Source organism: Pygocentrus nattereri, chromosome 21, assembly GCF_015220715.1.
Source record: "Pygocentrus nattereri isolate fPygNat1 chromosome 21, fPygNat1.pri, whole genome shotgun sequence".
Taxonomy (NCBI): Eukaryota; Metazoa; Chordata; class Actinopteri; order Characiformes; family Serrasalmidae; genus Pygocentrus; species Pygocentrus nattereri.
In genome coordinates this window covers 10844812-10916003 of record NC_051231.1, presented here as the reverse complement: position 1 = coordinate 10916003, position 71192 = coordinate 10844812, and the positions used below count along the sequence as shown (strand labels likewise).

General features: G+C 38.2%; 4 protein-coding genes and 1 long non-coding RNA gene across 9 annotated transcripts; 3 read left to right on the top strand and 2 right to left on the bottom strand.

Annotated features, from left to right (window-relative positions):
- The first annotated feature begins 3876 nt into the window (after positions 1-3876).
- Positions 3877-15181, top strand: rdh5 (retinol dehydrogenase 5 (11-cis/9-cis)). 2 transcript variants are annotated; one of them, XM_017704822.2, is made up of 6 exons: positions 3877-4024; positions 7284-7350; positions 8868-9193; positions 10569-10827; positions 11189-11352; positions 12297-15181. In XM_017704822.2, exons 2-6 carry the CDS (start codon positions 7319-7321, stop codon positions 12515-12517), a joined length of 1002 nt encoding a protein of 333 aa, XP_017560311.1. In that variant the 5' UTR covers positions 3877-4024; positions 7284-7318; the 3' UTR covers positions 12518-15181. The 2 variants fall into 2 exon arrangements, with proteins under 2 accessions (XP_017560311.1, XP_017560312.1); XM_017704823.2 differs by lacking the exon at positions 3877-4024 and adding an exon at positions 4239-4300.
- Positions 15182-16882: 1701 nt separating this feature from the next.
- gls2b (glutaminase 2b (liver, mitochondrial)) lies at positions 16883-39131 on the top strand. 2 transcript variants are annotated; one of them, XM_017704825.1, is made up of 18 exons: positions 16883-17205; positions 23590-23689; positions 24363-24484; positions 27974-28103; positions 28213-28292; positions 29210-29373; positions 30095-30153; positions 32303-32335; positions 32517-32575; positions 32663-32729; positions 32821-32871; positions 33633-33809; positions 36451-36582; positions 36707-36799; positions 37393-37454; positions 37569-37645; positions 38154-38217; positions 38336-39131. In XM_017704825.1, the coding sequence occupies exons 1-18, from the start codon at positions 17003-17005 to the stop codon at positions 38493-38495; spliced, it is 1833 nt and encodes a 610-aa protein (XP_017560314.1). In that variant the 5' UTR covers positions 16883-17002; the 3' UTR covers positions 38496-39131. The 2 variants fall into 2 exon arrangements, with proteins under 2 accessions (XP_017560314.1, XP_017560315.1); XM_017704826.1 differs by lacking the exon at positions 32303-32335.
- Positions 17216-23297, top strand: LOC108431574. 3 transcript variants are annotated; one of them, XR_001858162.1, is made up of 7 exons: positions 17216-18872; positions 20282-20378; positions 20785-20967; positions 21132-21165; positions 21312-21391; positions 21587-21761; positions 22514-23297. It is a non-coding gene; the product is annotated as an uncharacterized LOC108431574 (long non-coding RNA). The 3 variants fall into 3 exon arrangements; XR_001858163.1 differs by having other exon boundaries at positions 20791-20967; positions 21587-23297; XR_001858161.1 differs by having other exon boundaries at positions 21587-23297.
- Positions 39132-42372: 3241 nt separating the features above from the next.
- On the bottom strand, positions 42373-48692 carry LOC108431500 (elastase-1-like). The gene is made up of 8 exons (XM_037532400.1): positions 48587-48692; positions 48358-48455; positions 48137-48237; positions 45602-45727; positions 44263-44399; positions 43941-44083; positions 42739-42888; positions 42373-42625 (listed from the first exon to the last, which is right to left on the bottom strand). Exons 1-8 carry the CDS (start codon positions 48624-48626, stop codon positions 42614-42616), a joined length of 807 nt encoding a protein of 268 aa, XP_037388297.1. The 5' UTR covers positions 48627-48692; the 3' UTR covers positions 42373-42613.
- Positions 48693-52397: 3705 nt separating this feature from the next.
- LOC108431515 (elastase-1-like) lies at positions 52398-57571 on the bottom strand. The gene is made up of 8 exons (XM_017704722.2): positions 57443-57571; positions 56663-56760; positions 55585-55685; positions 55214-55339; positions 54359-54495; positions 53133-53275; positions 52840-52989; positions 52398-52524 (listed from the first exon to the last, which is right to left on the bottom strand). Exons 1-8 carry the CDS (start codon positions 57480-57482, stop codon positions 52513-52515), a joined length of 807 nt encoding a protein of 268 aa, XP_017560211.1. The 5' UTR covers positions 57483-57571; the 3' UTR covers positions 52398-52512.
- Positions 57572-71192: the final 13621 nt, after the last annotated feature.

The window sequence follows — 71192 nt, the reverse complement described above, 5'->3', positions numbered from 1 at the left end:
AATTAATGATTAATTATTATTAATAATATTACATTATATGAACATTATTAACTCCTGTTTCATTTCATTCCAAGTAGTTTGCCACCCCTCTAAAAATACTGGGTTTAACCTGGCCACCCCACTGTATTCATTCTGGCTAAAGCCCTCGCAAATTACCACTGTTGATAAAACAATGTATTGCTGGTTAAAGCCAGTTTGTATTGGTTTATGTTGGAACTGCTGAGCTGTGCTCATGTAAGTTATCTGACTGTGTTTACTCACAGATCACAGCATGTTAAGTAATCTTTGCACCTTATTCCACACCCCTACTTCATGCTCAGAAACGGGTGCTGTGTCGGCGCTGCACTGTCCTGTCTGTTTACTGTGTCTAATGTCTGTTTTATTTATCATATGTAATGTATTATGTCTAGTCTAATTTTTTTGCACACTTACGTCTGCACGTTTGCACATTGTACCACTTATTCTGTTTCATGTTGCACCGTGTTGTTCCTCTAAGGAACGTGATTTCACTCCACTGTGTACTTGTGCATAGATGGAATGACGATAAAACCCTCTTGACTTAACCTGTCTGGTCCTGCTTGGCCAGCATACCAGCATACCAGCATCCAAAACACATCACTGCTTTTAAGTTAGTTGCATCATTTGAAAATGCCTGTCGCTCTTTGAATGGACCAAAGGAAACGACTCCAAATGACTTCGAATCAAAGCCTAGTTCCTCTGACTTGCATTTGTAAGTAAAGTACATTTTTTCTTCTCTTGTAAAGTTATCATTTTGGAGCTGCGAGGTTTTGTTCCAACAGTAGAGATATACTGGCTTTGCTTGTGGTCAGCATAAAAGCTTCCATTGCTGCTAAGTGCATCCAAAACACAACATATTGCTGCTGTTGGAATAAAATCTCCATTTCTCCGTATCTCCGTATGTAATTTGAATATGCCTGTTGCTCTTTATATTTTGTGTAAATTTCATGTAGAATGGACCAAAAGAAACAGCCCAAAATGACTTGGTAAAAACTCTGGTTCCATTGGCCTATATTAGAAATAAGGTAGGTTTTTTCCTTCTCCTGTAAAGTTACCATTTTGGAGATATGAGGTTTTCTTCCGACAAAAAGTGATATGCTGGTTTATGTTGGTTTTTCTAGCAGACCATCTACAATATGTAGTTCAGAACACAATAATCTTGTTTCTTTCATGGAAGCAACTGAGATAAAATCGTTAATTTGTTGATGTTTCACAGGACAGGGCCTTCCACCTTAGCAAGACCTCCAAGTTTGGTAACAGCAATCTGTTTATTCAGTCAGGCTAAGGGGCTTATTGTTCCAGAAATGGCTTACACATTGTTTCTTCACAGGTTTTACAGGCTTTACAGACATTTTTTGTAAGTTTTGTGATGCTGTCATATGACGTCGGCCCTCATGTTGTGTTGGAATTCTAACCTTTTTTTTTTTTTTATGAAAATAAGCCCAGTTACAGAGTAAGTGAATATAGAACAAAAAGTAGTAGATATAACATATAATTAGTTTGAGGGAAATTTTGCCCATCATATAACTAGTAATGCAAGAACAAATAGCTGATGAGTTTCTTATTTAAAACGTTATAATGTTGTACTGTCGTTGTTTACTTTGTAAGCAGCAGCGTCATGGAAAATCTTGAAAAACTTCAGCCCCGTAAATGTGGTCAGCATGGAATTCACTCTTTGTACTTTGATAGTTTATATAGCAGATGGCTGACACCTGCAAAGCCTATAAAAATGCTTACAAACCTTCAACATGCAGAGACTCAAAGACTTTCAAAATGTCTTCTCAAATGAATGGACTTCTACTTATTTGTAGAGTTTTGTTTTGCTCTAATCTGTCATTTTAAAATCAAAGGGAAATCTAATATTCAGTGTCATGTCACTCTTTAAAAAGATGGTTCTTCAAGGATTCTTAGAAAAGACAATGGTTCTAGAAAGAACCATGAACACTCCAAGGAGCATTTCCATCATGAAATGGTTCTTTAGATTGGTAGAGATTTGCATATAATCCCTTTTTGAGATGGTTGTGCACTTATTATAAGATTATCTAACTTTTTTTCTAGACATTATTTACTTGCTTCAGGTGATTTTATTAAGTAAAATGATTTCCCTATACTGGCAGATAATTTGGCTGGTTTTAGGAAGATTTCTTAAAGCAAACAAACTTATCCGCCAATATAGTGAAATAATCTTTCCTACAAATCACTTAAAACAAGTAAAAAATGTCTAAAAATAAGTTACATGATCTACAGTTAAGCTTACAACAATCTCAAGAGGAGAAATATAACATTTCTTGACTATATTTAAGATCATTTTACTTGATTAAAATTTTTTCAAACATTTTTTGCAGTGCCAGTTGTGCTTTTACTTGGACCTATTTGTAAATAACACAGATACTTGCTGAGAGTAGACAACAATGTCACGAGTGGCTCCTCCCAGTCCTGTCTATATGCTTGTGTTTACTTCCCCTCCGTGTGCTTTTGTTTTGCCTCCTTGTTATGTTTCTTCCCAGTCCTGCCCCCCTTGTTTCCTGACTCCACCCTTGATTGTTTTCACCTGTTGCCCTCTTGTTAACCATCTGTGTCCCGTTACCCATCCTTGTATTTAAGCCCTGTGTTTTCCCTAGTCTCTTGCTGGTCTTTGTTTGATGTATTCTTGTGTAGTGTTTTCTCCTCTGGTGTTTTGTTTATTCCGGTTTCCGTGGTGATTCCAGTCTGTGTTTATTTTAAGTTATGTCTGTCCCTCGATACCCCCGTGTTGGCTCATTGACCCTGGACTGTTTTGACCCCGAATTTTGATTTGCCCATAATAAATCTCACTTATCTCAGCATATGCGTCCGCCTCATCATCGCTCCTCAGCGTTACAAATAAAGCATTTTTATAAGTCGCTGCTTTGGATAAAAGCGTCTGCAAAATGCTGTAAATGTAAAATGTAAAAACCTTGTATCACATTTCTTTACATAATTTGTAAATGCCAGCTGTCCTTTACACTACATCAGTTTCAGAAAGAATAGACCAGGAGAAATAGCCAAAAAATGACCCCAAAATTTTTGCTGTATAAACTTACATTCATTCAGAACATTTTTTCCTTTTCTATACTGTTACTTTTTATGAGGTTTTGTATTGATAGTGACAATATGCTGGAAGATACTGTGGCAGTAGGAGACCTTACAATGCTGAAAGTCAATCCCACCTCATTTTTGCTGCAACCTCATAAGCTTTCATAATTAGCATGAAGAAAAACCGGGGACTGAAGAACATGGGCAAATGTATGGAATGTGGAAGAACGTGTTAGCAAATGATGCTTGAATAGTAACCCTTGTGTAGTGTTTTGGTCTGTGGGACCCATTTTCAATGTTTACCAAAAGAAAATATGATGTAACTTCCAGTGCTGTGTCCCTTCACTCTGTTCTCCTCCCACATGGCCTGCTGTTAGTGTGTGTCTGTGTGTGTATATGTTTGCATATGTGTGTGTGTGTGTGTGTGTGTGTGTGTGTGTGTGTGTGTGTATGAGGGTGGACAACATGGACAGGCTGCTGACTGGCTACTGCTCCTAAAGGAGAACCATACACTGGCCACTTGTGATATTTTAAACATCTTTAAACACATAATTGTTATGGCTGTACTGATAGGTCCTCCAGACCACACAAGGGTTAACCCTCCACTGAAAATGAAAGAATTCCAGTGGGACAATAGATTGTAGAGATGTTTAAGGAAAGGAATGAAAGGTCTTACATAAACAACTGTGAGCTGTTTGGATTCTGTAACTCCATCTACTATTCACATTTCTCTCTCTCTCTCTCTCTCTCTCTCTCTCTCTCTCTCTCCCTCTCTCTCGCTCTTATAAATAAGGAGCATTATACACAGCTTGGAGATTACAAATAGTGGACCTGGTCTTAAGGGATAAACTGAAGGGATAAAGCTCTCCCTGAGACTTTCACATTCAGAGCAAGGAGACTCGAGCCATTACGACCCTGAGGACCCACAGCACTTCCACTAAGAAGGGAACAGGTAGGACTTGTATCAATCTGTTTAAGTATAACTGATATCAACCTGTGTGAAATCCTCACTGCACAACACCTGTGCACAGATGTTGGCCGTTAGAGCACCAGAGCAGGTTTAAGTATGAATACTCCCCTAAAGTCATTTTCCAGCTGAATAATTCTCTTTTTATTCTGTGTTCTTATAATGCAGGCCCTTCTGTAGACACTCAGTGGTGCTCTACATCTCCTTCCTGCCGTCTATTTGTCTTCTATATACAGTAAAGGGGGAGCAATTATTTAGATGGTAATTGTTGTTATTAAATATACTTCCAGTGTATGTATTCACTTCAAATTTACACACATAGTGCCTTAGACTTTTGTAATTCTATATATGAACAAAAGCAAACGCTACATTTATAGGGAAAACGTATTCAGTCACCAGACTACAGTAAGGAGTAGTTATCTTTTGGCAGCCTTGTAGTTCAGCTTTTGCCTGTATTGTCCAATTTGGCAAAACGTCTTCAAATCCTCAAGGTCATGAGGGTCTCTCTAATGAGCCACTTCAAAATCTATCCTCTATACATTTTCAGAGGGATTCAGATCAGGAGATTGGCTAGGTCATTCAGGCACCTTCACCTTGTGTTTTTAGACATTCTTTTGGGTTGGGGTCTTGCTGAAATGTCCTTCTCCTCCCCAGATTCAGTTTCTTGGTCAATGAGAGTGGAGTCTTCTCTAATACTTACCTATACATCACTGCGTTAATGTTTCCTTCAGTGATGTGTAATGCCCCCATAACATTTGCATGGGAGCAGCTCCATATCATGATGCTCCCACCGTCATGCTTCACTGTGGGATCGGGATCACACATGCAGCTTGTCTTTCTCCTCTTGCCAAGGAGTTCTATTTTTGTTTCATCTAATCAGAATACATTGTTTCAAAACAATGTATTCGCAACAAGTTTTGATTAGTCTAAATGCTCGTGTGCAAATCTCTGAGAATTAAATGGTAGTCATGCAGGTTAGGCACCCAAGAGGTTTAGTTTGTGTTGCTTCTGTCAGCTCCCTCATATGGAACCATTTTGAAAATGTTCTTTAAAGAAAAATATACAGCAATTTCTCTATCGTAGAGAAGAATCATTTAACCATGCAAAGAACCATCTCCTTGAGTTGTCATCGTTCTTTATATAACCATTGTCTTCACTATAAGGAACCATTGAAGACCCCCCCTTTCTAAGGGTGCACCACTAAAATAAGCAGATAGCATTATGAGGGGTCAAGTAACTATTCAGCTTTGCAATTGTTTCAAATTGTTCATGTAAACTTGTATGAAGCCTCATGGCGATAGTAATGATTGAAGGCCAGTCAAGGTTATTTATAGGAAATGCATGTGTTTTGCATTTGCATCTACACATACTCTGCTGTCTTCTTTGGCCTCGTCCCATTGATTACTATGTTTACTTGCTGTTCTTTATGCTTGTAAGCTGTGAGGCTAATAGGTTTTGAGCAATGAGAGGCTTACTGAGGCCTTGCTGCCACCGGATTTCTCTCTGTGGAGAAAACAATCAAGACATTCCTTCAGCTTTTTCAGTGATACCAATGCCTCTTTGTTTCGTAAGAGCCTTAACTCAAGATTTGCGCTCCGACAAAGACTTGTGCATGTAGGGCTCCTGTGACTACATAATCTATAAAAGCATATGCATACAATATTATAAAATGGAAAGTTTTTAGCCATGTCGAAAAAATACTTCTACAAAACTTCAATTGCTTCACCTGCATCAAAACAAAGGCTTTCAACAGTCACTGGTTATTTAACAGTTTTTTATAAAAGGCCTGCATCTTCAGAAAACTAATTTTCATTGCTTTTATTCAGTCAATCAGTCAATCAATCAACCTTTATTTAACCTCTGAGAACATTGAGGGTGATCCTCATTGACAGTGTTGCTGAGTTTTGCAATGTTGCTGAGTTATGAAAATAAAAATTATTTTTTAAAATATAAGGTCACACTTTATTTGGATGGTCTCCTATAGATGCTCTACAGGTACTCAAATCATTACCAGACTTTCCAGTAATGTTCAGTTGATTATCAACATTATTGTGGTTAGGGACATTAGGGCTAGGGATAGATTTCACACTGAACTTGTAGTTCAGTTCCATTTAACAGATATTTATTTGAATTTGACTTAAAGATATGCTAAATAGTGACCGAAAGAATGAGATTGCAGATACGAATGGCCAAAATTAGCTTTCTCCGCGGGTTGCTGGGCTCTCCCTTAGAGATAGGGTGAGAAGATTGGCAATTTGGGAGAGGCTCAGAGTAAAGCTGCTGCTCTTCCACATTGAGAGCCAGTTGAGGTGGTTCGGGCATCTGGTAAGGATGGCCTCTGGACGCCTCCCTAGGGAGGTGTTCCAGACATGTCCGATGGGGAGGAGACCCTGAGGAAGACCCAGGATGCGTTGGAGGGATTACATCTCTCGACTGTCTTGGGAACGCCTCGGTATCCCTCCGGACGAGCTGGAGGAGGTGGTGGGGGCCTCTTTGCTTAGGTTGCTGCCCCCACGACCCGGACCTGGATAAGCGGTTGTGGATGGATGGATGGATGGATGGATGGATGGATGTATATGCTAAGCATTTACAATGCATCTACAGTGGACCATCCAAATAAAGTGTTACCAAATGAAAGACTTTAATGTAATATATAAATATTAACATTTCAAAATTAACCATTCACTATAGTCCATATATTTATGTTTTAAACTAATTGTTTTTTGATGTCACAAAGACCAACACATTTAGATACATTAATAATATATCTATGTCTAACAGCTTAGCCCCGCCCATTAATGTTGAAGTTAAGAGGCATAACTGATCTTAAAGGCACAGTACTAAAAACAGCCTGTTCAATTCTAAGGGATTTTATGGTTGCAAAAGAGTAATGTAAAATGAAAGAAGATTGTTTTTGTTACATAAAATGTAATAAGTGGACTTCAGGGGAAAAATAAGATAAGATAAGATAAGATAAGACATCTTATCTTATCTTATCTTATCTTATCTTATAAGTGGACTTCAGGTGAAAAATACAAGGCACTGAGATGTTAGTTGGTTTTAAAATGATAGTCTATGGACATACTTTGGTTTTGCCAGTCATCTTGGGTGTGTACTGCCAAATATCAGCCTTCCAAACTAATTTCACTGTTTTATTTTGTGTTTTAGTGAAATTGTTTCAATACGTACAGATGTATTTCTATATTGCACTGATTTTCTTTTTTTTTCTGTGATGTTTTTACAGCTATCCATTAAAACCTCCACTAGTCAGGACCAAACATGGACATGGAACAAATATACGAGTATATAGGGTGAGAATTTTTAAACAGCTTCAACAACAAAATAGACTCATAATAAATAAAATCTTACTGTAATATATAGATATATAGATATACTGTATATATATATATATATATATATTCCACTCAAGATTGTCATTTGAAATTGACCACTGCAAATTTTTTATTACATTCAAACCTTTTTTGCCATTTTGCTTTATATTTACATTACATAAATATTCATATGTAATTACAATAATTCATTATGTAGTTACATAACATTTAAATTCATTTGACATTATGTATTGCACCTTTGCAATCAAAGAATGTGCAAAACAAACACATTTAAATGCACAAAATTCACTTAAAATTAAATAAATAAAATTCATATTAATACAATAAAAATAATCTTCAATTTACAATCACAAATGTGATATGAAATATGACATTTAAGTTAATCAAATTCAACTGATTACTTCATTGTTATTAAGGGGAATTCCACTGATTTTTCAAACATCTGTATAATTAAGTTGTTATGATGTAAAGGCATTCAGAGTGGTTTGATGGGAAATGGTTCATTGTAGAGAAACTTATAGACTCTTTACAGTGGTGGTGATAGCAACCAGGGGTCACCATATCTACAACTCAAATACAGCCATTTTATATATTATTAAATCACCAGTGAACCCACATGTGTCTTCTGAGTTCCATATGTATTTATGATGATTAGATAGCATTTTTGGGTATTATTTTGCTTTCTGATGCCTTGCATATATCTCTCTGCTATAAAGGATTTTTAAAAATAAGTTCAGGCAGCATTTTCATTACCATTATATATAATACTTTTCATTGAGGGAGCTTTTAGAGCTGGATGTCTGGTTTAATCACCACCACTGAACAATTCTAGGGGAGGAGATAAGCGATGTTTTTTATGGGCAAATCCAGGATCATAGTCCAAACGGTCAAGGGTCACAGAGCCAGCATGGATAGATTGGGGGTAGACATGACATAAACCAGAATCAAACATACAAACAAAGACCAATACAAACAACACAGCAGATAACACCAGTACAACCAACAAAGACCAGCCAACACAAGGGGCAAACACAGGGCTTAAATACACAGGGTAAACGAGGGACAGGTGGGAAACAGGTGGAGACAATCGGGGCGGAGTCATGAAAAGAGGGGGCCAAACCAAAACAAATGCACATGGACAGGACTGGGAGGAGCCAATCGTGAGAGCATTTCACACTAAACCCCTCTGAATGACTCTGTTTACATCTTAACCGTGTAATTGAGCAAACATGTTGAGAAAATGAAAAAAAAGTGAAGTTCCTCTTTAAAGATTGATTTTGACTGATGCAGGTTATTGAATTAGCTTGAAGTCCTTAAAACTATTTATTATAGATTCTTGCATGTAGATCCTGCCCTTTTCTTTTAGCTTTATGGTGATTCACGCAGCATTGTAATCACTTTGTTGGTCTGAAATGAGTTTATCTGTAATATTGAACATCATATGTGTTTGTGTACGCTCCATTTTTTCACCACAGTGAGGAGAATGTGACGACATATGCCGTTGGTGCATTCGTGCTGTTGTGGGCTTTGGTGTGGCTTTACCGGGACAGTCTGGAAATCAACAAAATCAATGAGAAGTATGTGTTTGTCACTGGCTGTGACTCTGGCTTTGGGAACCTGCTGTGTAGACGGCTGGACAAGCGTGGTTTCCGTGTGCTGGCCGGTTGTCTAACAGAAAAGGGTGCGGATGACCTGAAGAGAGTGACGGGCCCCAATCTGAAGACGTGTATTCTGGATGTGACCAGCACTTCCAGCATTCAGAAAGCATTTGAATGGACACAGAAGGAAGTTGGGGATAAAGGTTAGTATACTGTACACCAGTGGATCCCAACCCTGGTCCTGGAGTAACCAGCCCTGCTTAGCTCTCCTGCTACTAGCACACTTGATCCAACTAAACAGCTGGGAAAGCACTATAATGTTCAGGGCACGGAATGGTCTGAGAGCAGGATTGGGAACCTATGCTGTACACAATCAAGAGTTTAAGGTGAATAAAGGTGACCCTTCCACTCTCATATAAAACTAGAGGTTAATATAATATTTGTTGTTATGCAGTGTTCTGTAGCATCAGTACATCCCTCAGCCTTGGGCCTCAGTTTGATTCCCTGCCTGGGTCCTCTCTTTGTTAAGTTTGTTCTCCCTGTGTCTCCAGGCAAACTGGTTTCCTCCCACAGTTCAAATGTGCAGTCAGGTGGATTGGAGATGCTAAATTGCCCCTAAGTGTGTGTATATATGTTTATCTGAGATGGACTGGCAACATGTCCAGGGTGTTTCCTAACTTCCGGCCAATGACTGCTGAGATAGGCTCCGGCGCCTCCTCATGACCCATGAGGATAAGCGGCTTAGAATGTGTGTGTACAAACATTTAAGTCAATTTACCTTCTTCTCGCAGAATGGTCATTATAGTAGGGTTTGCAGAAAGATAGTAGGTACAGGGACAGCTGACTTTAACTTCAAGATCATTATGTTTAGCCTCACTGTCAAACAGAGCGCAGTCAACTGCGGGCATTTTTAAAAAGGACTTTATAGTGAATAAAAAAAGATTCTTTTCAAATCTTCCTTTCAGGAGGGCCATGTTTTTATTCATCAAACCAATCACACATCATACAACCATTGGGAATCACTGTGGTGTCATCCAAGCTTAGATACACTGTAGGCTAATAAACACAAGCTAGCATTAGTGTAACTCACCTCAGTCTTCAAAATACATTTGTGAAGAAAACAGCAAGTCTGTCTTTATTTAGCACAAAATGAACAGCAATGACAATTTTATATCCTTTCATTTGGAAAAAAAGAAGCCAAATTGAGGTAAGATATCTAGATAGCCAGGTAGCTACTTTTGCTAACTTAGCCTAGAGGTTGTTGTTCTACTCAATGTGTCATCTCTGTTCTTTGAGTCATTCATTCTCTCCATTATAATGATTATTTGCAGACAGTTACCACAGTTTATTGTTACCATAGCTAGTAAATGTGTGTGCCCAGAAATCCCCCCAAAGCAGTTTTTCAAAAGCAAAGCAGTCCAAGGCCTGTCAGCAGCAGTAAAAAGAAGCTAACTGCTAACCTCTCCACTTTCTGTATCGCCAAGCTTTTCCTGTCTATTCACTAATAGCCACGTTTGCATTTTTTGAGTGAAGTATTTATTTAAAAGTAGCCTAGCCTTGTGTTTTTGGCTGTGGTAGGTTTGTGGGGGATTGTGAACAATGCTGGCCGGGCTCTACCCATGGGTCCCTCTGAGTGGATGCGGATCGAGGACTTCCACAGCACTCTGAAGGTCAACATGAACGGTGTGATTGAGATGACCATGAAATTCCTGCCACTGATCAAAAAATCCCGCGGCCGAATCGTGAATGTGGCTTCAGTGCTGGGCAGGGTGGCAGCGAACGGTGGTGGCTACTGCATCTCCAAGTTTGCAGTGGAATCCTTCTCCGATTGCCTCAGGTATCTACAAATTCAGAGTGTGAGTTTAAAGTGACCGTGTCATTGTTGCTGCAATTATGGGAGAAATATGTGGACTGGTGTGATTAGTTTGCACAGCAGGGGGTTCTCGTCCTTCTGTTTTCACCCATCATTGCTCACTAGCAGCTCAATGCAGATTTAAATACAATACACATTTCACACAGAGAGGCATTCTGGAGACAGAATAGCCACTTTAGGGGGTCTGCATAAAGATACAGGGACAGCTAATTTCAACAAGTGCATGTTCATCAACCGTGTCAAACTGTGGGCAGAGTTGAGGGCTGCACCATCAAAATAGTAGGAATTTATAGTCAATAAAGAAAGATTCTAATCTTCTTTTCAGGAGGGACATTCATTATTTTGGGATCAAAGTGTGCATAATTGAACCCGGATTCTTCAAGACACAGGTGACCAGTTTGGAACCAATCGAAAGGGAACTTTGTCGCCTGTGGAACCAGTTGACACCTGAGGTGAAAGAGAGTTATGGAGACAAATACCTGGATAACTGTAAGTGTATCTCATCATGTCATATATAATAGCACATTTTGATTTTCATATCACATATTGTAAGGGTTCTCCTATTGCAAAATGATCCTAAAGCCATTTTATTCATATCTCTGAATGTGTGACCCTTCTGTCAAAAACTACACTCTTAGGAAAAAGGATTCTATATAATATATAATAAAATAAGTGTATAATATAATATATATAATTTTATAATATATAGTATATAATACCAAAAAAGTGCTTTGGGATGTAACAAGAGCAGAGCCCTTTTTGGTGCTATATAGAGTCTTTTCAAAAAGAACCATCTACAGCACATTCATCATGGATTCCTTAGTACAAAAAAGGTTCTACATAGAACCATGAACACTCAAAGAACCTTTGGCACGGGTTCGTGGGCAAGGGTTCTTTGCATCACGAAAATGTTGACGGAGAATGTGCTGTACACTTTCAAAAAAAGGATGCTTCAAGGTTTCTTTAGCAAAGAAAATGGCTCTATATAGAACCATGAACATTCAAAGAACCCCATTTTGAAATGGTTCTTCTGACTTGGACAGAGAATGTGTTGTAGTTGGTTCTATATAGAGCCTTTTTGAGAAGAGTTCTATGTACTACCTCAATGGGTCCCTCTATAGTTATATAGAACCCTTTTCAAGAAGGTTCTATATAGAACATTTTCCATCAATCTGAAGAACACTTTCATGATGCAAAGAATCTTTTAATCATGTAAAGAGTTCTTTGAATGTCCATGACTCTATATAGACACATTTTTTTTACTAAAGAAACCTTGAAGAACGAATTTGTTTCATTTTCTGTTTTTATTCTGTAATTTTGCTTTGTGTAGAGTAAATATTTTTAAAATGTCAATAATAATAATATTAATAATGCATTTAGCATTAATTTTCTTTTCTTGTCTGTTCCCCTCTCCATAACTGCACTCTATCTAGACATTAAGATCCAGAGGTTGATTATGAATGCTATTTGCGACTCAGATTTGAGCAAAGTGACCAACTGCATGGAGCACGCCCTGATAGCTGCTCACCCACGGACTCGCTACAGTGCTGGCTGGGATGCCAAACTGCTCTGGATCCCCATCTCTTATTTGCCTGCTTGTGTTGTTGACATTGCCTTAAAGCTAGTATTGCCTCGGCCAGCTAAGAGTGTTTAATGTTTAAGTTTGCCTTTAGATTCACAATAGCCTGTTCACCGTGTAGTTGAGGTCAGATCGGCCCAACGCCAGAGCCACATCACAAGTGCTACAAACCACAGGAGGGCAGCACTTCCATGTGAAAAAATACAGAATATACAGTATTACTCTGTGCTGACAACACACAGCTGTGCACAGACACAAAAACAGATAATGTCAAGCATCAATATGAACAGACAGTGAATCGAGACTACTTATGTAACTACTTAGCTAATTGCTCAACTCACACAATTAGTCATGATCTTTCCTACTATAAAACAAGAACTTACCCCACAAGCTGAATAATCAGATATTTTAAAATCAGATGGCAAATACCTCTGCCCACTGTATATTTTATATCAAACATCTTAGCTAGTATTAAGCTACTGTCTCCATTATCTCTGCACACTCAACAACAGAACTGTTCTTATTTGTTTTAATTACTTTTCTGCAAAGCTACGCTTTCATAAAGTGAAGGGGACCAAACTGGACATTTTAAAAAGTGGTTAGAATGTATCCTGAAAGTTGCCAGTGTAAATGATGTATGTGGTGAGGGGTAGTGCCTTAAGGCCACCACACACTGGATGTCCAAAAATTCAAGTTATTGTTTTTAATAAAGGTAAACACACACAGTCACCAACAATAGCAGCACTCAGTGACTCTGAGCACTGTTCACTTTCTCTTCCGCCAGTCCTAATGGTCTGTTAGCTCAGCAAAAATCTTTGTGGGAAAGTCTGTCCACTCGACAGCCATCTTTATGACGTCCCTTGGCAGTTATTTCCACTTGCACAAGACTCATAAAAGACAAGGCTTCCGTCTCTTTGAGTGGGGAGGAGACCTATAAAACCAAAACTATAAGACAAATGAACGTTTCAAAAATATAATTGAAAGCAGCATAAACAGTTTGTCCTATTTGGATCAAAAAATGCTAGTTTTAGCTTGCTCTGGTTACAGCGCATGCGCATACCTCTGCTATGAAATGGAGCCTTTCCTTCTAGCACAAGTATGTATTCTTGCAGGCCAGACCATCTCCAGATAGGAGGAGCATAACTCTAAATGGGTCAGTCTTAACTCCAGATTGACTTATATTCTGTTAAATGCTGTGTTATTGGTCTAAAACAAATAAAAGTGATCAGTCTAAATGTTAACTCTAGTGGAATCTATGCAATTCATGACATTTCATGTTCAACTTATTAAAATCAAGTTTGGAGGTTTTTTCCATCATGCAGTAATACCCTCCTCTGCTTCCAGCAAGCTAATTAGCTCTTTTTATTGAAGGACAGGACTTTCCTCATAAATTGATGCCACACTGAGCATTAAAAGCTTCACTATTTATTTTCCAACAAGCACCTCCTTTATAGCTTTGCCTCAACCAGTTAGCTTAGACTTTTTTCACCTTTTCAACTTGAAAACAGTGAGTTTGTAAAGAGGTAGTAAACTGATGCCAAACATGTTTAATTATGTTGAAAAGTTTAGTTCACTCAGTATTTAGGAGGAGTATTTTAGGAGTGCATAAATTAATTTGAATGTCGGCTCTCTTGATGCTACGTGTCCGGTGTGCTGTGGCTACTCGCTTTAGTTTGCTAATGGAAGTGAGACTACTGCCACCTACAGAACCTTAATAAACCAGAGCAGGTGTCATACGAACTACAAGTCCAAGAGAGCAAAATTAGCCTTGTTAAATCTCTCTGGGTAGGTATGATGGTCCTCCCTCTCCCCCATAACTCAGCATGATGGTAGCCAGTGCAGGTGTCTGTTAGCTAATGTAACAGAGTTTGCCATTAGCGTTCTCCTCTGAGTGCGTTCGGCTGTCCGATGACGTTGTAATAGCGGAGGTTCAAAAAGATGCGGTGGCGCTTCACAGGACTCGGAGGAAGCTTGTGTTAGCCTTCACCCTCCTAGTGCTGGTGGTGTCGTGTGATTGAGGGAGTTCTAGTTAGTGGGTGGAATTGGATACGACTAAACTGGGGAGGAAATTGGAAAAAATAATGCTAAAAAATAAATTGGTCATAAATACCTTTTCAGAGATTTTATTCCTAAATTTTACATAGCGTGTATTTACTGAATGCGCATAATTCCATTGAAACAATGTAGTATTTTGCAAGAATGATAATAAGAAGATGAATTAAGCTAAAATGTATTAAATCAACAAACATTTAGTGGCCAAAATTTAGGCTACTAAATGACCCCCTGGTGTTGGGCCTGCATGTAGAAGTAGTAACAGGAGTTACTCCAAAGCACAGTGTGCCTGTAAATTATACAGTGCATTTAAGCAATGCAAAATAATTGTTTATCTTGTTTGGTGCAGTTGAGAAGATGTTCTTCAAACTGTGTTCTTTTATGGTACAGATGACCTCTCAATCCCTTCACAATCGCCTTTGTCAACAGTACACCAAAATCGGTTAACCAAATAGACTGTGTGCAACTACTATGTGCCTTCTGGCCATTGATTTTATTGCCTGAGCGATGGTCTATTCTATTTAATTAAAAATCTGTTGTATGTTTTTAAAAACACTAATGATAATGAATAGAATAATTGAATAAAACATTGTAATGAAGAAAAAGATAATCTGCTGTTGGTTCTGTTGAAAAGTTGACTTCATACTGATGTATATTTCAATAAAGCTGCATGAAATTGTCCCGTCAGCTCTTCACAGTTAAATTGGTTGACTATCATTTAAACCAGTTCCATAAGAAGATTCTCACTGTTTAAATAAATTATGAGGTGGTTAAAAAGAATTATAATAACAATATTGCTGCATGCAAGCTAATGCATCTGTGCATTTTTTGACAGCACAAAGCTGCATGAAATTAAGGCAGGTGTTCTGACAAATTGGGTTACCTTGTTGAAATGTCACATTTTCCACTACATTTTCCACTCCATACAGAACTCTGGGTAGGATATTTTGATAGCTTAAATTACTGTGTCAGAAAACACTACCAGCATTAAAACTACGAAGCTGAAGTCAGCTTCTTGTTCCAATTTTCCCATTCCACCTTAAATGGTGCAGCAGTTATCATAACGCCTCAGATGCCTGAATGTAACTGCTGCACCATTTAAGGTGGAACCAAAACATTTGAATGAGAATCTGGTGAATGTCCTCATCAGAAAACAGTACCAGCATTAACCTCTTAAGTATTATTACACACCTGTAAACTAAAAACAGGACCATTAGTTTGCATTGAAGTCCCTGTAGCTACTGATTAATATATCTTAGTATGTAATAAGACAGTATTGTTAAGGGGTTCATATATAATTATATTTTGATGAGCCTAAATTTATCAGAGGGGTTTAGTAACATAAAGCCGAGTCTGTATGGAATTAACATTCAAAACACAGTAGAACCTTTAGAACACAGGTTTACCACACTGTATGATATGCACAAGCTCAATCGGATCACTTTAGGGCGTTTATCTCTTTTTGTGATTTGCCACCCTCTTTCAGAAATGATCAGAAGAGCGTTAAAAGAGGTGAAAAACACGCTCAGGGAGGTCATGTTGAGCGGTGAGTGCAGGTCAGCTTGTAGGCCTGCCACACCGCTACAGCATTAGCATGGTAAAGCGTTAGCTTGCATGTAGCAATATTCATATTTCTCCTCTTGCCATTCATCTGAGAGGAAAAATGTTCATAGGACAAACTTTATCAGCTTTTGGACATTTTTGATTGCCACAGAATGTGAGGCAGTTTTCAACAACTCCATTCATTTTAGACCCAGAGCTCCTTACATGGGGCTTCAGTGGTCTGTGAGTGAGGCCGGGGGCACATTTAATTTTAAAAAGCTGTAAATTATTGCTTTGCTATCATTTTGCAGTGATGTGTAAATACATTACCTTATCCATATTAAAAAGGCAGTGGATTCTAATAATGTCCTCGACAAATGCGCCCCCTGTAGCCCGGCGTACGCAACTCCTGACGACGGTAGAAGACGTGTTGTAAAGTATTAAACACGTTTAAACCCATTTCATCAGCCGTTTCTTTAGCTTCTGTGGTTTCAACGCTCGCTTAGCTCAGCAGCGTATTCAGCGCACACCGTTTACATTTAACAGTATTGCGAGTGGTTGAACTCAGCCCTGGACTGCCTTTATAATACTAGACAGCTATTTTATGTATTTATTAGTCTTAAAGGCACAAAACCAAAAACGGTCGTTAACTTAAAAACAATTCATTTTTACTGGTATTACATTTTTAAAAACTTCATACGATAAAAAAGTGGTTAAAATGGTCACGAATTATAGCTATATTTTGATATACAAACCACTCAAATTTAAGAAGTGAAAAAACAGATGCATGTGGGCCCTTTAATACAACACTACACGTGCGCGCGTATTCCTCAGATTCCGCTCCACCCTCAGAGCCTCGCATGGCGCGCGAGCACCTGTTCACGCGAGTTGTCCGTTATTCAGCGCGCAGGGAAACCGTGGTCTTGCTAAATCATTAGCCTGTTAGCTCCCATCTCAAAGCGGACAATGAACTCCCTGAAAACTTTAGTGCGGACGACGAGCGTCGGGGTCTTCGAGTTGTTCGCGAAAGACGCGCTTAAGTCGACCGTCCGCGGTCGGCGGCCCGGTGTGTGGAGCCAGAAGAGACGCTTCAGTCACGGTTCTTCAGCCGGAATTCACCTCAGCACCGACCGAGCGGCCGGTGGAGGAGAACCTCTACCAGCCCCGTGGTAAGTCAGCTCAGAGTGAACCGAGTCGACTGAAACGCCGTGTGGACTCTTTATACCGTTAGAGAAATCTACACTCTTTAAAAAGATGGTTCTTCGAGAGTTCTTTAGGAAAGACTGGTTTTATATATAGGTTACCACTCAAAGAACCCTTTGTATGCTTGAATGATTTTTTGTATGGTGAAATGGCTCTTCTGGTTAATACAGAATGTCTTGTGTGTGGCTCTATATATACCCTTTTAGGTCCTACATAGAAATGATTCTATATAAAACCAATTACAGCGCACTCTCCATTCATTTGAAGAACCCTTTCATGAGCAAAGAACCCTTAAATCATGCAAAGGGCTCTTTGAGTGTTCATAATTCTACGTAGAACCACTGTCTTGAAGAAGGATTTTTTTTAAGTGTAGCTAACGGCCTTTTGAACAAGTTTTCTGTACCAAATTCTTAGTTAGACGCTGAAAAATAAAACAGTACAGCAGCTTAGAATCACCGGTTTCAGTACACTCAAGACAAGATGGTTCTTGAAGGGTTCTTTAGTAAAGGGAATTCTCTCTAGAACCATGAAAGGGTTCTCTGCATGGTGAAATGGTTCTTCAGATTGATTAAGTTGTTGTAGACGGTTCTGTATAGCACCAAATGGGTTCTGCTGTAGTTATAATGTCAAACCTGTAAGAATAGAATAACCCTTTATAGTACCATATACAACACATTGTCCTTCAGTCTGAAGAACAATTTCACCATGCAAAGAACCATTTAAGCATAAAGTGGTTCTATTTAGAACTTATGGTTCTTTTTTAAAGAGTAACTACACCCCAATACCATTTGCTGGAATGCACTGTAATAATAAAACATAACAGCCTTGCTTAAAATGTGCACACATCTTTCCAAACTGTAAAAATAACATGTTTATCGAGGTCTGTTCCACCACTGGTGGTTCCACCCCTCTGGTTCAACTCTGCTGTAGGCGTGGATGACGTGTCATCGTCCCAAAGTATGATGACACGTCACAGTATGCAAATCATTCAATGTTATGGCCCCCTGATGAAGCCCCCCATTCCCTAAAGCAGGGGGAGAAATCTGGCACCGTTTTGGATCATTTTCTATACGTATCGTTTCATCGCATTTAGATTGTTATTCAGTGTTCTAGTTAGTTAGAACTGTTAGTTCTGAGTTATTGTGTTTGCAGATATTGTAGTTTTCAGCCTTTTAGTCTTAGCTAGGTTATGTTAGCTAGTTAGTTAGCTACCTAAGTTTACTATTTAGTCTTTCAGATTCAAGTTTGGTTTTTCCAATTGTTCAGCATTTTTGAATTTAGTAAGTAAGTAAGTAAACATTTATTTATATAGCACTTTTCTAAGCACAGCTACAAAGTGCTTCACAAACAACAAGTACTAAAAATAGAATGATAAAACAAAACAGATACAGAATTTAGCTTTTTCTGGTTGAGATCAATGCGTCCAGCGCTGGTCAGCCAGTGGTTACATGTGATCGGTCTGCATGCCAGTACCAAGATTGTCAGCATGCATGCTTGCAATGCACACTCTGATGAGGGGAGCTTTGCCAGCTTCGTGGAGGTCAAATGTGTTATCTGCCTGAACAACATCTTTGCCTGAAGCCAGATGGCGTCCCTTCATCTGCAGAGCACGTAGCTAACATTTCTGGCTAAGGTGAGTTATTGTTATGTTTTACTACAAAGCATTTTACCTGAGTTAGGCATGTTGTCAAATGTCAGTGTTTAAAACTAAAGGAAGTGATCTAATGATAATATAACAGCATAGTTTTTTGTCTCTTTGATAAAACGTTGGTGTAGTTTTTACTACATTTTTCAGATGTCAGTGAGGATAAGTTAGCCTGCAAACTAGCTAAAAATTTTACTAAACATATAGCTAGCTAAGTTAGCTAACATAGCAAATAACTTACTATCACAGTAGGTTTACAGAAGGGGAGTGCCAAGTCATATTTTAGGAACGGGCATTTCAAGTAATTTTGTAGTCGAGTACTCAAACTCAATGTCTGTGGTATAACATTATGACCGCCTCCTTGTTTCTATGCTCATTGTCCATTTGATCAGCTCCACTTACTATATAGGCGCACTTTGTAGTTCTACAATCAGACTGTAGTCCATCTGTTTCTCTGATTCTTAGCCCCCTTTTACTTTATTCTTCACCGGTCACAGAGCAGGTGCTATTTGGACGGTGGATCGTTCTCAGTGCTGCAGTAACACTGACATGGTAGTGGTGTGTTAGGGTGTATTGCGCTGGTCAGAGTGGATCAGACACAGCAGTGCTGCTGGAGATTTTAAACACCCCAGTGTCACTGCTGGACTGAGAATAGTCCACCATCCAAAAATATCCAGCCAACAGCATCCTGTGCCCACTGATGAAGGATAGAGGATGACCAACACAAACTGTGCAGCAGTGAATGGACACAGTGTTTAAAAACTCTAGCAGCACTGCTGTGTCTGATCCACTCGTACCAGCACAACACACACTAACACACCACCACCACGTCAGTGTTACTGCAGTGCTGAGAATGATCCACTGAAGATCAGGGTAAAAGAGTGCTACCAAAGTATGCAAAGAAACAGATGGACCACAGTCTGTAATTTTGCACCTATATAGTAAGTGGAGATGATAAAATGGACAGTGAGAGTAGAAACAAGGAGGCGGTCATAATGTTATGCCTCATCGGTGTATTTTTAGCTTGCTAACAAGCTGGCTACCTTAGCTGACACTGCAAAACACAGGAAAAAAATGTGTGAACTTAAAACATTTGCCACTTTTTATCAGATGGTAATAAACTATTAGATGGCATAATCTAAATATTTTGGTTTTTGTTGCACTGTGTGGCCAAACTTGCACTCTCTCTCTGACGTCAGGAAGCTTTTTAACACTGCAAGCTTCATGGATGCAGTTTTAACTTAAATATTTTGGTGAATACATTAGAATGTTTTCGATTTTGCCAAGTTATTTTGCGAGTCAGGTTGGTGGTTGTGTGATGTTTACTTTTGCCTATCTGTATTTTATTTAATTGTAAAAAGAAAAAAAAAAGGTTGTAATAACTTTTTCTTTTTTAGGCAAAAACCTGTAGAGACGCAACATGTCAGACTGCTTCAACTGGCCTGCATGATGTCTTTGTCCAGGCACATGTGAAGCCATCCAGAAAGTTTAAAGGTGGGTACAGAGATTTAGAGCTCACTTATGTCTGATTGTGCGATCTTAACATCTGCATGATTATTATTTCTATTATGAAATGTACAGATTCTCAGGCAAGATTACATAACAATAGTGTTGAAAATGAAGTCAGTTCTCTTGAAGCTGCCGATGAAAACTTTTAGTACCTCCAACTCCTTGGAGAGACCTGGGCTTGACCTTGACCCTGGTGACTATCCATACAAGTATAATCTAATTATTAGATGCTGCTCATAAAATTGTTAAACCACTGAGATAAAGAACTTAATGAATTAGTTTTCAGTGAATAGTTTCTCACACCATCATTTTTCTTTCCTTTAGATTCACTTGGCAACTGGTGCACTTGTTTTAATTAACAAATGAATAACTAAGTCATATTTTACAAAAGCTGCAGGCTGTGTTGACAAACTCATGGATCTGCTGTGTGACCATGTGGCAAAATGACCTCATCCCCATCACAAGATCTTAAGCCAGGTGCTTTTTCCTAAACACCTCTGTACTCCTTATGTTTGACCCAACAAAGTGAGGCAGCAGCAAATGCTTCAGGAACAACAAATGCAGCTCAAACAAGGTAAAATATAGATTTAATAGATATTTAATATCTAATTGTTTTGTCAATGTGTGGCAGTAAGCTGTTCATTGAGATAAAGAAGATTAGAACAGATGCTTCTTATCATCCAATTCTGTCCTCAAATTGCATTGTATTGTATTTGCCTCTTCCTGTTTTCCAACCAGAGCCTCCACCTGTCCTTTTGCCAAGGTAACCAAGGTAAGAAATAAAGTAGTCAGATAAGGTTTTAGTTTTTTTTAAATTTTCTTTAATGCATAATGTTCATGAACACACTCCAAAGTCATTGTCTGCCCCTCAACAGTAGGCTGTTCATTTATCTTCCAATATGTTCTTCTTTTTTGCAGCACCTGATTAGTTGACCTAAAACTGTGTTTGCCAGCAAGAGCCTTTGCCTGTTTGCCAGCAAGAGCCCAGCCTTTTTTCAGTAAGACAAATTAATTATATGCTAGAATCTTTTACTGCACTCATTAGTCTTTGTTCCTGTAGATGAAACACACCTTCAATAGCAAAACAGCTAGAGGCCATATTACAGGCCATATTATACCTCTCAAGGTAGCATACCTAGTTTATAGATGCTATGCATCTAATTATTATTATTTTCCCTCTGTTTATTTCTTAGTTTTTGCAAACAAATAAGTTTTGCATAAGGACTCCAAACACTGTCTGAGACCTTACAGAAAATCCTCAGGAACCTTCACTCATGGTAGTGACTGCTGTTAGCAGTGGCATGCCACCATGGACCATTTCAGCTGAGCTGGAGGAAACCATGGTTGTATAAATATTACCACAGAGAAGTGAGTGTCTGTTAGTGAGACAGAGAGACAAATGACAGTAAAACCTCTAATTAATGCCAAAGCCTACAATTGTTAAAATAAACATATCCTCAAAATCAATTGTCTTGTGATTTTGTAAATTTATTTGATTATTCTTTTGTAAATGTGTTCTGAATGTAGTTATTAATAAATGTAACTATGTATGAGCAAATTATTTAAGATCAAGCAGGAGAAGAAATCCTGTGTAACCTCGATATTTCTCATGAAAATCCTCTCTAAATCAGTATCACTGGACAGAAGGGAATAACAAGTACATGTACATGCTGATCTAAATACCCACCAGCACTGCCCCACAACGTTTTGTTATGCGAAATGGCAGCATGCTAAAAAGCTAGATTTTGATGCTGATAATGCTAGAGACAAGCTGACGTAAGATAACTAGACTGCATAGATTGGATTAACTTTTTACCTTGCCCACCTCCCTCCAGCAAATTTTCAGAAAAGTAGAGAGCTTAAAATTTGACCAAATTTAGACAGTGTTTAAAGCAGTCTACTTCATTTATTCAAATTCAATACATCTAAGAAATCAGAACCTGGGTTTCACTGAATGTATATCTGAATATATACTGAGTGTATGTTTAGTTTATTCAGCTATTAGCTATTTCTCTTTCCAGTTCATATTTGGAAACAAAGTTACAAAAACCTATTTCGATTTCATTGTTTTTGTGATGTCATGAAAACGAATGCTTTTTAAGCTATACCCACTTTTTCAGCCTGCAGCTCTGCTCATTCACTCTGAAGTCATAAGATGTTTTCCAGCCCAAACTGCTTTTTGAACAAGACGTGATGCAGGGCAGCCAATCAGAGGCTCATTTACATATACCAGACGGGATGGTATTTTATCATTATTGTGATACCTTTTGTTGTCGTGATAAACGGTACTCTTTTTTTGAGTATATTGTGGCTATCTTCCTTCTTAAATAACACTTGACCACCTTCACGTTTCATTACAAGTAGAGCATAACTAGTCTAATGGGATTTAGCACAGTGGACTAAACATGTGTGACATTAAATAATCATTTTACTCAGTTTTTAAAATATGACACTACTAATGCATTCTATGTGATAGTTCACCTACCCCTGATCAGTTGTAAAGAAACAGTAACAAAAACAGCTTGTTAATTTTTTTAGTAATCAAAAGTGGACAATGTTGATAATGGAAATTTCAATTATTAGTAGAAAAATATATAATGCAAGAGTAATTTAGGGCCTTAATGAAGGATCTTTGATTTCTGAATTCTTTCCTGTAAACCAGAGATCACTAATAGGTGGACCGCTGTCCGAATCAGGACCCCGACGTCCTATGCGGACCTGGACCTATAACCGATAAACTATGGAGAATTATTTAATTTCGACGGGGTGGTCCAATTTTAACCTGCATGACCTCTCTAACCTTTATGGTGCAGCTTTAGCAACCTGGAAGACTCACAGACCAATTGCAGGCATAGTAAATATCACACGTGATGCTACTCAGCCAATCAGATCTGTGCATTACAATGAGCACAGAGACTCGAGTGAGTGACACACACAAAGAGGGATGAGGTGAGAAACAGCAGTCAGAGAAAAAAGTGAGTCAGAGGAAAGTTAAGTTAGTGTTGGTAGAGATGAATCTTTTGCCACAGACAAAATCCCAAAAGAATCTTAATAATATTCTACAGAATACTATAATCCTTGCTATGTTGCATGCAGTGACCAAAGCTCTCAGTAAATTAAGTTAAACAAGCTAGTTTGCCTGTAGGTAATAGGTGATGTTACACTAGCTAATATAGTCTTACTTCTCTATACACAGTGGAGGAAGAGGTGAAGGCCTTTTCTCGGGACTTGAAGATTTGCTTTTCTACACAATCACAGAGGGAGAGGAGAGGGTTCCGATCTCTCACTTTATTGCGGTGAGTTACTGCTGTGTTGAAAAGGAAAATTTTAACATTTCATCATTATTTCTATACTAACTGCACAGTGAAATCCCCACTGTTGAATTTAAACAACAGCTATGGTTAATAATAATAACATCTATGGTTTTTTTTGGGTTCAGTCTTATATAAATACTGTAAGGGTTAATTCATGTTGGTGTTTACATGTAAACATTAATTAAACACTACTCTGTCTTTTAATTCAATGTGAATCACATTTAGCTGAATTTTAGGTGAATTTAGCTGTGTGGTAAAAGATATCACAGTTGTGATCATTGTTGTGAGCTGTTACATAGTCATATTCAATTTAGTGTCTTTTGTCTGTTTTGGAGTGTCTATTTTTATAATATATACATTTAATTAATTGCAACAAGTTAATAAGTTAGGAAAACAGTAACATACAAATTGTTATTTAAAGATGTAAACTTGTTCTGTGGTGCTCACCGCCCCCCCCATTTAGTAATGCACCTTGCACTATACTGGTGGCTATTCATTACTTTTCAGGTACATTGCCAGTACATTACATGTAGTTACATTGCAAAATTAAAGAAGGCATATCAGGCACCCAACATGTCTCGACTGATCAGCTGTATTTGGGCTATGAACACTGTATGAATTAGATTTTTTGTGCAAACCTTTGTGTCTCACTAAGGCACTTAAAAGTACCGGCCTGCTGACCTCAGACCCTCGTCTTCGGGACTGCATGGAGAAGCTGCGCCAGGCTGTTCGAGAGTGTACTGGCGAAGTCATGATGGACCGGGAACTTTTCCGCAAGTGGGTAGTCCAAGTCCCCTTTCTGTTTATTTCACATTCATGTACATGTCACGTTGGCTTCATGGAGAGGAGCTATTCATAACCTCACAGCATTCCACTTCTCTGTCTGGTGCTGAGCCCCTATGTCTTGGATAAAAATACACAGTGTTGTGGAGCTGTTTTACAATGAGATGTGTATCTGCACACAGCACTGTGTGCATTCGTTAGGTGTGTAACTAGAATGGGGCGGGATTGCTGGATAAACAGACTGACGACAGCTGCTCTGGTCCTTTGGCACCAGGCTTACTCACTCAGAGCACACCACTGTTGGCAAACAGAGTCTGGTGGCCTGAATATGTCAAGCATGAAAACACATATACGTGAACAGGATTAAAATGAGAACTTATTTTGTCATTGGAAATTTTTGTATTTAGATAGCATGTCCAGAATAAATTAAGTCTAGAACAGGAATTTAACTTTATGAAAAAAAGATTAAACCTTAGGAGAGGAGATATTTCAGGGAATGGATATAAGATGATCCACTTGCCTAAGGAAGGTTCAAGTTAAAGGAAAATAACTGACAAAGACTGGAGTTCAAAAAAATTACTAAAGATCCAGAGAAAGTAGGATTTCTTACTACCTTACAAGGCCTGGTAGTGTCCATCAGACAAACAGTACTTAACACTTTTGTATTTTAGAGAGAGGAGAAAATCAACATCTGCTTCGGATCAGAAAAATCACAGTCTATTGTGATAAAAAAAGAAATCATAACCTGTCCAGATACTGATTTTCACTGTTTATCAAACTTTATACAGTCAAGTGGACTAGAGAGGGAACCCTCCAACAGAGCACTTAAACCTTTATCAAGAGCTGTGTATCAAAAGTGCTCAAACATAAAATACAGCATGGAATGTACTACTACAACCGTGGAGTATACTGCTCTGTATCTTATAATCATGTAGATACCGTACCGGTCATTAAATAACAGAGCTTAAAGTGGAAACCCGTTACTTTATTAGCAGTCTCTGTTTAATCAAAAAACACTTGCAACCACCTTTTTAGACCCAATCCCGTTGTTTATTTTTTACCCCTACCCCTCATTACTTCATTAACTGGCTACTAGTGCTGCTTTGTAGGCGACCCTGCCAGTCAGCAGTGACGGCAGAGGAGGGTAAAGTTCAGCAACCTCACTGCTGGGCTTTAGTTAAATGGAAGGGCATTATATGCCTTCAAAAAGGGGGCAGACAGCTTATTTGAAGCCATACAAATTCTTCGGTGATATGAAGGTGAGGTCAGCTATGAGCCAGCTTCTTCCCTTCTTCTACCTTAAATAGAGCAGCAGTTACATTCTGGCGTCTCAGTGCTAGCTAGCTATCAAGACATCAGCATACTACTAGTGACTTTATATGCTTGTTATGAAGAAAAGGACTATAATTCACTAAAATGACATTAAACAAAGGTAATACAATGATTATTGTAATTTTTAACAGAGAAAATGCTCACATTTGATATGAAGCCTTTATTGTCACATAGTCACCAGAGTAACCAGCGAAATTTTCATCAACCTGTCTGAGCACATGCAATTGTGGGGGGGGGGGGGGGGGGGGGGCAGGACAGGAGGACAGGAATGATGAAAAATATAGAGGAACAGAATAAATGGGGGAAGGGAGGACACAAACCCCCCACTCCCACTGAGATTTGGGGTTTCTTTGGTTGCTCGCACAGCCATCTGCCTGTATTTCTTTTTCTTTTCTTTCATAACTCTTAGTTTGGGGTGCGCTTCTGAAAAACCTTTGTTTAGAGAGACATGTAGCCTTAACACTTTGCCCTACCCCTCTGTTTCAACAAAAAAATTGGGACACCCTACCCCTAGGCATGAACACGCAAATAAGAGGCGTATGGGCTAAGTGGTAAGGGTGAGGGGTGAAATAGGACTGTGCCTTACTTTACATGTTCAAGATATAGAGTAAATGATTTTTCAGCTTAAACCCTAACTCTGAATATCACTGGTTTCACCTGTTAGCCTATTGTCTGTGAAACTACTTGTTAAAACAATGCCAGGTTGTGAAATAAGGTTAAGTTCAGTCTTATTTTGTAACTTTTACTTCTTTCAGTCAGTTTATGATGCAAACATACATGTATTAGTGAGACTGAGCATTATTTCCTTCTTTAAGCTAGATGGGCAGAAAAATTCTGCTCCTCCTTCTGTTGTGCTGTATTTCTGTGCATTGTAATTGTTTACAAGCTCTGTTCAGAGGAGGTGTCATGTCACATGAGTAGGAGAGTAGGAGCTTGTGAAAGCAGAGCTGCTCTAAAGATTTCTGGTGGAACTGTAACTTGTTTGACTAAATTGCAGTGACGGTATTTCAAAGTGTCTGTGTACTACCATGTGTCTAATATTGCGGAGAGATTTACTAAATATAGACATATGTCTACTGGCCATCTGTCCACTGCGAGAGAACAGGTCAATGCTATGGGTCTGAAAGAATGTGCAGCTGTTAATTATCTGTTGCTGAGAGAAGGAAAAGAATAGAAGCCATAATAAAGGTAAAGGGTACACACAGTAAAAATGGAAAAAAGTTCCTGTTTCCTGCTTTTTTCCTGGCAATAAAAATGAACATCTTGTACTTTAATAGCCATTTTGACTGGACATTTAATAATTAAAGGTGGCCTTTGACTTTTCCTCACAACTGTATATATATATATGCCCTTGGGTATATAACACCTTGCGTGCATAACAACTTTTGACATTCAAAAAGTAGTTCTTTATTCCATGTTTTTTTCTTCTTATATACTGAGAAGTACGAATTGAGCGTTGGAACAGATGCACGTTAACATAATGTTACTATATTTCACAGAAATGTAATCATTTAGGTTCTGTTCCCAAGCTAATGCATCTAATTACTTTTGTGTCTCGAAATCAGGAGTTCTGCCATCAGCTCTTGTTTTTGAAAGCTTTTTTATGATCTTTTACCCAGTCTCCATGTTCATGCAATTTTTTTAAAGCTAAGTTGTAAAAATGCTTTAGTCAACCTCTGTGTTTGTGTCATTTTCTGATCTACACTGATTTTTTGTGTGTGCATTATAGCACATACTGAGTCACGTTTGTTGTTCATTTTGCGTGGTTAATAAAAGAGGTGTAAAAGGGGTCAGACCAGCAGATTATGCTCAGCAGATTATGTCTGTGCATGAAATGAGTTTTTAGAGGTTTAGTCTGTTTCAGAGTCCACAATAGAAGCACATTTTGCTGTATGTATTGTGGTTTGTCTGAAAAAAATCTAAATATTTCAGCTGTAATGTTCAAATACTAATAATGAAGATGAATGAATTTTCTGAAGAGTTCCTGAAGTTTATTTGTTCTTGTCAAGGTGAAGCCACAGATGTTATTTACTGATTAATCAAACATATTTAATAGTACTTACCAAGAAAAAAGAATTCTTTGCTAAATAGTTCCTCACTTGACTATAAAAAAAATTACGATCATAACTCAGACTTCTGTCTTTTTAACAGATTTGTAGGTGGAAACATTGTCCTGCTGTCTCTGGCCTTTAGAAAGAAATTTATAATTCCTGAGTTTGAGGAGTTTGTTGCCATTATAAACCAGATCTACAACAGAGCTAAAGAGGAAGATGATGGACAAGTAAGTATTGTGGAAAGTGTTTGTATTCACCTTCTAACATTGTATCCCTCTGCCATTCTCTTTGTAATTAGATTATTATATTAAACCAAAAATGTGTTTTCTGTGTCAGGTGGCAGACTACATTCCACATCTTGCCAAGTTTAGCCCTAGTCTATGGGGGATGTCACTATGCACGGTGGATGGTCAGAGGTAAATAGATGAATTCATGCAACTGTAGTTCTAATAAAACTGACTAATAAACACTAAGCAGTTGTCAAACCTACTTTATCTAATATATAATCTGTGATCCATTTGATAGCAATGTTCCAGAAGTTAGGCTGCAGCTGAAAAAGGTGATTTCTTGGTTGCACTGTCCTATGAAGACTCCTCTTTTGTATTATATAATGCCAAATTAAATGGTTTACCAAGGCTACTTAGTCACATCATTGGGATGGAGTTAGAATGTGAAATTTAGTGGGGAGGCTGCTGTTGATGTGAATGATAAGCTGGCAAGAAAATTAAGTATGGGGCTGAAAGATTACCTTTATATCAAAATTACGGTTTTAAATTGAAAGAGTGCAATTTTAATTATAGCCTATGTTATCAACAATGTTTTAGCAAGTTTTTAGTGAGAAAGTTTAACCTAAAACACAGGGCTTGTGAAGCAGCTACAGATAAGTTCAGAAGCAACCACCTATTTACTGTGTACATCACAGAACAACCACAGCTGGGCGTCTGGCACACTGTTCATTATTGAAATCTTAAACCAGAAAATATTGGATATGCTTGTATTCTTGGTCAAAAGCACATGGCTGGGCCTTAATTTGAAGAAAATAATTTCACCGTAAGATTGACAGTATTGGGCAGAAAAATTGCAATTGGATTTTGGTGCATCACTAGAGACAACAGCATAGCAAAATCTTGCTATTAAAGGAGATGAGCAGATTAAAATCCAGAAAGAGATGTTTTTTTTGCTTCAGAATTAAAGGGTTAAAAAACTGGAGAATACTTTAACAAAAATGTGCCTGGTAGTTATGCAGCATGTATGTTTGTAACAGAACGTAAAAAAAAGTAGTTTTGAAATCCAGTCCTCCTTTTTAAAAAAATGCAATCCTCCTTTTTAAAAGACACTCAGCAGGAGACACCAAGGTGCCATTTTGCCTGCAGTCATGTGTGAAGCCACTGGAGTATGCTATCGCTGTACATGAGCAAGGAACTGAGCATGTGCACCGCTTTGTGGGAAAAGAGCCCAGCGGGCTCAAGTTCAACATGCTGTCCCTTGATGAAGACGGTGGGTGAGAAAACACTGCTCGTCATGCATTGATCACACACACTGAAAAATTCTGAATATTAACATTGCTAATAATGAAGGAAAGCTAATGGAGACCTGTTAGCATTTTGCCAGTCAGTCATGTCAAGTGGCCCCCAGTTATTACTTGAGACCCTATTTATTCAGGCAAATTAGCGTCTTGGGTGAAGTATTCCTTTAAATATTATGTTACATAATTTTATAAAGCATTAGCAGTGCAATAGCTGACATCTCCATGTGGGAAACTGCAACATGGCTGGTCCAAATACTGAACAGGGCACCTAAGGGATTTTCAGCACTGCACCTGCCTTTCACCTGGAAAATAGCAGGGTAAAATTACTTTGAAGATTTCAGTTACTCTCAGATAACTTTCTGGCACATCGTATTTTATATGTTCTCTCTAAACGTTAATCAAAACTATGAAATATGAAAACTATGGTTCTGTGTTTGGCCCCATTTGTTGTGTTTGGCACCATTGTGTGGTGGACAGCATTTGGTCTATGACCTGCTTTGAATAAACAAACATTTAAGCATATGATTATACGTCATAGCCAGTTTAAACAAATACTTTCTAACATCATTGATATGGGTAATTCGTTAATCAGTGACACTGCTACGCTGTAGATTCCTGCATGTTGTAATCTCTCAGCTTTGGGACAGATGGTTTGCTACCGGTATTAACATGTGGGTTTTCTATTCTCAGATAAACCTCACAATCCCATGGTGAATGCTGGAGCAATTGTCATCAGCTCTCTTATCAAGGTGAACAGACATGCCTAGCGTGCTGTGATTCTCACTGCTGAGTCACTGACACCCAGCAGTGATGTGATAATGTAAATTCCCCACTTGCTGTAAGGTTCTCTCAACATGTGCAGTGTGTGCTAATGTGTTAAACTCACTAGCCACTTCATTAGAAACATTACCTTGTAGTGATACCTTACTGGTGTAAAGTAAGAGACTGTAGTGCTTAATGTACATGTACATCCTTTTCATCCAGAGTAGATTCATATTTTATGAATATCAACAACACTTTTTTTTGTTTAACTAAATTGTATATTGATACCTAAAATTTGCCAAGACCTACATTGGAAGTTTTTTCTGAGAAAAATGTTACACAAACATTTACATTTTCCTCACGTGCCTCTTACATGAAACAGTAACACAAAAATCATTGTGGAGGTAGAGCTGGACCAAGGAGATGAGAGTGTTTCAAAAGCAATTATGTCAACAGAAATGTCCAGACAAGACTACAGTCTTTCTAATTGGAAGGTGCTCAAACAGCTGTATATGACAAAGAAACATAATCTTTCAAATTTGAAAATATATATAGGTAAAGTTAAAAATAAACAAAATGCCCTTATAGATTATGAGAGAGTCAGGCATGCCAAAAGTACACAGGTTTGGAATTTGGAAACGCATTAAACATAAATATACTTTTATTTATCAATAAACAAAGGTTATGCTATTGTTTTTTTACAGAAAATTATGTTTTTATATAAATGTTTTTTTAAATGCAATTTTATTTTATTGCTTGTAATTTGTGTAATCTTGGCAGGATATTTTGGGTAGTGGTCCACTCTTAAACTAGCACACTGAAGTGTGTAAAAACCTCAGCAACTCCAGACACTGTTGTGTCTTTTACACTCACACAAGCACAACTCACACACTTTGTCAGTGTCGTTGAGAATGGGCCACCACGCAATGCAGCCTGAAGGCATCAAATTCAAAATAGGCACACATTTATCAAAAACACTAAAATTCCCCAGTTTAAACTTTTGATATGTTATCTTTATACTATTTCCAATTGAATATTGGTTTTAAATGATTTACATATTATTACATTCTGTTTTGATTTACGTTTTGCTCGGTGTTCTAGTTTTTTGGAAACAGCGTTATAAGTTTAGAAGCTACATATTTCCTTTGTTCACTACAGGAATCCTGCCTGGGACGAACTCATTAATATTCAGTATCACTCACAGATACCCCCCAGATTTAAATGGCTCTGTGTATTTGATAAACCTATCTTTCTGTTTGAGAAAAACTAAGCACACACCTCCTGTTAACATTCTTTTTTATTGGCTGGACAGTTGCCCTTACACTCACACCCCTCAGTTGACAGCTAACACAGAAACATGTATGCGCACATGGACAGGCCCACCCACGCATACAAGCAAACAGCGGCCAAGATGGAGATCAAGGCCAGGGCAAACAAACATTTGACATTCTGGCCAGAAATCTATGCCAGACATTTCTAGATTGCACTTTACTGTTACACAACATAAATTGTTTGCTTTCACTGTCAGCACATTCTGTATGACACAGTTTTACCGACTAGTAAATAAACATTAAAAATTGTGTTTTTCCTCATGGCACAGTGGTGTTGTCTTTGAGATTAACTGTGTGTTTTCAGTACATGTTTTACTATGACTGTATATAATCACCATCTACTGTCAGAAACACTCACTAAATGCTGTATGAGCCCTTCTATAGTAGTATGCTCCTGGTCAAATGAGGTCTTATTGATTTTCTAAGTGAAAATAAGTAGTGCATCCCCAGAGAATGCACTTCTGCACATTTTAATACCCAATTAATGTTTATTTGCGGAATTGAACATATAGAGAAAAACAAAACATTTAACGTGACCTGCGCAAGAGCTTTGACACATTTTACATAATTTTATTTATTTATTTACAATGTATTAAACTTATCAAAATATAAATTGTCCACTAAAAGGTGCAGAAAAAAATATATTTAAATTTCGTTTGATGATGACAAAATAAAAATGTCTTTATTTTAAGTGTGTCCATGCTTTTTTACTCAGCTGTGTATCCAACCTTTTACCACTGTGTATCCTCGTGTTTTACTGGAGAATGTTTTCAGTCACTTTTGTGTCTTTGTCTCTCCCATTCAGCCTGGGTCTAACAAAGCAGAGAAATTTGACTATGTAAGTAACTCCATGATCCTATGTGTACACTGCACACAATATATTTATTTGTTATTTCTTATCCCTTGCATTTCCATGCATCTATCTATCTATCTATCTATCTATCTATCTATCTATCTATCTATCTATCTATCTATCTATCTATCTATCTATCTATCTATCTATCTATCTATCTCTGCAGGTAATGGACTTTGTAAAAAAAATGGCAGGCATGGAATATGTAGGGTTCAGCAATGCCACGTAAGCCTTTTTTTGGTTGTACATGAGTGGTTTTGTGCTCAGTGCAGTTGGCATTGATTTTGTGTAATGCAATTTCTTTTCGCCCAGGTTCCAATCAGAAAAAGAGACAGGTGACAGAAACTTTGCAATAGGCTACTACCTCAAAGAGAAAAAGGTTCATTTTGTATTTGACTTGCCTTTGAAGCTTTTGCTAAAACCACTCAGTGTAACGAGTATTGCTTACAGTCCTTTTGTTTTGTTTGCAGTGTTTTCCTTGTGGGGCAGATATGATTGATGCTCTAGACTTTTACTTTCAGGTGAGCTACAGTAGTTTTCTCAGCACTTCATGATATTTTACCATCTTCTGTGTGCTCTCATCTTTCATCTACGCTCAAAAAGGTTAATGCAGCAAAACAAGTAGACACTTGCAAGACTAATGAAACAATAGAAAATGACACAAAAAAACAATTCTCTGCATTGCTTTTTTATATAGTTTGTGTAATGTCAGATAATTCTCTTTCTTCATTTTTTGTTGAACGTAAAATATCTTTTACTCATCATTTTATTATTTATTACATTTCTTTCATTGTTCATATTTTAATTCATTATTATACTCTTTTTTCTTAGATGCATGTTTTTCTGTGCTTTTTGTCTCAAAACACCTAAAACTGCATTTTAAAGTGCCCCTATAATGGAAAATTTGATTTTCTCACTTTTGTGAAATAAGTTTAATGTAGCATGAAACAAAGTTGAAAAACATACAATATATGAAAACCAAGCTGCAAAAATAGCTGATTTTTAATTCTTTGTTTTTGTAATGTCACAAAATCACATTTACATGAACCCACCCATTCAGCCTGCTGCTGTTAAGTCCTGCCCATTAAAGCTGAAATTATCAACAACGCTTTAACCCAGACTTTTCAGAATATAAAATCAGCCAGTTTCATTCTAAAAGATAAGAGGCTGGAAAATGTGGAAAAGTGTTATCATGAAGGTTTTATTATTTTTGAAGAGTGCAAATGACTAGCGACTTGTAAAATATTGTGTAATTGCAAACATGCTATATCACTCCTCTCAGCTGTGCTCCATAGAAGTGACATGTGAGTCAGGCAGTGTGATGGCAGCGACACTGGCTAATGGAGGTATCTGTCCCATCACGGGGGAGCGAGTGCTGACTGCTGAGGCCGTGAGGAACACCCTGAGCCTCATGCACTCATGTGGCATGTATGACTACTCTGGCCAGTTTGCCTTCCATGTAAGTCATGAACTTGTAGAATGAGCGAGCTTTATTTCAGACAAGATTGACTTGATTTGGTTGAATTCACATGGACTTAATGATCACAGGTTTCTTCAGATTTAATGGTGAAGAGACAGGGGTTTGGAATTGGACTGGAATTTTGTTTAGGTAGTATTGTCCGTTAACCTGTACAGTCATGGCCAAAAGTTTTGAGAATGACACAAATATTATATTTTCACATGATCTGCTGCCCTCTGGTTTTTATGTGTGTTTGTCAGATGTTTTTATCACATACAGAAATATAATTGCAATCATATTATGAGTAACAAAAGCTTTTATTGACAGTTAGAATGAGTTAATGCAGCAAGTCAATATTTGCAGTGTTGACCCTTCTTATTCAGGACCTCTGCAATTCTCCCTGGCATGCTCTCAATCAACTTCTGGACCAAATCCTGACTGATAGCAGTCCATTCTTGCACAATCAATGCTTGCATTTTGTCAGAATTTGTAGGTTTTTGTTTGTCCACCCGTCTCTTGATGATTGACCACAAGTTCTCAATGGGACTAAGATCTGGGGAGTTTCCAAGCCATGGACCCAAAATCTCTATGTTTTGTTCCCTGAGCCATTTAGTTATCACCTTTGCTTTATGGCAAGGTGCTCCATCATGCTGGAAAAGGCATTGTTGATCACCAAATTGCTCTTGGACGGTTGGGAGAATTTGCTCTCGGAGGGCATTCTGGTACCATTCTTTATTCATGGCTGTGTTTTTAGGCAAGACTGCGAGAGAGCCGATTCCCTTGGCTGAGAAGCAACCCCACACATGAATGGTTTCAGGATGCTTTACAGTTGGCATGAGACAAGACTGGTGGTAGCGCTCACCTCGTCTTCTCCGAACAAGCTGTTTTCCAGATGTCCCAAACAATCGGAAAGGGGATTCATCAGAGAAAATGACTTTACCCCAGTCCTCAGCAGTCCACTCCCTGTACCTTATGCAGAATATCAGTCTGTCCCTGATGTTTTTTCTGGAGAGAAGTGGCTTCTTTGCTGCCCTCCTTGAGACCAGGCCTTGCTCCAAGAGTCTCCGCCTCACAGTGCGTGCAGATGCACTCACACCTGCCTGCTGCCATTCCTGAGCAAGCTCTGCACTGCTGGTAGCCCGATCCCGTAGCTGAAACACTTTTAAGAGACGGTCCTGGCGCTTGCTGGTCTTTCTTGGGTGCCCTGGAGCCTTTTTGGCAACAATGGAACCTCTCTCCTTGAAGTTCTTGATGATGCGATAGATTGTTGACTGAGGTGCAATCTTTCTAGCTGCGATACTCTTCCCTGTTAGGCCATTTTTGTGCAGTGCAATGATGACTGCACGTGTTTCTTTAGAGATAACCATGGTTAACAGAAGAGAAACAATGATGCCAAACACCAGCCTCCTTTTAAAGTGTCCAGTGGTGTCATTCTTACTTAATCATGACAGATTGATCTCCAGCCCTGTCCTCATCAACACCCACACCTGTGTTAATGGAGCAATCACTGAAACGATGTTAGCTGGTCCTTTTAAGGCAGGGCTGCAATGAAGTTGAAATGTGTTTTGGGGGATAAAGTTCATTTTCTAGGCAAATATTGACTTTGCAATTAATTGCTGTTAAGCTGATCACTCTTTATAACATTCTGGAGTATATGCAAATTGCCATTATAAAAACTGAAGCAGTAGACTTTGTAAAAATTAATATTTGTATCATTCTCAATATATATATATAATATATAATAATAATATATATTATTATTATTTACTACACCATTTAAATGTGTTTATATAATTTATTATGTAGCAATTACATAATGAGTTAAATTTGCAATGAAGTTTGACTCAGACTGTATGCATAACAAATGTAATTCTGACAAGCACAAATGTGATATTGATTAAAAGCTTAGAGTCTGCCCTCCCATCGACCCACCACCAATGGGAGAGGCAGTAGTAGGGGTTTTGTGCTTTGTGGATCGGGCAGTGTCCGGTGTGGGCCTTGGCGTTCTGATCCTCGGTTGCTGAAACTGGCTTTTGGAACTTGGAATGTTACCTCACTGGCGGGGAAGGAGCCTGAGTTGGTGCGCGAGGTTGAGAGATACCGGCTAGATATAGTCGGGCTCACCTCAACACACAGCTTGGGCTCTGGGTCCAATCTCCTTGAGAGGGGCTGGACTTTATTCTTTTCTGGGGTTGCCCATGGTGAGAGGCGGTGGGCAGGTGTGGGCTTTCTCATAGCCCCTCGACTCGGTGCCTGTATGTTGGGGTTTTCTCCGTTGGACGAGAGGGTAGCTTCCCTACAGAACCCCCCCCTGGGGAGTTAGTGGAAGTGGCTGGGGAAAGGGAGGTCTGTGCCTCATTGCTTAAGATGCTGCCCCCATGACCCGAACCCCGGAGAAGCGGAAGATGATGGATGGATGGATGGATGGATGGATGGATGGATGGATGGATAGATGGATGGATGGATGGATGGTTTAGAGTCTGCACAGAATTTACCAGAATGTCTCTGTTTCAATAATCTGTGAGTGAGAAATAATAAATAAAAGCAACACCTATGCTGTCTGATTTTCCCTCATATACTGTGAATAGAACAATAAAGGAAATTGTAATTACAGGTTTCTTTATGTCTTCTTGTGATGCAGGTGGGACTGCCCGCAAAGTCAGGGGTGTCAGGTGCTGTGTTGTTAGTAGTGCCCAATGTGATGGGGGTCATGTGTTGGTCACCACCTTTAGACAAGGTGGGGAACAGTGTCAGAGGCATCCGCTTCTGTCAGGTGAAGTTATAAACTGTTTTCTGTATTCAAAGCAAGTCTTTTTTGTTGATAGAATCTGATTCATTTGGAGGTTTTGAGTATGAATGAGTTATGTGTCCTACTCCGTATTAACGTCTCTATTCAGGAGCTGGTTTCCTTGTTCAACTTCCATAATTACGACAATCTGAGACACTTTGTTAAGAAACAGGATCCGCGTAGGTGGTCTGGTGAAGATCGGGTGAGTCTCCACAAACTGTCAAAGATTATGGTTTGGGAAAGCTCAAACATTCTGATATAAGTTTTGTCCAGCAGGTGGCAGTATAGCACTGACTTAGTGCCTCTGGCTTATTTTAAAAGCCTGCTGAGGGCTTCACATGTGGCTTTATTTTCTGGACAATAAATATATGCTTGCTTGTAACACAGTGTCTTAGTAGAAAATCTCCGTAGCATAACTTCTCTTACTCAATATTTTCATTTACTTATGTAATCTTTTTTAATCAGCACAATGATTATCCTGCAGAAAATATCCTTATTGGTTTCATTTGAAAGAATAACTGCCTCTCCATTTTATTAATATGAAATCATTTGACTTGAGGTGCCTCACATGGTGCTTTACACATAATACACATAATAATAGTGTTTTATATTTGTTTTGTCCCCTTGCTGGATAAATGTCTTTAAGGACAATCATTAAGGATCTTTCATTTATAAAAATGTGGTTATAATATGTTTAGTGAGTCACAGAAGCAGTTTCATGAGTTGTACTTCCTGGAAAGTTATGAGCTTTGATATTGCTCTGTCTCATCTCTTTGTTTAATCGACTCTTTTTAGAACAAGTCAGTGGTAAATGTGATGTTTGCAGCTCATAGTGGAGACGTTTCAGCCCTCAGGAGGTAATTCAGTACCTAACATCCTTAACTAGGTTTTAGGCCCACTTTAATGGAATTGCATTGTGACTATTTTTGTTCTTTTTCACATTGTGCATCTCATAACTCTTCTTCCCTCAGGTTTGCTCTGTCATCAATGGATTTAGAGCAGAAAGACTATGACTGTCGTACAGCACTTCATGTGGCTGCTGCGGAAGGTATAGTTTTAATAAGTCAATACAAATAACTTTTTAATATGAATAACTTTTTAAATTGTTAAATGCTTTTGAAGGACACATTTTACGTTTATAAATGGGCCACTGTACTTAATATTATATTTCAACTTAAGGTGACACTATCAGTTATATTAGTGACAGTGTAATCCACTGATTACTCGCAATATTATACTGTACAATACAATATACAATAACGCACATTGCATATTTTTCAAAAACTCCAATAAAAAAACTGCAATAAAAAAGATTAAAACACTGCAGAAACACTCTGTGGCAAAAATGCTTATAAATAGATGGGTCCATCATGCTTTTATCATCATTCTTACTGTTAAGAAAGTTGAAATATTGTTTAATTAATTAAGATTTACTTTATCGTCATGCAAGAGAAATTTTTAACACTAAATAATATTGATAACCCTAAATGAAATGCTACTACATTTATGTCTTGTAACTGAAGAATTTGAGCCTGAGAAGCTGATTTCTGTTTCAGGCCACGTGGACGTTGTGCAGTTTCTAACACAGACTTGCAAAGTGAACCCCTTTGTGAAGGACAGGTCCAAGTCTTTACATGTTCTAAAATTCATCACCCTTTTCCTCATTTTTGTCTGTTCTGTCATCTTCGAGTTTTTACTATGTCGATACTGATGAAAAATGCACTTGATGTCTCTCCAGGTGGGGAAACATTCCTCTGGACGATGCGATACAGTTTGCCCATACAAAGGTGGTGAAGATCCTGCAGGAGTATCAACAGACCTACAGTGTACAGAGCTCTCCGGATGTGCCTGACCACATCAAACAAAGCAAACTCGGCTCTGTCGAGGGTATAATGTGAGCTGCCTTTAGTGCACAGGGAGCTTCCGCTTTCCACTCACTTTAAAAGCTCACTGTGATTTTTTTACCATTTAGGTTTAGGTTATAACTGTCCAGACTGCCCTTTGTTGAGGGTATGATGCGAGTGGCTGTTCATGATCAAGACGCTTCTGTTGTCCCCTAAGTTAAAAGACAAGTTTGAAGTTTGAAGAATTATATAGATGGTAGCAGTTTATAGTAGCAGCCCCCTAGAAAAAACAACTCAGTCATTATATAATACTTCAAGTTTCAAGTTTATTTGTCATTTGCACTACATGTCAGGACATTCATGCATTGAAATGCTTGTGGTTAGGCACACTCTACAGAAAGTAAACAAAGTGAAAATAAAAATAATAGTAGTTAACAGTAAAATAATTGGGATTTGTGCATTATTAAATGCTACCGTTTGAATTATTACCCATTTACTGACACAGATAATTAAAGTGCAGTGGAAGTGTTTCATGAATGAATATTTAAGTGTAATAAATAATACAGAATATCTTTTAATACATTATGAAGTCACAGATTTATAGTAGGGATCTAATTAATGGTGGGTAGCGCTGTCGCTTCACAGCGAGGAGGGCCTGGGTTCGATTCCCCGGCCGGGTGACCAGGGTCCTCTCTGTGTGGAGTTTGCATGTTCTCCCCGTGTCTGCGTGGGTTTCCTCCGGGTTCTCCGGTTTCCTCCCACAGTCCAAAGACATGCAGTCAGGCCAATTGGAGATGCTAAATTGCCCCTAAGTGTGAATGTGTGAGTGACTGTCTGTGTCTGTCTGTCTGCCCTGCAATGGACTGGCGACCTGTCCAGGGTGTATCCTGCCTTCCGCCCGAAGACTGCTGGGATAGGCTCCAGCACCCCCCCCCCGACCCTGACGGAGAAGCGGCTTAGAAAATGGATGGATGGATGGATATATATTACCCACTTAATAATGATGAATTAAGTATTTATGAAAAGGTTTGCTTCACAAAGTAGCAAGGTAGTAGGAAGATAGAAACTAAGTAAATGCCAAATCAGGTTATACAATTTAATATAAATATGATCAATGTCAAGTTATAGAATTTATGTTTTATGAGTATCAACTAGCAAACAATAATTAACGTTCAATGTAATTGTTGCTTACTTGTATTTGAATGACTTAAAATTCAAATGGTTTAATGTATTAAAGAATATGTATCTATTATATAATTAACAGTCATTAACAAACTGAATATACAGGCTTTAACAAACTATTATATTATGTTTAAGCTCAGTTGAACAGAATTTCAATTACTGTCAGCTACATAATTATTGGCACCTTTGGTAAAGATTTTTTTTAAAGGTCATATATCTAACAGAATCTAACCTCCAATCAAAGTAAATTAAGTCAAAGAAAACAAAAAAATCTTTTTTTTTAACAAAATCAACAAGTGTCACATGTATTGGCACCTCTGCATTTTGTACCTTACAGCCTTTCTTTGCCAAAATTATAATGCAGCAATGAGTCTTCTCCTTTAACCCTTGGCGAGATTAGAGGGTAGAATAAGCAAAACCCAGTCCTCAGTACAGAATCTCTCCAGATCCTGGTGGTCCTAGGTCCTCTGTTTTGTACTGTCCTCTTAAGCCCCACCAACAGGTTTTCAATGGGGTTTAGATCAGAGCTTAATTTAGTGGTCACGGAAGCACTGATGTGCACTTCTGTATGTATGTTTTGGCAGAGGTTGCCTGATTTTCATGCAGAATCTCTTGGAACGTTATCGAGTTCATTATACCATGTATCCTAACAAGGTTCCCAGAGCCTCTGGAGGAAACACAGTTTCAAAACATGACAGATCCCCCACCATACTCCACAGTGAGGATGAGGTTCTTTTCTATATAATTATCTTTATTCACCTTAAACCCACTTTGCGCGTATGTTAGCAGGAAACACTATTTCTGTCTCATTTGACCTGTTCCAGTCAGAGTTTCAGTAGCATCTAGCGCACTCCTGGTATTTAAGTGTCTGGGTAGAAAGAAATGCCTTTTCTATCATGCCCTGAACTTTATATTTCATACATTTCCTGTGACTTTAGAAAATAAGCATATTATGCCAAATTGAAATAAATAAAAAACAACGAACAAAAAAAAATTTGCAGAATGTCTTTGCTTGGTGGGGCTAGCCATCAGTCCCCCACCTCTCCAGCACACACACATACACACACACACACACACACACTTCATTATCATGTTATACAATATGAATGTTTTTGTAGCAGCCTATGGTGCTATAAGGCAACACACAATGTTCTCTGCGAATCTTTTCATACCAGTACTTGCAGAGAGTGGCCTGAGTGTTAATGTGCGATTTAGTTCAGTTGACCCAATCATAAAGATGGAGAGGTCAAGTACAGTTTGTTTCTATTGTGAATATTGTGATACAGGTAAACCCATTTTGCCTATAGGTCATGTTAAGTGTCACTGTTTTCATGTAATGAATGGGTAGAATTAATTCCAAAAACATTTGTGCAGGAACGACATTGTACATTGATTTTATACAGTAATGGGCTTAGTGAAAGGTTTATTAGGACAGAAGATCAAGATCTGCCTGAGTGCCCTCCCTTGTTCTGCACTCCTTGGCCAACTGAATGAGTGAATTCACCCAACAAATCTTTGTGCTTAACTGAATATGATTGCTTTAACCCCTTAAATCGCCAGGGCCCAAAGGCTTGTTACACACTTCTGTAACCCAAGAATAGCTCAACCAGTTTGATTTGAAGTCCCTGTAGTTATTGAATAATAAGCCTTAGTATGTAAAAAGATTGAGATTTTAAGGGGTCGGGGTGAGGTCAGCTAGCATTTCATGAAGGACAAGCTATTTCACTCTCAGTTGAACTGAACTGCAGCATAACCTGCAATAGAGCAGGTGAACATCTGTACTGACCGAGCTGCTTAGATATTAAGATGCTGGTTGAGATGCTGATTGGCTAACCCAGACAAAGTGACACACTGTATACCCCTCAGGTGAACAGATTTAATGTGTGAAAAGGCCCTGTCTCATTTCAAAGGAGAGTACCTATTCAGTCGTAGCTGAATATTGATATTATAAAGAAAAGGAAAATGTGGACTTGTTTATTTGAGCTTTAAATGTATATGTTGATTTTGCCAAAGACGGGAACATTTAAGCTAAATCTAAGTTATTGTATCAGCAGTTTTTAATGTATTTATCTTGTTTTTTAAATAGGAAATTGGTGTATATGTGTGTGATGATGTTTGTCAGTTTGACAGTTTTGATGGATGATATGTACTGTTTAAAATGGACTGTTTCAAGCTACCTGCCTTTCGCCCAAAGACCTGCCTTTCGCCCGAAGACTGCCGGGATAGGCTCCAGCACCCCCCGCGACCCTGACGGAGAAGAGGCTTAGAAAATGGATGGATGGATGTTTCAAGCTAATTGAATTTAAACTAAACCTGTCAGAAAGTGGATTAACATTAAGATCTTTTGACTGATCTTTCAATCGAATATGCTTTTTCTGATTGCTCCGTGTGTATCTGGATATCTGAATATGAACAGACTGCTTGTGAATCAGTAGGAAATACAGGTAGATGTGATGTGTCTATTTCTGATAAAATATTTTTTTAGTTTTATTTGCTGTACAGTTTTTGCAGGTATTTTATGTTCATATGTGACAATATAAAATAAGAAAGGTTAAGAATATCGTTGCTGTGAAAGTGTTTTTAAACATTAATATTAAATATTTTCACGAAAAATAATATAACGAACATAGTAACAGTTGTTTTATTTTACGTTATTTATTGTCTTTTTACTGTCTGAATGTTGTAGAGTTTTTATACCAGCCCAAATTGATAAATTTGACCATATATTTGCGGTTGCAACAAACAAAGAAAAAATTGATTTAACTTTGATGATGGAACAAGCTTTTGGAACATTTTTATTGGTCCATTGCTCATGAAATGTTAACACTGTGATAGATGGCAGCTGGCTTGTTAAAATGATATTAAAAAGACAAAAAATTGATAAGTTTTTGCTCCACAGTGACGATATTCTGAGATTATATATTTGAGAACATGGAGAAGTGAACTGGTCCAGCATCTTTAGGATACTCCTCATATTCTCTGGCTTGTTCTTATTGCATGGTCTGCAAGAAATAACCATAACTCAATACACAGCCATTTCAAGATATTCTAGCATTTCACTGAATTGAATTAATATGGTAATACTGTGAGATTTTTGTGCTTCAGATATACATACGTTCTCCAGCCAGCCGATGTAGGCAGACACACGAGTGAAGACTGTAGGCTTCCTCTGCACGTTGCAGCCTTGAGCAGAAACGAAACTGGTGACTCCATGGACGTAGTATTTTCCATTGACCTGGCAGTTCAGGGGGCCACCAGAGTCACCCTGTAGTAGAGAAGAGAGAGGACGTGAAAATTCTTTGTGAGTGGCAGCAAACTAATTTATGTCAAGAACAGCATTTTATCTGTTGTAACTTTATCATTTTATTTTAGACAAAAAAAGAACAATAGTGCCTCTTTTGTTGCTTGATATGACAAGAAGTTCCACTGCAGTTCTATAGAGAACACATCATGGATATCACTGCTAAAAAAAAAAACTTGGCTCTCTGAAAAAGGTTTTTTACAGGACAAGGAAAAGTGCTCTTCACTTTTAATGGAAGCTAATGGAGAAATAGATTTTCCAAGTAATTTTGGACAATTTCTGTTGGTCCATTCATCATTAGCAACTGCCTTTTTCAAACTAGGTCAAAAAAAGAAAAAATGATAAAAATGGAGATAAAAGGTTTTGCTTTGACAGCAGTGATATGTTTGTATTGGCATATATTGGAAATGTAGGGTTGATGCAGTTGGTGTAGATCAGTGGTGTGAAACTCAACAGCTAAAAGGGCCATATTAAAAAATCTCAACAAATTCTTGGGCCTTAATTTTACTTAACATTTTGCTGTGACCCCAACTGGCCACTGTTTGCTCAAAATGCGCCAAAACTACAAAAAATAAGCATGAATACTTCCAAATGATAAAAAAATAATTCTGAATGAGAACAAATTGTTTTATAGAAAACAGTAGGCTACATTAGCTGCAGTTGACTGTTAAACCTCTTTAAATGTCCCCAGTGTAGAGTAGATTTTTTTAAAGCTGCTTATTCGCTTGAACTAGACACCTGACATCTCGTTTTGTTTTTGTGGTGCTTTTGCATAGAACTTTGTTTGCAAGGGGATTGGAGCACAAATAATGTTGCAGTGCATGCTGGGAGACAGTAGTGCAGCTTATGGTGAAATGGGCGAATATTAACAGAAAATTTGAATAATTTTGCGGGCTGAATAGATTTGTGCCACGGGCCTGACTTGGACATATTACACAGGCGTGAGTACAGAATTACAGTAAGCTCTCCAAGCCCATTAACACAAATATTCTTATTACAGGTGAAAAGTACTATACCTGGCAACCTGAGAGACTTCCACCTCCAGCACAAACCATAGTAGTCCTAACTGAACCTCCCCACCAACTGCTGCTGGAGCAAGTCTTATAGTCCACTACAGGCAGGTAGGCCTGCTTCAGGTTAGAAGAGAGGGATCCTCCAGCTGTAGTCAGAGTTTTGAACGAGGGCAGTAAGACACTGTAATATCACTGGTCCATAATATTAGTAATTGTTTATAGTAAAAAGTTAAAATAGCAGTGGTAAAAAAATGAGTGGCTTTCTCGAAAGGCTACATAAAGTAGGGCATGTCTGGCAACCACATGATGCCCAGTTATCACTCACTCTGAGTGCGGCCCCAGCCGGTGATGTAGCAGGGGTTATTGTGGGGCAGGACCTGACCAGAGGGAGGCAGAGAACCCAGCTGGATGTAGGAATTCAGAGTTGCGTCAGCAGACAGACGGAGCAGAGCGATATCATACCTGAGATTAAGGGAATTTTTAATTTTTAGTGTCAAATGATCTATTTCAGAAATCAGGGAAACTTCAAAATGGCTCACATAAGGACAGACCACCTTTTAATACTTTCTTAGTACAGTACTTTATCAGTCTTAGTTATGCTGCACCTCAGTTGTGTACTTAGCGCTAATACTGTGGGCCAGAAATGGATTAAGCCTAGACTCTTAGCAATAAGGCTTTTATGCTGCAAAGATGGGAAGTTGTTTTAAATCTAGGCTATATATCCAATATTTCCCATTTTGAGATTGCTGTAAGCTTATTATATTACTTACTTCTTCTTAATTTCTAAACATTTTTACTTGTGTTTTTATCAAGTGCAATCTCATTAACAGATAGTTTTACATATTTATTGACCAATAAGACACTCTGACTTGTAACAATAGTAAAATTCAGTTTGGGACCAAAGATTCATTAAAGAACCAAATACAACAGTTTTTACATAACTGAGGGGAATTAACAATTGAACTTTTCACATACTGAAGAAGTATAGTGTGTAAGTGTATAATTATGGGCTCAATTGCAGTAACAGTGGTAAATTCTATTATTATTATTTTTTTACTTATCCTCTTTATTGTTTTTTGTAAATATGAGCTAATTCCAAATTTGATGCCTGCAAAACATTCCAGAAAAAAAATCGGAACAGGGGCAGACCTGGAAGTTTGTGGAATGATCAAAAATACCTATTCATCATGTCTGATGTACAAAAGGAGCATTCATAAAAGGCTCAGTTTCCACTTTGCGAAGTACTTCGAGAGTGAAGTAAATAGTCCAACAGTTTAAGGAACAGCGCTATTCAACACAAGTTCAAGAAATTTAAGGATGCCATCATCTACAGTCCCTAACTCTTTCTTATGGTTCAGGGAATCTAGAGAAAGCTTTGTGCGTAAAGGACAAGGCCAAAAACCAACACTGATCAGTTTAGTTTTTCCACAAGAAATTAACGTAAATCCAGATTTTCTGGTCATGAGTATCTCTTCCTTTTCTGCTTCGTATTTGTTCTATTGTAAGAATGCGTATGAATGAATATGCTTAACTCTTGCACCTATACTATTTGCTTTACAGTCACGGCCGTTAGAATGATAGTATTCAGACAGCGTTAGTTGTTTGTATGTATTCATCAAGTAGATCAACAAGAAAACATAGATGCAGTGATGTAGGTTACCTACCCATTTGAAATCATGTTGGAATTCCAGTTGGGGTGAATGTAGACCCGGCTCACAGAGATGTACTGCTCCTTGCCTTCATGCTGAGAGATGTTATGATCACCTAGCACAACACGATATGTCCTTTGCCTATAGATACATAAAAAAACCTTGTACATGATTTTCAATTTAGACACACTTACAAAAGACAGTGCTTCAACTATTCTTTAGTAAAGAAAACTGTCCTATATAGAACCATGACCACTCAAAGAACCCTTGGCATGTTTAGTTCTTTGTGTCATGAAAGGATTCTTTAGAAAATGTGCATGCAGGTGCTATAAATGGTTCTGTATAGAACCTTTTTGAAAAGGGTTTTATCATTATAAACTTGACATCTAAACAATAGAAGTGCTATATATTTTGAATAATTGTGGGTGCTATAACCATTTTAAAAAAGGTTCTAAACAGAACCATCTACAGCACATTCTCTATCACTCCTTGAAGAAACCCTGCATCATGGAAAGAACCCTATAAACATGCAAAGGGTTCACTGAGTGTTCATGGTTCTATATAGAGCCATGTTCTTCACGAAAGGATCCTTGAAGCACCGTCTTTTTAAAGAGTGTACACTTTAATGATGGTTCTTTAGTAAAGGGAATGGTTCTGTTTAGAACCATGAGATCTATATAGAACCATTCCATGTTTAAATGGTTCTTTGTATGGTGAAATGGTTCTTCAGATTTATGAAGAATGTGTTGTAAATGGTCTTGAAAATAGCCTAAAAGGTTCTGCTATTGGGACAATATAAAGCTTGCATATAACAGAAGAACCATTTTGGATGCAACATAGAACCATTTTAAAAAAGACTGTATATAGAACCATATAGAACACATTCTTTATCACTCTGAAGAACCATTTCACCATACAAAGAACCATTTAAACATGAAATGGTTTTATAGAGAACTCAAGGTTCTAAATAGAACCATTCCTTTTATTAAAGCACCCTTGAAGAATTGTTTTTTAAGTGTGTTCATTTAAAGTATCCAGAGTCTCTGTGGTTTACTTCTGCTACAGTATGCTATATTGTCTGAATATTATACACATACAGAATTAGATCCATAAAGGTCATAACAGCAGTGCTGAGTAGAAGGGTGAAAAGTACCACCCACATGAATTACTTCTAGAAAGACAGAAATATTATTAACACTGAGGGACATTGTGAGGTTACAGCAGCAAAAAGAAGGAATGTGAAAATAATGTCCATAACTTGTCATGTACAGCTTTACAAATATGTGCTCAAATGTAGGTGACAGTTTACAAATGATACACCTTGAGGTGGCACCTAATGAGATTTTAAAAATGTGGATTTTTAGATGTGATCATTGTGCAGCTTCATGTTATATGGAGGATCTATAGATTCATAAATCCATAGTTTAACAGAAACAGGAATATTACACAAAAACAAAATCATGCCAGAATAGTTGTTAAAAATTATGTAAAGATTAAATTTCAAAGATAAATTCTTCATAGTCTGATGTTAAAAAGCACATCATTAAATAAATGCACGCATTCTGGGAGTATATTGCTTCTGTCAGAAGAAAACCTCGCATCTCCATTTTTGTTGTTTTTCAGTTTTTGACATGATTTGAAACTGCCTGTTGCTGTTTACACTATGTTTAAGTTTCATGACGAATTGGCCAAAAGAAACAACCCAGAATGACTGATGAAAATGCCTGGTTCCATTGACTTATATTAAAAGTAAAGTAGGTTTTTCCTTCTCCTGTAAAGTAACCGTTTTGGAGATTTGCGAGGTTTACTTCCGACAACCTGGATTATGTAAAATACATAAAATCATCCTCTACAGAAAATATGTTTCTGCACACTTTAATGCACGATTGGTGTTTATTTCCTGAATTTAACATTTTGATAATAAATAGATAATAAAACATTGAAATGTGTTCTGTGCAAAAGTTATGGCACATTTAATTTTATGAATTTTTCCCATGCTAAACTCAGCAAATAAATAGAAATTGTGAATTAAAATTTGCTGAAATTTTAAGTGCATTTTAATTTTTTAAGTATTTCCAATTTTAATTTAAGTGCATTCTGTGTAGAGAAATGTGCTGACATACAGTACTTTCACAGCGTTTGGCAAGTATATAATTTGACAAAGGGTGTTCACACTTTTGCATACAACTGTATTAACATGAAACAAATAAAACATTAAATTAATAATATAAGGACAGTTTTCTAGAACCATATCAAGTCGATTATAACATGTCTATAGTGTATTTATACCCAGCTAAAAATTGCTTAGTTAAGTCATTCTGTATGCATTTAAACTCAATATTTAATTTAGAATTTGAATTATCAAATTAAATTAATTATTTAAAAACTATTCGGGCAACAGTTTTAAAATTTTATGTAGATGCATGTTGTAAATTGAAGCTTTTGCTTGAATTTTTCCATGACATAACCTGCCAGGCCCTGTGCTTGAGTGGAATTACCAATGAATTAAACTCAGTCTAAACAAGTGAAGATAATATGTAATGGTCTTACCTGTCCACACAATGGGCTGCAGTCATCACCCATCCTCTCCTGACCAGGGTTCCTCCACAGGTGTGATGGTATGAGTTGCCAGATTGGAACTGGAGAGAGATCTGAGATAGAAGATGATATCATGATCTCATTGGAACCTCTACAGTGCACTTTCATTGATCTATCGCTTGCATAACAACTTGTTTATGCAATTGCATTTCCTTTAGAGATGGGAAAGTTACCTGCCAGGGCCATGAGTGTGGTTTCGCTACTTCACCACCTACAACTCTTCCCTCCACTTCCTCCAAGAAGAGAGCCTGGGGCTCCTCATCAGCAAGAGCTGCAGAGACAGACAGGACAAATGAAGCGCTGAGTAAATGAACCTGAGAAAGATGCAATCGTTCTGCTAACTGGACTGCTTAGCTCTAGATCAGATAGCCTGTGTCCAGAGGAGTGTGAAAGATTTCTTACCCAAAGAGGCGAGAGCGGTAAATAGGAGCAGCTTCAACATGTCTGCAGTGCGGCAGGACACTTTCTAGTTTGCCACTTGGTGCCTTTATAGTTGACTTGTCTGTTGATACAGCACATTCCGCAGTGCTATACTGTACGTCATACGTTCCCCCACGCTCTGCAGATGTGTTCTGTCTCACAGTTATCATACATGACCAAGGACAATGTGCCTCTTGTGGGAATTCTGACATCACAGTAACATGTGAAATATGAACTGTTGAAATAGGGAATGGTGCTCTGTAGCTTCTGGATCGATAGAAATGTGGCTCATTCTGATATGCAGTGGGAACCGGCAACTGAGAGGGAAAAAGATAGTACCCCCAAGGGTACATCTCAGTACCTTTAGTCAGGGATCATATCTGTACCATAATCCATTTAAATTATATTTTCTAAGTTGTACTGACTCCACACACCCCATCTCTTTATTTTACTGTTCTGCTTTTAAACATTAGGTTATGAAAAGGCACAAATATGAACTTTTCACCTGGGAAAACTGATTTAAGGTGCACAGTTGAACCTTAAAACTACTGCTGTACATTTACATTGTTTGTACCTTGATGAACAAAAAATGTACCTGCACAGAACCTTTATTTCAAACGGTGTAGGTCAAAATTGCAACATAGAAAGATATTTAAATTCCATATTCCAAAATGGAGAATCTCACAAATATTGTTTCTTACATAATGAGCAATAAATTGCCATATAATTTAGTCTGATTTGGTCTAAACTACCTCTCAAAGAGAATACAGACAGTCTGGAGCACTATAACTCCAATGTTTTTGTAACGCTGGCGAGTTAGGAGGCGGACGCATGTGCTGAGATAACCGACTTTTATTACGGGCAAATCCAGGGTCGTGGTCGAGCCAGTCCAGGTTCCAATAATCTATACTGAGCTTAGGGTGGACAGACATAACTAAGAACAAAATTGAACAAAACAAGCCAAACAAGCCAAACAAGCCAAACGTCTAACAACAAACATCTCAAACAAAGTCCTGCCACTACACAGGGGAAAACACAGGGCTTAAATACATGAGGGTAAACAAGGGACAGGTAGAAACCCAGGAGGGAACAATCAGGGGGCCGAACTAGGATCAAAACAAAGCACATGGACTAGACCAAAACAAACACACATGGACCGGACTGGAAGGGGCCAATCATGACAGATTTTCTATTTGTTACAGTTTTCTGTTTGTTTTTATTGACTTCAAGTCAAATACATCATGTTTAAAGCAATCATTAAGCCATAAAGAATATTTTTATATGTTAATCAGACACATTCCTATTCAGAAAGTGAATTTGATGGAGATAATATAAAAAGGTTAAAAGGCTTATAAATGTTTTCTTTTGTTACTTTTTTGAAGCCATTTGGAATTTGAGTTGCGAGCAGAAATAAGTAATTCACAGATTTGATTAAAATAATACATAATAATGTTGTTATTAACATTCATTCATTAATTAGATGATTTAAAATGATTGTTATTAGTGTTGCATTTATGCCCAGTAAATATTTCAGCTGAGTTTAGTCATTCTGTAAGCAGTTAAGATGCTGTTTACTAGGGCACATTTTGCAAAAGATTCATATGTAAAAAATATTTCTGAGTTTTTTTCATGGAAATCCATGCTGTGACCAGGCTGGCAGTAGGTGTGTTAATGTGGAATGACACTAGCATTTCATTTTAGACCAAAAAGAGAAGAATGGAGCCTGATGAACATCTATTCCTGTGCTGTTAGAGGCTGGATGTACTGAGACGTTCCACTTCTTTTTTTCTCACATTGCAGCCTTAGTGACTTGTGGGCTGTTCAAACACCACTAGTGAATGCTGCATTAAATATTCTTGACAACTGGTGTCACATTATACCATACCATTAATTAGAACCTGTCACCTTAATGTCAAACAAAATCCATACTTGCAACAACTGTGACAGGTCCAAGTCCCTGTTGTATAGTAAATGAGACATATGCAGTTTATGAACTTACTTTGGCAGGTGATAAATTCAGTAAACTGAATACCTCAAAACAAACAGTGAGAACGTTTTCCACAGTCCTTAACCAGGCTCGGATCATCCAGTGGGTTTAATTGACATGTGCCCACCATGGGCCCTCGTGAGCAATTGTGAGAAATTTGAAAAGCTGTTTTAACTCACAAATATGTCACTGTGTTACAGTAAAGACATTTTGGCAATGTTGCCAGGCAGTTATTCCCAGCCATACAAGACCAGACTCCTGTCTCTTTGAAAGGGAAGAGACCAAAAAAGAGACCGAAGTGTTCCTTTCAATGTGCTTTGAATCTGGAGCTCCAGAATTTTAAAAGATGTGGCTAGAGTATCTGTAAGAGTGAGGCCTAATAGAGGATATCCATTTTAAAGGCAAATTTGAAATGTCAGCCACCGAGTTAAAGAAAAAATGTCTAGTCTTCAGTTATCAGAGGTGAGACATAAATGAAAATAAATAGATGAATAACTACCATGCCTTAAGGTTTGCATTAGGTAGGATGTTTGAAGATTTGGCTTTTTAGGTTCATGTATGTCTCATGCTTATACTAATCTGTGATCTTGTTATTGTGGGTGAGATTTTGCAGTTATTTTGATTCAATTGGAAAAAACACTGCATTAATACTGACAATGTGTCCAACATTGCTGGCAGAGTGCTGCCATCGTGGTGCTGCATAGGCTTTGTGTAACTTGGTGTAATATCATAATAAATTCCCTGACTGCCCAAAAAGGTAGCAGGTTAGGAACTCAACAAATGTTTGTGCCCATTGGCCCATGATTTGAGGATCTGGGACTGTTTGTGTCAGAATATCATATGATGGACACCATCCTTGGCAGTGGACAGAGGTTTGTCGAGTGTACTTACAAATATGTCTTATTGGCTACTTTGGAATCTACCATGGCTCTCTGTTGTCTTCATCTATGTTAAAATGACACTTAGCGTAAAATGGACATATCTTTTTAAATATTTCAAAAAATAAGTATGAAGCATGTAAAAACATGGCAAAAATGCACGTGCATATAGATGGGCATTTTATTGTCCATCAGGTTCTGTTTCTTACTTATAGATTCATTGAGTGTTGATCAGTATTTTTTATTATTTTTTTTTTGTAATCTGGCTTAAATCAGTAACTGTGATGTGTGGATGGGAGGATTCTTTATTTACTGTAGGACCAGATAAAATCCACAAAATGATACATTTCATTCAGAGTTCATGTTCATGTTCTGGCATTGCGGCTCCTCCTCTAAAGAATGTTCCATTTCCACTGCAGGCAAAGCAGATTTAGTTGATGGTGAGTCAGATTTGATTAATGGTCATTTCATTACTGCTTGGTCAGTCCTGTTTAATTGATTTAAAGTGGTTTAAACATCTTTTAGTAGTCAATGTTTTACATGTAGATATCTTTTGGAATTTGATTGGTGATGTTTCTTGCCCATGTTTGGAAAAGTCTTTTGCCAATGGACAGAGGAGCCAGATAAACAAAACATTCATGTACGGAGGCACCTGTGTTTTGTCTAGATAAAGATCATTATCCTTTTGCCCTTTTCTACCCTTTTAGCCATTTTCTCAAACACTTGACATGAAACTCCTATTGGTACTGTGTTTTAAATGAGATCAGTATCAAAAATATTGAATGAAACATTTTGACTCATTAGACATTTTCCAGTTTTCAGTTCAGGATCAGTAAAATACTGTCTGTCTGGCCATCTACCTGTTATTTCACTTATACGAAAGATCTACAAGAACATTCTTACAATCCAAAAACAGCCAGGACCAAGATTAACTTTAACAGATAAAGTGTGTTTATTGCAGGTTCATGTTTCCATTGCTATAGATTAACACAACAGGTCATGTCTCATTTCTTCTCAGCTCAGATGTCACTCTCACATCCAATTTATCCGATGATCTGAAATTTAGGGAAAAAACGCAAATGTGAATATGTGAAACTGAAGATAGAGAACAACGTTGACTTCTGATGAATTACAGTTTGTCACATGGTGTCAGGCGCAGATAATATTGCTCTGTCCTATCATACAGATGATATTCTTACAGAATATTTTAAGAAGCAGATGCTTACACAGTGAGCTGCACCAGTGTTATTACAGCGTACATACAGTGACAATATTCACAAGCTAGGTGCATTCATCATCCTTTATATTTTTATGTGCTAATTTGTAGTCAGTCTTTTGACTGTTGCACGAAAGGTTCCAAGATCACTTACACCATTGATCCAGGCGGTGTAGGCAGACACACGGGTGAAGACAGTGGGCTTCTTCGGGGTGTTGCAGCCCAGAGAGGACACAAAGCTGGTCACCCCGTGGACAACATATCGACCGCTCACCTGGCAGTTCAGGGGGCCACCAGAGTCACCCTATGGTCATAAAAGAAAGAAAAGATTTAACCTCTTAAACCGGCTTATTATTCTGTTACCACATACAGCATATCTATTCTTTCTGATGTCATTCCCTATTGAATAAGATGTAAGACGTTTCGAGTCATGCCATCACAACGTACATTGCAACCAGACAAACTGCCTCCACCAGCGCACACCATGGTGTTCTTAACGGTGCTGCCCCACCAACTACTGCTGGAGCAGGTGCTGTAGTCCACCACGGGCAGAGAGGCCTGCTTCAGCTTGGCGGACAGTTGACCACCAGCTGTAGAGAGAACCAACATGTAGAACTTAGGCTTTACACATGATGATATTGTGTGGTGCAAACATCTTGTGACCAAGTTAATGAGGCTTGCGATCCATGTAAAGCAAAATCCCTCCTTGACCACATTTTTTCTTTTTTTTAAATTATTTTCTTATTCATTTTCATTGAAAAAAATTCATTCTTATTCATTCACTTTTAACACCAACAAAGAACACAGAACTGAGGGGAGAACTGAAATAAATAAATATTTAAAAACATTTATAAAAGAAAAAGGAAGAGGAAAATAAAACTTTACTGTTACAGTACATATTTCTCTTTTCTACATAGTAAAGGAACATAGTCTGTGCTGGGCAGTTGGTCAGAGCTCCATAAGGTTATTTTTTTATTTTAACAAATTAAATATTGGAGGTCTTTGTTGGTTCCATTTGAGCAAGTTGCATTTTCTGCTATACAGTATAATATACTAGTTCTCTTATCAGATATGGGGTCTAGTATTCTGTCTAGATTGGTACCCTTCTAATTTTCAACCGTTCCACAGGAAATAGATAACTGATCCTGGGTGTGTTTTACTAGAACATGAGCTAATTGGGTACGTTAAAGTTGCCAGACAGGGTTCTTTAACATGATTCCGTTGAAGAAACACCGTTGGTTCTATAATGATCCTTTCACTGCATGGGTCTCTGAAGACCCAGTGATTCAGAGTGGTTTGGTGTAAAATGGTTCATTGTAGAGACTTAGATTTCTTTACAGTGGTGGTGATAGGAACCAGGGGTCATCTTGTCTACAATACAAAAGCTATTTTATTTATTATCCAAAAGTTTTATATGTAATGTTGATGATGGTAAAACAGTATTTCTGGGAAAAAAAGCTGTTTTGCCTTCAATGTCCTGCACATAACTCTTCGCCATGAATGGATTTAGATCATCAGATGTACACCACCACTGTAAACAATTCTTACTTGGGCAGTTTCTCTAGAACAGAGCATTTCACATCAAATCATCACTCTGAAGGACTTTGTTTACATGGTAACAGTGTAGTTAAATGGACATTTTGAAAAATTAGAATTCTCCTTTTATCGCTCACTCTGAGTGCGGCCCCAGCCGGTGATGTAGCAGGGGTTATTGTTGGGCAGGATCTGACCAGAGGGAGGCAGAGAAGCCAGCTGTACATAGGTGTTCAGGGTAGCAACGGTGGACAGACGGAGCAGAGCAATGTCATACCTGGGATCAAAGGAAAAGACTCCAGATTTATTACTGTGAATCCGACACAATTAATCTTAAGGACATGGCGTACTATTTCAACAGGATCCTTAATCTGTTTTCACGCTCGAGTATGTTCAGGTTGGGTCTCAGATCATGCTTTTTCATAAACTGTGAAGGCCTGAAAATGCATGATATTTATTATAAATGGCGTCATATTAATTCTCTTTGGCGCTCAGAGGTTCAAAATCATTATTCAAACGTTTGAAATCGGCATTTTCAACATTACAAAAACAATTTGGTTGCAGATACATATAGAATGATGCCCAATATTGTTGCCATGTGCAACAAACAAATAATTAGTAGTCTAATGACTTAGCAAGCTTTCATAACATTGTGAAAGAAGCTAGGATGATATTAATATCCACAGTGCTGCAGATTTCAGATGTGATCAAATCTTGGGCAGATAACTGAGTTTATTTTAAATAATAATTATTAAGAAGTCCTATTGTAAATTATTGTACACAGAATAGAATCTGCTAGGCTTAATGAATAATGTCTTGTTTCGACCCCAAATACTTGAATAAAACATCTAAAATACCTCCTGGTGTCTAGTGTATTATACTTAAATGTACACAATATAAGTTTTTATATATAATAGCCAAAAATAAATGGACGAGTGATTCCAAACTTTTGTATGGCAGTGGTAATAAATGGTTTCTGTATGATGTTCCTGTACCCTCCAGCAACGCTGTTGGGGTTCCAGTTGCTGTGAATGTACACGTTGCTAACGCTCAGGTATTGCTCTGTGCCCTCTTGAGTGTAGATGTCATGATCTCCCAGAACAACACGCCACGTTCTCTGCCTGCAAAGATCAAAAACACAAAAAAGTCCTCATTGGACTGCCTTTGAATGTGGATTCATTCATTAGACCGTATATAAATGTACAGCATTGAGCTGCCTGGAAAGCCCCGGACAGCAGAGATCATTAACGATGATCTTTGCACTCTTACATTTCCCGGTTAAGAGATCAGCCATATCTCCAGCTATTGAAGCCTGATCTTTTAATAACCAATTTTAGCCTGAATAGAGCAGAGGGGTCTTAGTTACTTGTCAACACAGTGAGCAGCTGTCAACACCCATTGCCTCTTGATCAGAGTTCCTCCACAGGTGTGGTAGTAGGTGCCACCTGACAAGTACTGCAGAGAGATCTGAGACACAAGAGTCCAAGCGTAAAATTAACACTATATTGTGATTAAAGAGCTGAAAAATAAGCATTAGGGTGTAAAACGCTTGAGATTTTAAGGGGTTATCTTGAATGTATGTGAATCATTATTATTAGTCTATTCATCATGAAATTTTCACATAATATAAAGATCAGCTGTCATTTTCCTATTAGTGTAAAAATAATGAACACAAAACAGTGAGTTAAAGGACTCTGATATAGGGGCTCCCGAGTGGCACAACCATCTAAGCGCTGACCCTATCAGGGTGGTGATGCCTCAGACATCCATGGCCATGAGTCCAAAAGAGCACAATTCTGGGCTGTCTCTGGGTGGGTAGAATGGCCCCACTTCTCCCTCCCATCACTCAGCACAGTGCTAGTCTTAGCTGATGTAACAGAGCTTGAGGTTAATGTTCTCAGAGTGTGTTTAGCTCTCTAATGATGTTACATTCGCAGCAGTTCAAAAACATGCGGTGGCGCTTCACAGGTCTCAGAGGAAGCCTGTGCTAGCTTTTGCCCTCATAGCACTGGTGGTATTGTGTGATTGGGGGGAGTCCTAACTAGTGGGTGGAATTGGATACAACTAAATTTGGGAGAAAATTGCAAAACAAAAAGGATTCTGAAATGACTAACAAAGTGCAAAGTGGTTGGACAGTCCTATCTGGCTTGCAAAAGTATTTCAATTTTCTATTATTATTATTATCATATCACCCCCTCCGCCTACAACAATCCATGGGACAGCAGTTACACCACAAAGTGCTTCATTAATATTAGCTTCTGTTTTGACTTGCACCTAACAAAAGCACATTAAGATGTTTCCTAGTTTGAAGGAAAAAAACATAATATATTTTTTCTTCGTTTCACTCTAGAATGTGGCACCATTAGAATATTTTTTTATGTAAATGCTCCATCTCCAGCGGTCTACACATGATTGTAACAGCCTCCTATGAAAGAACAGTTTACCTGCCAGGGCCAGGAGTGGGCTTTGGCAATCTCTCCACCCACAACTCTCTCCACCACATTCTCCAGAAACCTGAGCTCAGGCTTCTCCTCTGCCAGCACTACACACACACACACACACACACACACAAACAAGCACACATGCTCAATATGCATATGAATGCATCCCTAATGCATTTGACTGCACATATTTTGGGCTAGTTTCCCAGACATGGTTTAATCTAATGTATCGTGGTGATACATTCATACAGTCTTTGTCTCCTTTAACTCATTAATTTCTATCCCCAGTGCCCTTTATTGCTGCATTTATCACTAGGTGCACTGTAAAGGCCACTGCTTACTGATAGGATCGTGTTTCATAGTGTAGCATGTAGCATCACATAGCAGAACACATTTTTACATTCTTATAAGTTTAATGAAATGAAACATTTAACATAATTGATCCCATTCGGTGTTGGTGTACTACCTCTCTCAAACTCGTATTGAAAGGCTAGTAACATTAGCTGAGGTAACAGACTGTTAGCATTTGTCTTTTTATCTTAGCAGCCACTGAATTGTGAAGTATAGTGCTATTCACCTTTTTCTTATTAAAAAATGTATTATGTGACAGAAATTATGCTCTTTATAATCAACCACAAATTTTCCAAGATTGGCCCATCATACACTAAAAAATACATTTGTTAACTTTTGCCAGCCTGCATTTGGCAAAATCTGCTCTACAGATTGGCAGCCTGTTTTGAAAATGTGTCTAATTTTCTTGCTTGTACGAGAGAGGTGACTTACCCAGGGTGGCGAGGACACTCAGCAAGAGGAATCTCAGCATGCTTGCAGTCACTCACAACTCTCACATAACAGGACCACTCCAGTGGTGCTTTATGTACCATCAGATAGCAAGGAACAGTTCATTCATAGCTGGATGTTTTCCACCATGGCTGTTCAAACAGGTGTGCACATTCTCACAGTTATCATATCTGCCAAGGTTATTTGCCCTTATGCTGATTACCTGAAACTCTTTCCTCATGCTTTTTATTAGGCTGAACTGGCCTGAGGCAACATTTGTATGTCTACTATACCTTAACCCTTTACTTTCACCCATCTGCGAGCAATGAAGCAGAAGGTAAGACATACTTATGTCTTCATATTGAGCAAATTTAGCTTAATATCAGGGCTATTCCTTTGTTTCAGTAAAGGTAGAAAAAAACCTGATAAATTATTACTTGATCAAAAGTACAAGTGTCTGGTGGGGAGCCCCTCAATGACTTCTAGACCTTCAGTGAATTAAAAAAAAAAACATTGAATCTCCATTTTTGTTGTTTTTCAGGTTTTTTTTACATAATTTGAAAACGCCCATTGCCCTTTACATTATATGTAAATTTCACGAGGAATGGACAAAAAGAACTGGCCCAAAATGACATGGAAAAGTCACCAGAAAGTCTGGTTCCATTGACTTACATTAAACGTAAAGCATGTTTTCCTTTTCTTTTAAAGATATCATTGTGGAGATATGAGGTTTTGTTCAGACAACAGCTATATAATAGGTCTTGTAATGAAACTTGAGTATTGTAGTAATTCACCTGTTTCATTGTTCAGTTTTGTTTGGAAACAAAAGGAAGATGAAGTGTATTTCAGCCAAGTGACCTCTCCTACTGCTCCTACTGGTTAGGCCTTCAGGATCAGAACTGATTAGGCCTAATGTGTTAGATTAACATAATTGGTAACTGAGAGTGGAACCAACCAAATTTAGAGAATCGCCTCTGAGAGAAAAATGCCATCCTGGGCTGTGTAGAAGTTCTAGATAGTCTGAGTAGTGTGTTTCAGTTAGTTGCTAGAAATAGAAAAATATATATATTATATTTCCAAAAGTATTGGCTCGTCTACATTCACACGGATATGAACTTGAGTGACATCCCATTCTTAATCCATAGGGTTTAATATGATGTCGGCCCACCCTTTGCAGCTATAACAGCTTCAACTATTCTGGGAAGGCTTTCCACAATGGTTAGGAGTGTGTTTATGGGAATTTTTGACCATTCTTCCAGAAGCACATTTGTGAGGTCAGACATGATGTTGGATGAGAAGGTCTGGCTCGCAGTCTCCACTCTAATTCATCCCAAAGGTGTTCTTTTGGGTTGAGGTCAGGACTCTGTGCAGGCCAGTCAAGTTATTCCACAACAAACTCGTTCATCCATGTCTTTATGGACCTTGCTTTATGCACTGGTGTGCAGTCATGTTGGAACAGGAAGGGGCCATCCCCAAACTCTTCCCACAAAGTTGGGAGCATGAAATTGTCCAAAATCTCTTGGTCTGCTGAGGCATTTAGAGTTCCTTTCACTGGAACTAAGGGGCTGAGCCCAACTCCTGAAAAACAACCCCACACCATAATCCCCCCTCCACCAAACTATCGGATTGCCAGATGGAGAAGCATGATTTGTCACTCCAGAGAACATGTCTCCACTGCTCTAGAGTCCAGTGGCGGTGTGCTTTACACTACTGTAAAGACATTAGCGACTTTTGCATTGTGCTTGGTGATGTAAGGCTTGGATGCAGTTGCTCTGCCATGGAAACTCATTCCATGAAGCTCTCTATGCTGTTCTTGAGCTAATCTGAAAGCCACATGAAGTTTGGAGGTCTGCAGCGATTGACTCTGCAGAAGACCTCTGCGCATTATGCACCTCAGCATCCACTGACCCCCCCTCTGTCATTTTACGTGGCCTAACACTTTGTGACTGAGTTACTGTCATTCCCAATCGCTTTCACTTTATATTTAGTATAATATTTAGTAGCGAGGAAATTTCACGACTGGACGTGCTGCACAGGTGGCATCCTATCACGGTACAACACTGGAATTCACTGAGCTCCTGAGAGCGACCCATTCTTTCACTAATGTTCATAGAAGCAGTCTGCAGGCCTAGGTGCTTGGTTTTATACACCTGTGGCCATGGAAGTGACTGGAACACCTGAATTCAATTATTTAGAAAACATGCAATGTCTCTTACAAGCTTCAAATGTGCGCATCTAATATAAAATGGACAAGAAAAGTTACCTAAATGCTAACATACTACTACAAATGCATAGGGTGCTGGCAGAAATCAACATAATAATAGAGTTTTTTTGTTACATTCTATGAATCTAACTAGCTCCAGTTTACCTCTTTATTCTCTGCTTGTGAATGTACTAAAGTATGAAAAAGAAAAAGTGCTTTCATAACGTCTATAAATACACAAAGGACACTCACACTTGCTAGTTAGGTACATTCACAAGTAAGTACTTTTACTCAAGATGAATTATAGAATATGTGTACTTTTACTCTGTTGTACTAGTATATTGTCCACCCCTTTTTAAGACACTGAAAAAGGCATAATGTAAGTTTCAACAATATATCATCCTGTCGGAACGAAACTTTTTTGTCGACATTTTTGTCATTTTTCAGTTTTTGACATAATATGAAAATTCCTGTTGCCTTTTGCATTGTGTTCTATGTTCATGATGAATGGACCAAAAGAAATGACCCTAAACGACTTGGAAAAATGTCTGGTTCCATTGACTTACATTAAACGTAAAGCAGGTTTTTTCCTTCTCCTGTAAAGTTACCATTTTGGAGATGTGAGGTTTTGTGAGGTTTGTTAATGATATATTAAAGAAAAAAAACACTTAATTGAGGTATGGGGTCACTCAAAGCAAAAGAATTTTAGTCTTTAGTTCAAATGAGTTTAAAGTCTGAAATGTCTTTTTGGTGGAATCATAAAATGGACTACTCTGCTTAGGAAGCAACATTACAAATTAAGCGGCAGTGTTAAAAAGAACTAATACTAACAGTGTTAACTAACTAAGTAAGACACTTTAAATGCCACAGTGTGGAACTGAATTTGACCGTATGGCACAATGACGCTGATAAGAAAGTAGAAATGATGACCTCCGAATCAAACGATGGTCATTTTTACTTGACATGGGCTCTGAAAGTAAAGGAGAGAAATGCAAGATCATGCGCTTTTAATATTTAAAAAAAAAAAAAACATAGTTATCTGGTCTTATTTATAACTGACCTTGGAAATTAACCCCTTAAACTGCAGACTTATCAATTCACCTATTAATGTTATGGCCTGTTATTCATTAACTATAACGAATTTAGTAAGTACTAAAGAAGTCACACAGTCACTCACATGAGAAAACCTTATTTACTTCTGCTTTATTTACCAGAGACCTGTGGAGATTATTACAGAATAAATTATATTACCATACATTCAAACTAATAAGGTTTTTCCTCCTGCTGTAAAATTATTATTCCAGATTTAGAAGGTTTTATTACAGCAGTGATGATATGTAATATCAATATAGTTATAGGAGTGCGTAACTGAAGAGTAGTCACATGTAGGCAGATTAAGGTGTTAAATTAGTGTTAAATTTGCAGAGTTGTAGTGAATGAGAATCTATCTATTCAACACCCTGTAATGAGTTGGCCTGCACTAGGTGGGGCTAGGACCCTGCCAACTGCTGGAACATTAGATAAGAGAATAAACATTCAAGAGCCGTGCTCAAGGACTCTATATCCATGCAGGACTGGATCTTTCACAGCTAAAGGATTTTCTAAACCCTAAGCCTAAAGTGGAAACTTTCCCACCATTTTTTAATCACAGCTTGGAGACCTATTCAAGGAAACTATTCACTTCAACCTCTAGAATGTTTCCAACATCGTTATCGTGTCTGTGTTGGCAAAGATTTGCACTGCAGAGAGCCCTAAAGGATCTCATTCAGGAGGTGCATAGGTTTTTTTTATTAGATTGAGGAATCCCTAAGGATTTCCTTTTGTACTGCAGTTGTTAAGTTAGAGGAATTTCCTTTTTTATTGACCCTTTTACTGAGTCTGCAGTGGAAATGTGACCTTTAAATACAGTTTATTTTAAAACATTATTTTAAATATTGTTTATTTTTATGCAGCTTTCTCCCCAAGAAATTAATGTCCAATTCCTCTCATTGGTCATCTTTTTAAACTGCCATTACGTCAAAGGACGCCTCAACATGCTTGGAGGAGAACAATAACTACTAATTCTTTTATATCAGCTAACAGATACCCATGTTGTATTGCTCCACACTGGATGGTGGAGGTGGTGGGTGGGCCACCCAGAGAGGGCGGGGCATATTTTGCTCTCTACGCTCTTAAAACGATGGTTCTTCATTCCTTTAGGTAAAGGGAAAGGTTCTGTGTAGAACCTTCTGTGTAGTTTCATGCTTGCATGGTTCCTTGCTTGGTGAAATTGTTCTTCAGATTGTTGGAGAATGTGTTGAATATGGTTCTATATAACACCAAAGAGGGTTCTTTTATTGTTACAATGTCAAGCTTGTAACAATAGAAGAACCCTTTTTGGTGCTATATAGAACCATTTTCCAAAAAGTTGTACACAGAACCATATACCACACATTCTCCACTAAACTTAAGAATGATTTATGCATGAAATAATGGTTCTAAATAGATATTCATAAACCTACATTATTAGACACATTAATGCATTATTTCTCTGACATTCAGAAAAAGGTTACAGTGCAAGATAAAACGCCTCACGTCGGCCTAATGACATGTTCTTTTTCTTAGCACTGTCAGCTGTTCATGATAGAATACTCTTTTTTGTAGCAAGTCAACAGAAGAATATGTTGGTCAGTTCTGTGCTCTAGGGTTCAGTTAATAGCTTACTATCTGGCACCAGTTGCTTCTGGGTGACCTTAAGCTACATACATCTGGACTTACAGTATCTCTGACAATAAACACTAAACACAAGGAGTCTAAAACTTTCCACTTATCACAGAGTGACAGATACCCCCATGTGGGGCTGCTATGGTAAAAAGAAACTTTAGAATACAGATAAAACAAAAATACTGAGGTGTGTAGAATATCTGGTTTATGGGTTGTGGCCAAGAAACTTTATGTGTAAGTATTGGTGTAAAGTATTATTTTATGATTAATATGATCTAATCTAGGCCATTTATCCATTATTTCATAGGGATGGATGTAACTGTTTGAATACTGAATGTGTTTTTGAATGTGTATCTAAAGTCATCTTCATATTTGTGTAGTGGATCCAGACTTTTTTCCAAGTCATTTTGAGATGTTTCTTTTGCATAGTGAATTATGAATTCACTAAAAATGGAATAACTTCTATGGAGGTAACAGTAACTCCCATAAATATAAAATAATATAATATAAATTTAATATAAAGTTATTGATTTAGCAGCTGTTATTACAACAATGATGTGTTGTAATATCTCATAAGGCCAAACGACACCTTCATCAGCTTTATGTAGGACATAAACCTACATCAACAATTATAAAGGCTTACTCCAACAGGCATCGTCTGTCATACAGGCTGCTTTGGTCAATTTTGGTGTAAATTTGACATAACATCTGTCAGGTGACATTGATTTTTCTGACATTAGGTTATCATGACACTTTCTAGACTGAAATGGCATAGACATGGACTGATAATGTATGGCACAGTGGCTTACTGCTGATTTTAAAATGGATAGTTCTGGTCCTAACATCTGATTGGCTAATCTGCATTTGAAGCCATAGTAAAACCAGGCACCACAGAGTGTACTGACGGAGTAAGTACCAGTTTTTTGTTTAAACTGAGGGGCTGACAGCTTATCAATTATGGATGTGGCCGAGTCCCAAATGGCTATTTCTTACCTATATTAAGCACTGTTAGGATACATGATCCAGTACTTAAATACTTATGTAGTGCACTAGGGAGCAGGGAGCTATTTGAGTTTCAGTCCCCAGCATGAGGAGAGGGATGCCGCTAGATTGGTGCTAAATAAGACTCACGGTGGTAATTTGGTGACCAAAACGTGAACATTCTTGCATTAAACAGTGCCAAATGTTATTCTCATTCAGTGGTCCATTGTTGCTTTGCAACTATACCATACACTGAAGGAACTACATTTCTTGGCGGAATATGTTTATGTGGATTATTATTATTAATACTTTAAATTAGTTTCTGGAAAAGTGTGTATTTTAACAAAGTTTATCTTGGCTGTCATTTTTGTAAAAGCAATAAGCCACTTGACTCGGCTTTGTGTCATGCCTAATAAGACCCTTCCCCCTGATACAATCACAGCAACGCATGGCCTCTCATGGCTTATTGCTAATATGACATATCTTGCCATGTCAGGCTGGCTAAACGAGATAAAGTCTGTAATTTTGCAGTTTATGTGATTGAAGCTACATCGCATCACCAGCACTAAAATACAAAGTCACTTGTTACGACTTGCTATATCATTTCACCCAAATATTCAACCCAATATCAGAAAAAAATCACCTGACGTCATTGACAAAAGCAGCCTGTACGAAAGACGCCTGTTATATTTTATAATAGTTTATGTAAGTTTATGTCATGATGAGCTTACGTAGGTGATTTGTACCTTATGAGAGGTCCGTCAGCCATAACTTTGCAAACAGTCAATTCCTTCACAGCTATGGTCACTTGGTAATCGCACTGATCGGGTCGTTCGGTTCAGTTGAAATGATTCAGCAGCTTTTGATCTGACAGAATGAGAACTTTAACATAATTATTCACTTCTGTTGGAGGCAGTTGCTGAACATGATTTATGCCATGAAAAAACCATTAAGTTTTCTTGAGTTTGTTCAAGATAAGCAAGAGTTGTGGTGAATTCTAATGACCAACGCACTTCATCATATCACTCAATCATCACCATGCGTTAACAGCATCTCAATCTGGACCCCACTGAGCTGTCCTTTCAAAGACAAATGATTTGCTCAATTCATGAGAGGATGCTTTCTTTGACACAGTCCATTATTAGAAGAGATTTTTGTGAGATCTGAGCTATGTCTTCTTTATTTTATACACACACATATAATATATATATATATATGTATATATATATATATTTTTTTTTTAGAAAGGCTGTTCTGCTTGTAGGCTGAGCACACATTGGGCTGCATACCCACACACAATTATCTGTCCGTAGGCATTTCATCATTAGCATTCCACGCCTGAAATACTCTTGGTTCAGAGTTATTATTAAGACAGTAAATGTCTGCATCTCGTTAATTTCTCTCAAGCCCTATTCATTTCTGTATACCAAATCAAAGCTTAATTCATGCATGCATAAGGAGGGGGAAGGTCAAAAGAAAATAAGTGGAAAAAAAAATTCAAAATGCGACTCAGTTGTGCAAAACCTAGTAGACCACAAAACTGCCCAAAGCAGATAAACAGCACTTAAAGCTTTCAACTTTGAGAGAGAGGAGAAAATCAAGCTGCTTCAGATCTGAAAACATCCACAGGTGTTTCTGTCCATCCTTCCACTGTGAGAAGACAACTCATCGTTATGGGTCAGAAAGGATGTGTAGCTGTCAGGAAGACACACATCAAACAAAGAAGCTGAACAATGGACTGACCACCCCAGAGTCCAGACCTTAACATCACTGAATGTGTTTGACTACTTCAGAAAATGATCAACCAACTTCTAAGACTGAGATTTCTTTGAAAAACTGAAAGTGAGACTCCTGGAAAAAATGGAAGCTGTAATAAAGGTAAAGAATGACACACTGAACACTCAAACATATGATACTAGATTTAGCTGTTGAGGCCTCTGTTTAATTTTCTGTTAAATATGTTTTCTCTTTATTTTCCTATGTAGACAACGAAGAGCTTACACTTAATGGTCATTTTGACTGGAAATTGACGACGGGTGGTCCCTCTTTCTGCACAGCGCTGTAAAATCAGTTGCAGGTATGCACATAATATGATTCTAACATGATTCACATGTTTCAGATAATTAATGGGCCACTGCTGCAAATACAAACGAAGAAATTTTAGATGTCTCCAGAATTCCAGACAATTCTAAAATGACCAGGTTGTTTTCAGAACTCTGTGCCCTCTGTGTTCAGAGAGATATTGTGTCCCCTTCTCAACAGTAATTCTTACTCCAGAGGAAAAAAATCTTTCTTAAGATTGTCTCAGAAGAATGAAAGATCACTGTTTTCTGAATTCTTTCTCTCCCCTTAGGAGACAAGAGGAGATTAAACTAGCATTTTACTGTAAGAAGCTCTGGTGATGAAGGAGAAAAGTGTGAGTTCTTCTTCTGCATTGACAGACTGCTGAGAGAGTTCTGTAATATAGAATAGAGCTGTAGAAAACAATGAAATCTTACACTTTTTAGTGAGATATTGTTCAGCTGAAACAGGTGTGAGATTTTTGATCAATGTGAGAAAATCTGAGTTTTATTTCTCAGGAGCCAAATTTCAGAAACAGGTACTCTAGTTTCAAACTGGACTCAAACACATCTAGGAGAAGTACCTGAGATCAAGAGGAGATCTCATTTATAATATTTATTTTCTCTGAGATGGCACCTTAAAATATTTTAGAGTTGGGATTTTGTGATAGACATTTATGGCATTTTGCTGACGCTCTTATCCAGAGCAACTTACAATTTGATCATTTTACACAGGTAGGCCAACGTGGTGTTAGGAGTCTTGCCCAAGGACCCTTATTGGTATAGTGTAGGGTGTTTGCCCAGGTGGGGAGTGAACCCCAGTCTACAGCGTAGAAGGCAAAGGTGTTAACCACTACACTAGCCAACCACCATAGCCACTACGCTAGCCAACCATAGAATTAATTTCTTTACATCTTTGAACACACATAGGTATAAAATGAACCAAATTACCCATTGGTGTGTATAATAGGCCAGCTGTAGTGGTTTCCTTACCTGTGAATATTTGCTGATTGATTTTAATAAGACATGAAGATGACAGGCTAGACCAGGATACAGATGACAGGGTCGACAAGAAAATGACAACAAAAATGGTCGTAGCTTCATTAACAGTGTGGCAACAATAAATAGCAAAGCTTATATTTGGCACTGGAGGATGGCTCAGGGTGTGTGCGTGAATCTGTCTGTGTTTTGGCCATGCTTACTATTTGAGTGCCCTATTTGCAGTGTGATGAGTGACAGGAGGTCAAATGAACCTTTTTGCCTTCAGTTGTCACTGATAATAACAAATGTAGCGCATGTATTAATTATTTCTGCTGAAAGAGCTGACTCAGTCCAGATAAGTTTGTGAATAGGAGATATTTTATTATAATTTAAATTTGAGAAGTGTAATTGCAGTGCATGCGGAAAGTTTTCAGACCATTTAGTTTTCTGCATTTTCTTATTTTTCATCCTAAAATTGATTCAAAATCTCATCTCATACTCCACAATGGCAAAGCAAAAGCAAGTTTTTTGCAAATTTTATTTATTTTATTTATAACTTTGGTAAATTTGTTATAAAAAAAAATTTAAATCTCATTTGCATAAGTAATCAGACCATTGGGTATGACACTGGCAACTGAGCTCTGGTGCATCTTTCTTTTATCTGTCATACTTGAGATGCTTGTACAACTTGATTGGAAGCCACCTATGCCTAATTGAATTCTTTGGACAGGAGGAAAAGCACACACCCATCTATATAAGATCTCACAGTTGATGGTGTATGTCAGAGTGAAAAGCAAGCCAAAAGGTCAAGAGAATTGTCCGAAGGCCTGCAAGACAGGATCAGAGATCTGGGGATTAATAAAAGACCATTTCTGCAGCTTTGAAAGTGCCTAAGAACATATATTTCTATTATTTTCAAATGGAAGACGTTTAAAACCACCAATAGTACTCCAGCATCTGGCCATCCAGCCACACTGAGGAATTAGGTATGAAGGGCCTTGGCCATACAGATAACCAAGAACCCAGTGATCACTGTGAATGATAAACAGATTTCCTTTGTGGAGATGAGTGAAACTTACAGAAGGACGACCATCAGTGCAGCACTTCACCAGTCAGGTCTTTATGCTAGAGTGGCCAGACAGAAGCCATTCCCCACTAAAAGGCACACGGCAGCCTGTTGGGAGCTTGCCAAAAGGCACCTAACTGATTTGCAGACCGTGAGAAGTAAATCATTCAGTCTGATGAAACAAAAATTATTTGGCCACAATTCCCATTGGTCTCTGTGGGGGAAACCAAATACTGACCTAGTATGTTTTTCTGTGACAGGGACTGGGAGAAAAGTCAAGATAGAGGGAAAGATAGATACAGCAAAATATAGAACAATCCTGAGTAAAAACCTTCTCCAGAGTGCTCGGGATCTTAGGCCTAGGTTTAATTTTATTTAACAAGAGAGTGATTAGAAGCATACCACCAAGAAAACGCAGAAGTGGCTCCTGGGTAACTCTGTGAAAGTCTTTTAGTGGCCCAGGGCCTGATCCTAAAAGAGTAGTGGTCACCAACCCTCCTACAGAGTTTAATTCCAACTTTTAGCCGGAGTAAGTTGCCCCACCTCTTACTTACTTAATATATCTTGTGAATCCCTGCACTTCTGTCAGTTTGTGAATCCCCGCATTTCTGTCAGTTTGTTAATCCTTGCACTTCCGTCAGTTTATGAATCTCCACACTTCCGTCATTGTGCGAATCCCCATACTTCCGTCAGTTTGTGAATCCCAGCACTTCTGTCAGTTTGTGAATCTCAGCACTTAGGTCAGTTTGCAAATCCCTGCACTTCCGTCAGTTTGTGAATCCCTGTACTTCCGTCAGTTTGTGAATCTCCGCACTTCTGTCAGTTTGTTAATCCCTACACTTCTGTCAGTTTGTGAATCCCTGCACTTCCGTCAGTTTGTGAATCTCCGCACTTCCGTCAGTTTGTGAATCTCCACACTTCCGTCAGTTTATTAATCCCCACACTTCTGTCAGTTTGTGAATCCCTGCACTTCCGTCAGTTTGTGAATCTCCGCACTTCCGTCAGTTTGTGAATCTCCACACTTCCGTCAGTTTATTAATCCCCACACTTCTGTCAGTTTGTGAATCTCCACACTTCTGTCAGTTTGTGAATCTCCGCACTTCCGTCAGTTTGTGAATCTCTGCACTTCTGTCAGTTTGTGAATCCCAGCACTTCTGTCAGTTTGTGAATCCCAGCACTTCTGTCAGTTTGTGAATCCCAGCACTTCTGTCAGTTCGTGAATCCTCACACTTCTGTCAGTCTGTGAATCCCCACATCTCGGTCAGTTTGTGAATCCCAGCACTTCCGTCAGTTTGCAAATCCCTGCACTTCCGTCAGTTTGCAAATCCCAGCACTTCCATCAGTTTGCAAATCCCAGCACTTCCATCAGTTTGCAAATCCCAGCACTTCCATCAGTTTGTAAATCCCAGCACTTCCATCAGTTTGTGAATCCCTGCACTTCCTTCAGTTTGTGAATCCCAGCACTTCCGTCAGTTTGTGAATCCCAGCACTTCTATCAGTTTGTGAATCCAAGCACTTCCATCAGTTTGTGAATCCCCACATCTCTGTCAGTTTGTGAATCCCTGCACTTCCGTCAGTTTGTGAATCCTCACATTTCTGTCAGTCTGTGAATCCCCACATCTCTGTCAGTTTGTGAATCCCAGCACTTCCGTCAGTTTGTGAATCCTCACACTTCTGTCAGTCTGTGAATCCCCACATCTCGGTCAGTTTGTGAATCCCAGCACTTCTGTCAGTTTGCAAATCCCAGCACTTCCATCAGTTTGTGAATCCCTGCACTTCCTTCAGTTTGTGAATCCCAGCACCTCCGTCAGTTTGTGAATCCCAGCACTTCTATCAGTTTGTGAATCCCAGCACTTCCATCAGTTTGTAAATCCCCACATCTCTGTCAGTTTGCAAATCCCTGCACTTCCATCAGTTTGCAAATCCCAGCACTTCCATCAGTTTGCAAATCCCAGCACTTCCATCAGTTTGTGAATCCCTGCACTTCCGTCAGTTTGTGAATCCCAGCACTTCCGTCAGTTTGTGAATCCCAGCACTTCTATCAGTTTGTGAATCCCACCACTACTGTCAGTTTGCCAAATCCCCACACTTCTGTCAGTTTGTGAATCCCAGCACATTTATAAGTTTTTTAATCCCCCACACTTCCGTTGGTTTATGAATCCCAGCACTTTATTCAATATATGCATCCCAACACTTCCATCAGTTTGTGAATCTCAGCATTTCTGACAGTTTGTGAATTCCTGTGCCTCTGTCAGTTTGTGAATCCCAGCACTTCCATCAGTTTATGCATCCGAACACTTCCATCAATTTGTGAATCCTAGCACTTCTGTCAATTAATGAATCCCAGCACTTCCGTCAGTTTGTGAATCCCAGCACTTCTATCAGTTTGTGAATCCCAGCACATTTATCAGTTTGTTAATCCCCCACACTTCCATTGGTTTATGAATCCCAGCACTTTATTCAGTATATGCATCCCAACACTTCCGTCAGTTTGTGAATCTCAGCATTTCTGACAGTTTGTGAATCCCAGCACCTCCGTCAGTTTATGCATCCGAACACTTCCATCAATTTGTGAATCCCAGCACTTATGTCAATTAATGAATCCCAGCACTTCCGTCAGTTTGTGAATGCCAGCATTTCTGTCAATTTGTGAATCCCAGCACTTCCATCAGTTTGTGAATCCCAGCACTTCTGTTAGTTTGGCAATCCCTGCACTTCCATCAGTTTATGAATTCTCGCACTTCAGTCAGTTTTGTAAATTTGACATTGTTGTTGTTTGTCGCATTGTGAGCGACACAAAAGATGTTATGAAATCTGGTTTGAGTGGCCAAAGCATCTAGACTGAGACACATCAGCGTAAAAACTCAATTGGAATCGTAGTTCAAACCACCTTGGAATGTGATTTGGACCCAATTTGTAAAAACAGATGTTATGTTTTTATCTGGATCCAATCTAGATGTGGCAGGGTGAAAGTCAGAACATATCCTAACTGTATGAGTAAGTAACTATAATTTGATTTAAATAGTGCAACACAATGACAGTAATAACTGTAGGCTGAAGATGACATAAGAGATCCTGTTAGTTTACACTGCAGGCCAGAAATGAGCATAATTTTACTTTGAAGAAATTTTCCCAACAGACAGTAATATATTTATTAACATAATTCAGAAGGTTTGGACCAAATGTCTGCAGCAAGACTAACAATGATCTAAATGATTGTTAATGAGTTTGTCTCCTGCAGCGTTTTATTGAGGCTCTAATCAGATGCACCTGCTTCTTCTATTCAGATTCTCCTGAAGGTTCATCAGCTCAGTCAGGTGTGTTACATTAGGTGACTAAATCGTTAAAAACTGCTCAGTGTCAGAGATTCTTATTACCAAAGAGGCTGTTTACACCATTTTTGGTGGTTGGGATGTCAGTTCACCACATCAAAAGCCAGGAGGTGGTAATGTATGTAGTTTTGGACGAAGAGTCCACTTTTGAGAACTGTGGTCCAAAGCCCGGTTTGTACTGTTCAGTAGTATACAGATTAGACCATATTGTGGTGCAGCTCGGGGTAAACAGGTAAACAAACTCATTATTTCTCAATTACTACTTTCAAAAAGCAATTAAACATGCATCCTCATCTGGTTATGCATCGCTGAGACTGCAGAAGACAATGAAAAAACAATAGGTAGTTTTCTTATGGTTTTATTTATGATGCACCATGGTAGAACAAATAGTAGACTGGAAAATATATTTCTCCGGCATTCAGAATTT

Excerpts from the sequence above, each read along its gene's own strand:
- LOC108431515 (XM_017704722.2), bottom strand. The coding sequence starts at position 57,482 with ATGCTGAGATTCCTCTTGCTGAGTGTCCTCGCCACCCTGG. Across the intron at positions 56,761-57,442 it reads GAGTGTCCTCGCCACCCTGG|TGCTGGCAGAGGAGAAGCCT; the intron begins GTAAGTCACCTC and ends GTGTGTGTGTAG. Across the intron at positions 55,340-55,584 it reads GCTGCTCACTGTGTTGACAA|GCAGAGAACGTGGCGTGTTG; the intron begins GTAACTAAGACC and ends TGATCTTTGCAG.
- gls2b (XM_017704825.1), top strand. The coding sequence starts at position 17,003 with ATGAACTCCCTGAAAACTTTAGTGCGGACGACGAGCGTCGGGGTCTTC. Across the intron at positions 23,690-24,362 it reads CGATCTCTCACTTTATTGCG|GCACTTAAAAGTACCGGCCT; the intron begins GTGAGTTACTGC and ends TGTCTCACTAAG. Across the intron at positions 37,646-38,153 it reads TCATGTGGCTGCTGCGGAAG|GCCACGTGGACGTTGTGCAG; the intron begins GTATAGTTTTAA and ends TTTCTGTTTCAG.
- rdh5 (XM_017704822.2), top strand. The coding sequence starts at position 7,319 with ATGGACATGGAACAAATATACGAGTATATAGG. Across the intron at positions 9,194-10,568 it reads GAAGGAAGTTGGGGATAAAG|GTTTGTGGGGGATTGTGAAC; the intron begins GTTAGTATACTG and ends TGGCTGTGGTAG. Across the intron at positions 11,353-12,296 it reads AGACAAATACCTGGATAACT|ACATTAAGATCCAGAGGTTG; the intron begins GTAAGTGTATCT and ends CACTCTATCTAG.
- LOC108431500 (XM_037532400.1), bottom strand. The coding sequence starts at position 48,626 with ATGTTGAAGCTGCTCCTATTTACCGCTCTCGCCTCTTTGG. Across the intron at positions 48,456-48,586 it reads TACCGCTCTCGCCTCTTTGG|CTCTTGCTGATGAGGAGCCC; the intron begins GTAAGAAATCTT and ends CTGTCTCTGCAG. Across the intron at positions 48,238-48,357 it reads CACACTCATGGCCCTGGCAG|ATCTCTCTCCAGTTCCAATC; the intron begins GTAACTTTCCCA and ends CTTCTATCTCAG.